General features: G+C 39.2%; 4 protein-coding genes across 6 annotated transcripts in view; 2 read left to right on the top strand and 2 right to left on the bottom strand.

Annotated features, from left to right (window-relative positions):
- Positions 1-16,589, top strand: part of LOC143859475 (polyketide cyclase/dehydrase/lipid transport superfamily protein) — a 20,072-nt gene extending 3,483 nt beyond the window's left edge. For all 3 annotated transcript variants that reach the window (XM_077370171.1, XM_077370170.1, XM_077370172.1), the window contains exons 3-11: positions 3,518-3,645; positions 5,913-6,021; positions 6,156-6,195; positions 6,916-7,005; positions 7,112-7,211; positions 7,306-7,445; positions 9,879-9,981; positions 13,947-14,797; positions 16,109-16,589. In XM_077370171.1, coding sequence (XP_077226286.1) covers positions 3,518-3,645; positions 5,913-6,021; positions 6,156-6,195; positions 6,916-7,005; positions 7,112-7,211; positions 7,306-7,445; positions 9,879-9,981; positions 13,947-14,797; positions 16,109-16,391 — 1,844 coding nt within the window. In that variant the 3' untranslated portion in view covers positions 16,392-16,589. The remainder of the gene's footprint in view (positions 1-3,517; positions 3,646-5,912; positions 6,022-6,155; positions 6,196-6,915; positions 7,006-7,111; positions 7,212-7,305; positions 7,446-9,878; positions 9,982-13,946; positions 14,798-16,108) is intronic.
- Positions 16,590-25,891: 9,302 nt separating this feature from the next.
- LOC143859084 (Pentatricopeptide repeat (PPR) superfamily protein) lies at positions 25,892-29,352 on the bottom strand. Its single transcript, XM_077369766.1, has one exon. It carries the CDS (start codon positions 29,102-29,104, stop codon positions 25,955-25,957), a length of 3,150 nt encoding a protein of 1,049 aa, XP_077225881.1. The 5' UTR covers positions 29,105-29,352; the 3' UTR covers positions 25,892-25,954.
- A 10,187-nt stretch (positions 29,353-39,539) lies between these two features.
- On the top strand, positions 39,540-59,583 carry LOC143859264 (calcium-dependent protein kinase 20-like). Its single transcript, XM_077369973.1, has 7 exons — positions 39,540-41,161; positions 54,010-54,153; positions 54,281-54,433; positions 54,757-54,872; positions 56,551-56,718; positions 58,872-59,093; positions 59,200-59,583. The coding sequence occupies exons 1-7, from the start codon at positions 40,288-40,290 to the stop codon at positions 59,326-59,328; spliced, it is 1,806 nt and encodes a 601-aa protein (XP_077226088.1). The 5' UTR covers positions 39,540-40,287; the 3' UTR covers positions 59,329-59,583.
- Positions 59,584-67,594: 8,011 nt separating this feature from the next.
- On the bottom strand, positions 67,595-68,716 carry LOC143859265 (uncharacterized). The gene is made up of 2 exons (XM_077369975.1): positions 68,274-68,716; positions 67,595-68,184 (listed from the first exon to the last, which is right to left on the bottom strand). Exons 1-2 carry the CDS (start codon positions 68,712-68,714, stop codon positions 67,720-67,722), a joined length of 906 nt encoding a protein of 301 aa, XP_077226090.1. The 5' UTR covers positions 68,715-68,716; the 3' UTR covers positions 67,595-67,719.
- Positions 68,717-72,089: the final 3,373 nt, after the last annotated feature.

Raw genomic sequence — 72,089 nt, 5'->3', positions numbered from 1 at the left:
CTATCGACTCGAGGGACTCCCTCTCCGCCTATCTAATAAGCTCAAGTCATGGTTCACTGTACAGTGGCCCAGAATAGGAAGAATACTATGGAGGGCTGCGATGCTATTGACTCTATGGGCGATATGGAAAGAAAGAAACACTCGACTTTTCAAGAGTGTTTCCAAAAACCGACTATTAGTTAGTTTTCACTAAAATTGTCTCTCTCACAGTCTCTTGGGTGAGTTGCATCCTGTGCTTCAACCAGTACTTAAGTTTGGACATGAGACAATGCTTGAAAAAAATTTGTGAAGTCGCAGAGAGGCAGGAGCAATCGGCATCTATCTGGACTCTCCCTGAACCAGATGGCTGAAAATTAACTTCGATGGCTTCAGCCTTGGTAATCCTGGACTGTCTGGGATTGGTTATTTCTTGAGATATGAGGTAGGAGAGATCCGATGCGCATTCTCAGGCCCCATCGGATCCAAAGACTTGAACGAGGCGGAAGTCATGGCAGTGTTGCAAGCCTTTAGGATGGTGGAGAGGTCGGACTTGGATCACCTCATGGTTGAAGGTGACTCTCTCAACATTATTAGATGGATGGCCGGATCTCATCTCCTCCTTGAAGGTTCGCAACGTACTTTGATGAGATCCCGGCTTGCAGGAGCTCCAATTAGGTTCCAACATGTCAAGAGGTCAGCAAACACGGAGGCAGATCGACTAGCTAGGGTTGGGGTCCATAGGGAGTTAGGGACAGATTGGAGTTATACGATTTCCTCTCTCCTTGACCCTTCCCTCACCTTGAATTTAACTTTCTTCTCATTTTTCCTTCCTCTGTAGCCCCGACCTCCCTTTTTCTTTTTCTCTTAATAAAACACCTACCTTTCAAAAGAAAAAGAGAGAGTGAGATTAGTCAACTCTCGTCTCTCTAATTGTTTTCTTTAGTCTCTTAATACACATTTATACATATAAAAAAATTACCCTTCTTACATCAAAAGACAAAAAAGAAACGAGAGTCCAAATCCAGTATAACTAAGAGAAATAAATAAAGAATTAATCCCAGTGCACAACTTGGAATGACATCCAAATAATATTCCTTTGCCAACTACCTTAGTAAGAATATCTACGAGCTGATCTTCAGTCTTGATAAAAGGAATAGTAAATCTCTTTGGGTGTCATCCCCTCTCTGATGAATGGTAATCCACCTCACTGTAGTTTTTCCTTTTGCAAAATATAGGATTTGAGGCTATGTGTATGGATTTATGATTATTGCGATATAATTTCATAGGAAGTATAATTCAAACTCCTGTCTGAGCTAAAATTTTAGCCAAATCATCTCACCTGTGCTGCGTGCCCTTCTCTTGTACTTGCTTTTGCATTTGACCTTGCCACAACATATTACTTCTTGCTTTTTCCTGTATAAGATTCCAACCACTCACAGTGCAGTAACCTGAGATTGATATTCTATCTATTTAGGAAGCCAACCAATCTGCATCACAATATGAATAATCCTCTAAAATTCTTAGCGTACATAATAACGTTTCTAGAGGGTGATTTTACGTACCTCAAGAATCCTATCAACCACTTTAAGATGAATTTTCTTGGTTCATGCATATAAATTGGCTGACTTATATCATAGGCTACATGATGATTTGATATATTAGTTTTGCTATAATTGGTTCTTGTGCACCCTACATCACCATTCTTCTCATAAAGATGGTGAGTTTGCTCCATTGGGAGCAGGATTAACTATGCATCCTACTTCCTTGTTCCCTTCAAGAGATGCAATAAATTCTTGTGTTGATTGATAAATATTCATCTTTTGAATTAGCCACTTCAATTCCTATGAAATATTTTCAAGGTCCCTACTTTTTTATATAGAAACTTTCTTTAGATAATCCTTTTGCTCTTAAACTTGGTCTTTAATACTGCTTCAGTAAACTTGTCGATCACTCGCAAAGTGATCGCTTGGGACCCTAAATAGCCTTGTTGACCTCTTCAATCATGGTTTCCTTCTAGGTTAGATATTCGAGAGCTTCTGTCACACTTGAAGGAATTCACTTAAAAGGATATCAACAAACGATGTAGTAGAATGCAAAACACGATAACAAGGGCATGCAGATTGATATGAAACAAAATTACTTATAGGATGATTAGTGCATGTACATTTACCATTCCATAACGAAATTAGAAGTGGAAGGAAAGGAAAGGTGTACCATTCCATAACGAAATTAGGAGCAGAAGGAAAGGACACCTGGATCCAGTTGAAGGTCGTGAGGCTTTAGAGAGGAGTCTAAACTCATGTAATTCCCTCAAAATCTATTTCCATCACACTTTTCTAAGATCACTAATGCTCAAAAGTGGTATTTTCATCCCAAATAAGAAACTTGAAAACTCAAACCCATCCTAATAAGCTTAGAAAATTCCGGGAAAATGCAGAATACGATTCTTCATGAAAAAGGTACGGGTATGGGGGGTTCCACTCATATGTGACCATACGTGGGCTCTTCATTGATGTCAGCAATGGTTTGTGCTAATGTCAACATGACATCACCCGTTCAGCCGATTCGGGCTCTCTTTTCTTTGGCTTTTCGGTCGTAATAGGACGTCAATGACTCCATGATGTATTTGTGTATCAATAAATCTCATCAACATAGCTCCTTTGAACCTCAACCAAATGAGCTTAACCTAATCCAATAGATTCCTAATATGAAAATGACTAATTCTCTATAAAAACATCCCCAAAAAATTTCCCCATTTTGATATATTCTAACCTTTACCCTTTGAGTTCTTAGAGAAAATAACTATAATTTCACCTCAAATGAAGTCTCAAATCCACACAAAATACCATTAATCTTGAGAGATCGAGATCTTTTAGGGTGTGTCTTCTCAACATTTAGAGGATGTACAACTGCTGATGTTTAATATATTGTCATTTATCAACACTTAGCCTCTTTGGCCAATCAAAGCTCAAAATGTAGCTCTGAAGGTTGTCGTTAAGTATCTGATGTTTGGTTCTAGAGAAAGAGGAAAAATCCTTAGATCTAGCTTGTTATGCAGTCAAAATGAAAAAAGGAGAGAAAAATAGGGACTGTATAGTCCGATTTCACCTTTTTAATCACTTTATTGATCTCATTAATCTATATTTTCATTAATTACAAAATTCTCCCCACTTGCATCAAAAGACAAGAAACCCAAAAGTAAATAATGACTACTGATAAATAAAGAAATTATCTCTCTAAAAAAATGCGCATATTTTAATTATAAAATTACCCCTACTTCCATCAATATGATAAAAAGCTCTCTTTCTAACACCAATAAACAAAGAAGTGATTTCTCAAGAGGAAATACATGCATGCTTTCTAGTGAGCTGTTTTACAATGATTGGAGTAGCTTATTATCGTTTAAGGGTTGCTTTTCTGTTGAAGTATGTTGATGGTGCTTTGGAACGGTATTTCTGGCTATTTGTTGATATAATTTGGATGTTGTAAGTATATGGTAATTGTCTATGACATTAAGTGTTTGTGATATGTTGCACAGGAGATATTGAAGATCTTGTACAAAGGCGCACTATGGAAATGTCAAATCTTCTCAAGATGTTAAGGTGTACTTCAGGAAATGATAACGAAGAGTTGAAGACTCATGGGACATTGCATAATGATTGGAAGGTGTGCTCTGAAGTTTGAACTCTCTTCTTTCTTAAAAAATATAGTACTTGTTTATACTTTTATGCTTAGGATATAATTCAGTACTGAATTTCTTGATCTTGACCTATATAATAAATGTATGACTTGAATATTATGTAAGTTTATTCATTGCATTTTATTCAGACTTTTTCTTTCTGTATTCGTAATCTCTAGCCACAAAAGGATCTACATAGACTGATACAGGTTTAGTGGTGCTCGCCTTTTAAAGGGTTCAGGAGTTGGGATCAACCGACTCCCTCTTTGAAGGGTCGCCACCTAGGGGAGGGCCTAGGACTAAGATATGACTAGTCACAACGGATGGATCTTCAATACTTGAGGGAGTTCAAAATCAGATAATTGGGTTCAAAGGTGTAAGGCGCCAACCCTGCCCGACAAATGTCGGTCTGTAATAAAATCCACAAGATTCTTAATGTGGTTTTAAACAGGTTTGATTAATTAAGTGATGATGCTATCTTACTTATCATATAACGAATGAAGATTGAATCATGCGTTGGTACCTAGAATAGATTGTGCCACGTAAGTATAACTAAACATATTCGTAACTCATAGAAAGAAGACTAAAAATATAAATGGAAACTATGATGAACCAATGATCAATGTACTAAATTGACATGAATAAGGGAAAGGAATTAACATTATGATTAACATGTATAGTAACGCCAGAAAGAACTATTATATAAAATTTCTAAAAGCATTAAAATACTAAAAAGAAAACAAAATGTACAAAACTGTAAGGCTCAGAGTTAATTGATAATATATTTTTTATCAATAGGTTGTCCATTCGATCGACCCTGGAACACAGCCTGTTCATTGGTTCTAATCTAGATTTGGAAATAGAGAGGCCTTTAAAGATGAAACATATGCAAATGATTGAATTTAAAGATGAAACTTCAGGAAATGCTTGAATAAGTACAAATATACTCTTAGAAACCCTCACGTAACCAAGACAACCATCCGTGATAATTTAAAACCATCCTTGGCTGATGATTTGCATCTTTAACTTGATGACCGCCTTGGACGAGGACTTTGAAGGTGGCCAAGTATCGAGCATAGAGGTACTGAGAGTACTGATTTGTGCTTCTTCATCGAGCCGGTTATGCAGTTGAGATGCTTTGGTCCTCTACCTAGTGATGAATGCAGCAAAGTTCTCCTTTGGCTCCTGGCAGTTAATTCCAAGTCACGACAAGTTAATTTCAATTTGCTTATTATATTGATATTGAGAAATTAATTCTTCCTTGATTTTGGCCAGGTATGAGTCTTGGTCCAATTTTAAGTCTCCCATCAACTTGAGACTTGAGAGCAACGCCTTCGAGGGTGAACTGGAACCATGATTTTAAATTTCGACCGAAATCCGAAATTTCGGACCGTTATTCCAGTAGTTGAGCCAAAAAAATTGCAAACAAGAAATAAGTTTAGAGAACAATGTGTTTGTATCATATGTAAATATCATCATCTATTTAAGTATCAAATTAGAAATTTCAAGTACGTATTAAATAGCAATTAATGATGTCATGCCCCCCTAGTTGCCATTTTCATTTCCTAGAGCTATTTTTTGTTTGAAGAAACTAGAAAGAATGCAAGGGATGTAAGAAATACTTGATAAGAAAGGATACTAGATAAGTGGATTCGTCAAATTATCTCTAAATCATCAAATGACCAGCTATCTTCGCTTAAATACAATTCACATTGTGCATAGAACCCCCCTTGAAGTTGTGGGTTCAAATTCCACTGAGATTCCCATGAAATTGCAAAAAAAAAAACAAAGAAAAAAGAATATGCCCTTGTCACCATTATGGTTCACGGGAATGTTGATAAAGAGAAGTTAAATGAATTCCAATCACACACACACACACACACAGTTAACTAAATAACGGCTCATTAGAGCAAATTAAATAGAAGATTTTACTTTGCTACTTGCTTTTAACTAAATAACAGCTCATTAGAGCAAATTAAATAGAAGATTTTACTTTGCTACTTGCTTTTAACTAAATAACGGCTCATTAGAGCAAATTAAATAGAAGATTTTACTTTGCTAGTTGCTTTTTTATGTTGATCGTAGGTAGTGTGCCGCTTTTTCATATTTTTTGACTTGTTTGAGATGAAAGGATTCATGCTTAAAATGCATTCAACATTCTGTTTTGGATTATGCTTTGCAAAATTTGGATCTTCATTTTTCCACATGAGACCGTAGATAAGATTATCAAATCCATCATTTGTTTTTTTTCCAGTTAAAACAGGATAGTGGTCAGGTTCGTGTTATGTATCGGGAAGGCTCTCAAGGCACTCCATTTCATACTCTACTGGCTGAAGGCTACATAGATGGACCAATTGATGTCTGTAAGTTAAAATCTAGCAGATTTAAGATTTACGTCTTACAGTGCCAAACATGGGACTGACTTAAGGTAGCTAGGCATCTTTTAGATTTTGACACTGGCACAAGATTTTAAAGGTTTGCTCAATTTGTGCTGCAGGTCTGTGTGTCTCCTGGGAGTCGACCCTCTATAAAAAATGGTGAGGGTTTTTTTTGCCACTTTTCCTGCTTCATGCTTTTTTTAATGTAGGGAAATGATATCAGCACAACCGTATTTTTAATATTTTCACAAACCATCTTGTCTTTTTACTATTTAAAGAGCTGTCAAAAGGTTATTACATTTCCCCAAAAGCTCTCACAAGCCTATTAAAGAAGAAAAGACAGCTGGGTTTGTGCAAATATCAAAATATAGTTGTGCTGAAAACATTTCCCATAATATATTACATATGGAATCAAATATGACATGCTATAGTGCATGCGCTTTGTCAATCTTTTATCTTTTGCTTATATTTACTACCATTTTCTTGCTTGAGTGTGCATCATACTTCTGGTCTTATTCATCCGCCCAAAGCAATTTGAGTGTTATGTATTCCTTGTCATCTAATTTGTATGTTCCCCAAGCATTCAACAAGAGAAAATTATCAAATTGGTGATCACTTCCATTATCAGTGAAAGCATACTCCCTGGCAAAGTCAAGATTGTAATGTCAGAAAAACTGGATGGATAGGGTGAAAATATTTTCTTTATGCACATTATGTGTTTTTGGGTGCATGTAGTGCTTGGAGAGACTCATTAGCTCCAAATTTACTTCCCTAACGTCTTCTTTAAATGCACTATTAACATTGAAGAGTGTTCTTCTGACCACTGATATAGACATGATTTCCTTTTCTGATCCTTTCTCTGAACAATTTTTTTCTCAGGTGGCCCCAATTTAGCATTCCACCTTTCAAGATTATCACATCCACTTGTTTGAAAAAGGTCCGAATTGGCGAAGAGATCTCTATAGTGAGGTTAGTTATACTATGATTAATATCTAATTCATGGACTATTTTGTTAGTATTTGGTGTTTCTCATATTTTGAGGTGTTGATTTTTTCGTTAACTATTTGGAAGAAAGGATGAAGGTTCCATGGCCACTTGCAGCAAGAGAAGCTGTTGTGGAGTTTTTTTTATTAGAATATATTGAAGACGACCTCGTCATAGTCCTTATGAACACGGTAAATGCTTAGAATTCTAGAACCTGACTTCTAATTCATTTCTTTTTAGGTTTTGTTCTCTCTAGATCACTTTCATATCGAATTTTGCTTTCAGGTCTCTGACACAGAGCTTTGTGATATACAAACTCATGGGTTCTATGGTGATGTAATTCCTGAAGCAAAGGATATGGTACGGATAGAGTTGGTTGGAGGCTTCGCCTTACAAAAAGTGAACTCAAACAAAAGCTACTTTCGGTTAGTTCTCATTTCTCATATTTCCTTGTATAGGTCAATGGCTGATCCACTTATGAATGTTAGCCATCTTGTAAGAATCTTCTATGAAGGTGCTCTACAGCTCTAGGATATCACTCTAGAATCTTCTCCTCTACACACTACCAAGTACTATTCCCATGTCTCCATCAACGGTACATTTAACTCAGTTTTGTGGTATTTGTTGTTTTGAACATTCCCAGAATGTGCACAAAAGAAAAGAAAAGAAAATCTTGGAATCTAGAGTTTATATATATCACAACCATTGCATGAGGTAATTTTGTCATTTATTAAATGCAAATACATATGTTGAGATCCTGAGACTTTTGGATATAGATAATTCATAAGTGCACCTCTCTTTGACACTTTTGGGAGCAGCCTCCTAGATCCATAGAGTTGCAAGATTCCTTTGAGCTCACTTTGATGAGGTTTCTGAGCTTGTCTTATTTGTTAATTTTTAACAGTAAAGTTAGTTACTGCTCGGGTGTTATACTGAATGAGAAGCCATCAAATTAGATTGCAGTCAGTTCCTTTTGAAATTTCACATTTTAATTTTATTAACTATCTTTCACTGTTTTGATAACTATCATAATTGTCAAAAGCACTGGGTTTTCCAAAACAACCTCAAAAAACACTCCAACCGTACTTCCTTCAATTCCTTATTCTTTTTTTTTTCCCGTCATTCTCTTTCAACTTTTCATATCAGCGAGGTACTGAACAGCTGGGTGGAGACTACTTTGTCTCTAGTTCTAAGCTCATAGTGATTTATTGCACTTAAAAGGTCCATCCAAGCACACCAACTTTTATACCGATTTTTATACCAAATTTTACGTTAATACTGTCAACAAAGTATAAGTTGCAAATACGCCTAGTGCTTTCCTTTTTTCTTTTTCGTCTTGAGACTTACATATTGATTTTTCTTTTCAATTAAATTTTTTTCCGCGGATATATCGAATTTAAATGGTCTAACATGCCCTTCCTGTAAAAGTCCTGTAAATCTTGATAGGCATTAATTGACAACTGACACTAATGCCCTTTGTCCGTGGAGATATCAAATTAAAATGGTCAAGCGTGCCCTTCCTGTAAAAGTCCTGTAAAGCTTGATGGGTATTAATTGACAGCTGACACTAGTTCCCTTCATTTATACAATGATCGCAAATATTCAAATAGGGCTTCAAATCAGAAGGCCATTTTCTTCATAAATGATCTCTACGTTCCTTGAGGATTTACAAGGGAAACAGCTATTTGAGACTGTCCATTTCTCTCTGTCTCTTTCTTTATGAAAATCATTTTTTACTGGTATCTTTATTAAAATCATTAGAGGAATTAGGAAACTGCCACTGGAAAGGCAATGTCGTTGATACAAGGAGTAGTTTGATTAGGAAAACATGTATTTTCTTCAGGGAGGAGATAATATACAGAGTCCCTTTCTCCGTCTCTATCTTTATTAAAATCATTTTTTTAATGGTATCTTTATTAAAATCATTATAGAGGAATCAGGAAACTGCCAATGGAAAGGCAATGCCATTGATACAAGGAGTGTAGTTTGATTAGGAAAACATGTATTTTCTTCAGGGAGGAGATAATATACAGAGTAGAAACTGATGAAAGTATGTTTATGAAAGTAATAAGAAACTACTACACTAAAAAATTTAGACTGCTCTAGCTTACTAATATCATATTATCAACCTACAATTCTTTTCCTTGAGATCTCTACTAACAACCATTCAAAGGATTTTTTTTTTCTTTTTTTTTTTGAAATGCAAGATTTGAATTTTTTTTTATCTTTAAGATTTAAGATAATTTCCTCTTCAAAAGTTTCTTCTTATTTTCTTTTCTTTCCAATTTTGAATGAACAATGGATGCCTTCAAGAAGCATAATGTATGGTGAAAAGTGTGAAGGAAACCACAGAAACATGCTTTAGGAAAAAAGGATAAGAGGGCTGCTAGCAAACTGGAAATCCGTTTTGAAAAAAAAGGGGATCTTCCAACATGACACATGTGCATGAAGACAACAAAGAGAGCTCAAATCAGCCAATCAATGCCAAAAACACTGAAAAAGTGGAAATCAGCAGTGATTTTCACTTTCGTCTTTTTTTTTTCTTCAAAAGGTTCCATTTTGGAAGTGTTTTCCATAGGACAAATTGCTCACTTCATTCAACTTCTAAGGATATAAAGTCTACACAGCATGAAATTAACAGTAATTTACGAGCATCGACATAAAATACAGAATACTACTTGTCACCATTTTTAAGTGAATTGATTTTTTTCTTAAGTTGCCAACATTTGAAGACATTTCTATGTCATTCTTCACGCCTTTCATATGAATAGAACCTTTTACTGAGAATATTTCTGTTCAATTTTTTGTTTCTACTTTGTGCATGTTCTTCAGAGAAGTATCCTCTTCCGATTGTGCAGGACCATAATGAATATTGATATCAAGATTGATTTTGTCCCTCCAACACTTATTAATTTCATCTCAAGACAGCTCATAGGAAGTGGTTTTAAGCTTTATCAAAAGGTTATATTCTCATACCATAGCGCCTCTTGTTGTGATAATGTTCACTAAGGCCCTGTTTGGATTGCAAGAATTTTTGGAGAAGTTCGGAAAGAAAAAATATTCCTAAATTTTCGTTCTTTTTCTGCACACAAAAAAGGATAACTTGAACCAACTCTGTTCAATTTTTTCTTAGAGACCTTCAATTTATGATAATACCCCTCTAAACTAAGCATAATCATATCATTTCCCTCTATATTGTGGATAGGAAAAAAATTTACCAAGAAAAATTTTCTGTGAGAAATGTTTTTCGTGCAATCCAAACAGGGGCTAAATGATTGATGTCATATCTTTTCGGTTGTATTCATGGGCAGGTTTTATGAGATCGGCGTTTTGTTAATATATACCATCCTTCAAGAATTTACCCAGTAATGATACAACCTTACATGGTTTTTGAAACAACATTACATGGTTTCACCATATCATTAAAGTATGTTGTTTGATGTTTTAAATTCTATAGGGTTATTTAGTCATATGAAATCTTTAGTTTTCTTGACTTAATTAATATAGCATTTTCCTTATGCGACTTCTTAGTTGAATCAAAGTCGCCCATTCTGTGTAAATCTGGTTTCAGAATTTCGGAAGATGTCAGACCCCTAACTGTGGGCTCAACATTTGACCCTTACATAAAAAATGCGAAAAGGAAAAATATTTGCTCTGTTAATTACTGGTTCTTCCTGTTATTCAGTTAAAAAATTTCGTCTATCTCAATCATTTTTTTCTTCAAACCGTCCACCAAAAATTCCAAGATTTGGATTTCAGACCCTGAACCTACTTCCGAATTCTACAGGTAAAAGAAAATCACATGTATTTCCTATTGTGTCTGATGGAAGGTGTGAATTGACACCTGTTCCATGATTGGGGATGGGGGTTCGCTTTGCATGGATCCTACTAATTCAGGATTCTGATGGTCAAGAAGAAATTAATCTTCAATGAAATTGAGTTGCGTTAAAATAGGAAGTCTAACGAAATAGAAGCCTTTTAAAATTAAAACTTTCCAAAATATAACTCTTCTTACTTAAATCATTCGTTGATCTTTCTTCCCTTTCCTCTGACATCTTCCTTGTCCATTGACCCGTGCATTATCGCCAAGGAAGCTACCTATTCTAGAACTATAAATAGGATATCTGATTGCCTTCTTTAAGAATGATTTAAATGGAAATCGGTCACCTACAGTTGAGCTCTCGCCAACCATTAATAATCTAAGCATTTTATCCTGTCTTAGAACTGGTCTAACTACCTCCATTGACCTTGTTCTATCCATTATTTCTTATAATCTTAATGTGATTTTATAATATTTCTAGCAGCCGGTGAGCTTGTCAAGCCTGTCATATCTGCTAATCTGTCATTTCTTCTTATCTGTCATTTCTTTACCTACTACTTGAATAGAAGTGTATAAACTGATGAACTGCTACAGAAATGAACAATATCAGTATGCAACATACTAACAAAACTACAAAAGTGACACAATTAGTAGGTACACTTAAAAGTGATACAGTTACAGATGTTAGTATATGGTATATTGGTAAATATTGTAGTTTGTAGGAGTAGAGGTTTAATTTTCAAAATTTAATGTGTAATGCACTAATAATGTATTGGTCCATTATGTAATTCTTTAACTCAATACCAAAAACAGGCACAAGGGGCCTGAAAACCATTGGCATATATCGTCATCATTGTGTCCAAAGCCTTGAGTTTGAGGTTGATGAGGGAAAAATTAATAGAATTCCCCAAGACTAGGATCAGAGATTTGTGACTATTGGCTAGGGTGAGCTGTTATATTACATTGAAAGATCATAGTATGTTACCCACTTCATTGGTTTGCTTGGTTCACGTTTAGGTTTGCGGTTCATAACATTTATATGAACCTGGTTTATTATAGGTGAGGTTAAAGTTTTGAACCCGTTTCATTATAGGTGAGGTTCTTTTATTCACTTATGTTCGCTAGTTTGGTATGCTTTTGCACCATCTATGTTATATTTTGAAAAACCATTCTCAAATAACACCACATATCATTCATGTTGTTTCGCAATATGGCATGGCATCGAGCAAAGCAGTTTAACGTGGGATCATACCCATGCTTGTACCCCACCATATCCAAAATCTCCAAAGCTATAAGTTGTGTCATCAACAACATACAAAGGTGCACTTATGCTGCTACCTTCAACTCCATGGATACTCCGGTTTTGGTTATCGTCATTGTTATCATCATCATCATCGTCATTGGTATGATGAATCTCTCTCTCTCTCTCTCTCTCTCTCTCTCTCTCTCTCTCTCTCTCTCTCTCTCTCTCTCTCTCTCTCTCTCCGCACGCACGCACGCACATATTTGTGCGCATAAAGGAAAAACAAAAGAAAAGGTTCAAAGGGATGCATGGATCAGAAGGATCAATGGTCTTATACTTAGTTAAAAAAAGTGTGAAGAAGAAACGAGAAACTGAAGATACAAAGAAAGGAAGAGAAGAGAAAAACAAAGGGAGCAAGAGAAGGGGAGGAAAGTGACGAGGTTGATGAAGTGATGAAATATATCATCATGACTTTTTTGTTGTATTTTATTGAATAAAGTAGATGAAATATTACCAAAATGCTACTCATGAGTGAAAATAAATTAAAAAGACCAATCTACCTTTTTGTTTATTGGGTAGGTAAACTGGGATTGAACCACCCACCTCAAGGTTGAAGAACAAAACCTGGACAATTGAGCTAGAGGCTCAACCCCATGGAATCTACCTTTACACAAACAATAATTACAAATATAAGAAACATAAAATTCAAAAGAGATAATTAATGATTCATCTTTCATTTGAAATTTGAAGTTCTCAGTTTTTCTAAACTAGCAATTAGTACATTCAATTCCCATTTATTAAGAGAGTTACATAGCCTTACGAACCACATGAGTTTGAACCAAAATCATAAAGTCATTGATTTGTAATTATGGAATTAGTATTGGTAGCTGCTCTCATATCTTCTTTACAAGAAGGTTAAATGGGCAACTGGAATAAGACGGATTCAAAGTACAGGGAGATTTATCTCACTACCTTCTCCAGAAACCCAGAAAATGAGCAGGTAGATTTTCAGCTCAAAGTCTCCAACAGTTAATGTAGACCTGCGTGTATGAATTACAGGAACAAAACTGAAATGGGTTTAAATTGGAAGGCAAGAATGGTGGAACCATGAGAGAGTTTTTACCGGTTGTGAGCTTCGAACCGGTAAAAGGGGGCGAAAACGTGAATGAAAGTGGGCAAATTTATCATCTCCCTTATATTATTGTATAGTTTGAGTCAAATTCATAACCTCCATCCTCTCTGTCACTAAAACATTCCTCCAATAATTTTGCATCAGCCATCCTCAACTCATGTTTTTTCAGTGGAGTAATACCCGGTTTAGCTTTCTGATAGCACAATTCTTTTTTTCAATCTTCAGTATGAAATGATTCAAAGTAGACATCATTGCTTTTACTTTTTTTTAGTGCAAAATGATCTCGTAATAGCACGTGCCACCTTCTCTTGAAAATATCTCCCATTCTTTTTTGTATTGTGTTATCGTAATTGTAATCTTGAGTTGAATCACCAAAAATTGCAAATCAAAGTACTTGAAATACTTGGACCTTCCAATGTTGTTTCACGTACAAACCATCTTCATAGTCGTAGTCATAGTAGGTGGTTTGGTCCATTTCTCTCCACCGGTGTAATTGTATTGCTGTAGTTCTCTTTATATAGCATCCTTTTATTTTATTTTATTATAATTAATGTCTCCTTAGATGCGAAATTAGATTAAGTTTAAATCATCATCAGTATCATTTGCATCTACAAAAGAAACACTATTCGTGTTTTTCCACAACATTATTTGCAGTTATATCAACCTTGGAATTTGATTCAAACATGTCCCAATTTTTTTTATGGAAAAAACTTGATGGTGGGGCATTTCAGGCAGTTACTTCTGTGGCCAATGGCGATGAGGAGTTCAGCAAGGCCTTGGAGGGACCAATGTACGCTCGACTTCGAGAATCTCTGAAAGCCTCAAATAAAGACAAGGACTCAAAACTCTTTAGTAGTGAAGTATCTGTAGCCATTCTTTCTGAAGAACAAGCAGGCAAAACTTCAAATGATGATGACTTCAAGGCTGTGGAGGTGGGGCCCGCATACGTTAGTGGTCCAGAAGATCTAAAATCCTGCAATAAAGACAAGAATTCAAGAGTATTTGATAATGGAAACTCTATACACATCCTTGCTGAGGAAAATACAGCTAAAATTGCTAATGAGGATTTCAGGAAGTCTGCGGAGGAGGGAGAAATTCAAAATGGAGAGTGTATTGAATCCTGCAATAAATGCAAAGACCCTAAAACCTTTGATAATGAACATAATGTTGAAACTCTAATGGGGCATACACAGGTTATAGATCGGAGATTGGTCAGCAAGATAGAGGAGGAAGAGATTGAATCATCCACCTTCTTGGAGGAAAATCAGCAAATAAATCACTCTTCAATCCATCCAACTGACAAACAGTGCCATGCAAGCAAAGGGGGAGCTTTTATTAGTCCTGAGGTGCAATGGGCTCTTGGTGTATTAGACAAGGCCATTTCTCTTATAAACAGACAGGGATACACTGAAAAGAGAACTGACTCCTTGTCTACCAATCAGGAACTTCAAAATTTGGAAAAGGTTGCACGAACCAGCTCGACATTTTCTCTGGATAGCAATGGAAGGGACGCATTAAAAATGCAGAACATGGATAAGTCTTCTGATGAAGCTGGCAGCGGTTTCGTCTTTAACGATTTCAGGTAATTCTAGTACTAAACATTCCCATATGTATTTGTGTTTTAGGATGACCGAAATATCTTCCTTTAAAACTGACTAACACTAGCAAGATGGGTTGGAAAACTTGAGAACCTTTTGATGACTTCTCTAAATTGAATGCTTATTTGATAGACTACAGTTTAAACAGTTGAATAACAAAAGAAACACTAGCAATTTGGATTAGAAAACTTGGGAACCTTTTGATAACTTATCTAAATTGAATGCTTATTTGACAGAATGCAGTTTACATCTTTGAATAACAATGATCTTACTAAATTTTTCCTCATTCTACTTTGTACTTGAATAATTCAGAAGAGTATATTGCCATAGTCAGCATAAATTTCAAGTAATTAGCTGAACTCTAGGTTTACGTGACAAGGATACTTGAATTTTTTTTGCAAGTTATCATGCACAATACAAGTCAACATGTGTAATTGGGAAAAAGGAAAAAAAACACTCAGTTTATCTTTCTTCTCTTTTGTTATGCATGCTATTTATATAGTTCCAATGAATAATTACATTTTATCTGTATGGGAATAGAATCCGATTTTTCACTAATTTGAAAACACATTCAGGCAAAACATGAGAAAGAACCTAATTAAGTTATGAAATGTCTAGACACAAACATGAAGAACTAAGAAATTGTATGGGAATGATGTCATATAATGCTCCCCACCATCCTCACCGTTCATGCAGCATAAAATTGAAGGGTCCCATGATTGCTCAAAAATTGTACAAACTGGATGATCTAACTGTTTGATTGGCAGCTTGCAAATGGACAGTTGACAAAAAAAAAACTGACCATGGTACATATTTAACGGGTAATCTATTGATTAAATGGTTAGGATTGTTGAATTGGTGCAATTTTTTAAACGTGGCTAACCCACAGTATGGCCCACATTTTGGATAGTACAGGTCATCCTCCACACGTGCCACATGTAGTTGTTATGGCCAAGAGACCACCAAATCAAAGCTCACACATATATTTCTTCTTTCATGAACCAATCCTTATATAGTAACATGCCTCTCAACATTATTATGGCTCTGTGGACGTGTGTGGACGTGTGTGTGCCGATGTATTGAGGTTTACAAAGTCACCATGCTTGATACCTTGTGTCCTTGTCTGACACCGACACACGCTCATGTCTTTGTCTGTGTCTAAGTTACATAGTATGAGGGCATTACTTCTGGAAAGATTTTCTATGATATCTAATTACAGACTATATTTTATTAGTGATGGAAGGTTTAGATAAGCTTGGATATTGACAGTTCAGTGTCTATTTCTCTTCTTACAGACTTGCAAGCGTGGATCCTCCTTCAACGAAAGCTGATGATAACCAAAAATCAGCAGCAGATCTGAGGCAAAATTCTCCAATATCAGGAGAAATTCAAGATGGTAGTTCCCTTGGTGGGATGATCAATTCTACTGTTATTATAGAAACAGGATCAAATTCAAATATGTTGAATGGCGGTTATAAAGAAGCTGATGTCAAGGTCAATGGCACTCATGAAAGTAGTGTTAGTGGTGGGGAGAAATTCAGGCAAAAGAAAAAGAAGCAAAGAGTCTGTTGCTTGTAAATTTCATTTCAGGTTGCCACTGATAGCTTCTGACAGAAGTAATAAGTTTTTTTTTTTTTGAATGGTTACAGAAGTAATAAGTTACAAATTTACGATATATGTTCTCCCCAAAGGTATGTAGTTGCCAAATAATAATAGGAAAAATACAGTTTATTTAAATTCAGAATATTATTCAAAAATTAAAGAGAAATTTACAAATTTGGTGTCGATTGTGGCCTGTTATTCGGTGATCTGGATCTTTCATCTGGATGAATGATTTTACGTTGTTTTAACTTGGACAAATCAATGTTTTTGCCTGTAGATATTCAGCTCTTCGTCAAAGCCAATTGATGTTTTGCAGAAGATGAAGACGAGATTTGTGAACAGCAATGGACATTAAGGCCCTGTTGGATTGCATTTCCAAAATTTACAGGGAAATAATATGATTATAGTTTATTTGTTGTGATATCATCATAAGTTCCAGGTTAAGATTTGTTCTTTCTTTTTTGAGCTTAAAAGTAGGAAATTTTATAAATATTTTTCCTTTCCAAACTTTTACAGAAAATTCCTGCCATGAAAATAAATTAAAGGTGGAGATTAAGCTTCTTTAGGAACCATGTATCCTGATATATAGAAATCAAGTCAGTATATTCATGATGAGATATCTAGAGATCCTGACACAGTTTGCATTTGAAATTTGATATGGAAATTAATCATCAAATGCTACATTAACCCACAAAAATTGAGATAGATCCAGTGGTTCGATCTTCCATGCCTAATTCCAAGTTGCACCCTTAATTTTTAGTAAGCCTTGAATAAAAATCAAAGACGACAAAATTTTTGAGAGCTATTAAAGGGTGTGGGAGTGGTAATTTGAGGGTTGGGTATATAAGAACCTAAAGGAGTCTGAATTTAATAGCTTCAGAAAATTAATTTGTATCATTTAAAGATGTAATGTTTCATAGCTTTGCTAGAACAAAAGAGTTTTGAGCACCAGATCCCAGAGGAGAGTTCGAGGTGACATCCTTTGAAGCTCTTGTGCCCCGACAAAAGAGTCCCTATAACTTGAAGGAAGAAATAACATGGTCCTATTCCTACAAAGGTGTGCAAGCATTCACATGGACTGCTGTGTTAAAAAATACGTTGGAGGTATGTATAAGCATGTCTAGAATCGCAAATGAGCTGACCGATAAGCTAACAAAATCGCAGGTATCTTGTGAGGCTTTGTATTATGGGCAGCAGCTGGAGGTAGTTTTTGCTCTCTTCGGTAGTTTTTTTGCTAGGAGTGCAATCGTTGGGTCGATTTTTGGGAATTTGGGTTGAGCTTTTACCTTAAAATCAGGGCAGGTTCGGGTTCAGTCCAGTTCACTTTTTACCAAAAGCTCAACCCGACCCGACCCAAGTTGCACCCCTATTTTTTATTCTCTTCAATAAAGTCACCACTTCCCAAAAGAAAGAAAGAAGAGAAGCAGCACTTCAGATTGAGGGGAGTCTTAAAGTGGTCAAAATCTATACTAGGGGTATTTTGGTCATTTGAACTTCACTTGTATATTATTTATTATTCCACACAAAAGCCGGGATGGCTTAGGGGGCTTGCTTGGCATTTGGGTGCCACGTTAGTAAAACTCCTTGTTTGGTTGCCGATATGGCATTGAAGTCCCAAGAGACTAGGGATATCTCCTGGTTAATTGTTGCATATCTGTTGATGTGTCACTCTCGTCTCCTCCCAAAGAAATCCAAGCCAAAAACCACAAAAGATGGTTTTTTGCTTGAATTTCTTGGGAATGATGCTCTCTCACTATCTTCCCTCTCTTTCTCTCCTCTTTATGTTGGTGATGACACTCCCTACCACTACGAGGTTGACATCCAAACACTACTTATCACTATTCTACGAGGCAAGTTCCAAGTAAATCCAATGCTTGTCTCCTCCTTGTTAACTGCTTACGCCACTACTCTGAAATTAATGAAGCTAGAAATGAACTTTGACTCCTTGGAAATTATTGACTCTTTATGTGAAAAGAAGTCTTTTTGTAATTCAAACTTACAATGGGGTGTTTTTAGTAATTTTATGTATGCTTTTGGGCTTCCCTCCAAAAAGACTAAAGTCATGAGAAAACTTTAGTCCTAGATGGGAAGTGTGAGAGGATGAGAGTGGCCATATATATACTTTCACTCTCTTAACCTTGTAAATGAGCAAGAGGTTATGGGGATCCTACGCGCACGGATCGCCCACTTGGGTCCGGTGGGCTTTTGATCTTACCACACACGCGCGCCGCCCGGCTCAGCCGGCCGCGCGCGTGGACCTAAGGCTTTTCTTTTTCTATTATTTATTTTTCCTTTTAACGGTCAAGAATTTATTTATTTTGTTTTAATTTTTTTTTTACCGTTTGAGATTCCTTAATCGTGGTTTAGTGACCGTTTGGAAAACGTCTCTCACGCACTAAAAGAGAGACGTTTCATCATAACGGATCGATTACCTTTCTATATAAATCGGTTTTAGAGAAAACAGAAGATCATCCTTGACGGATTCTTCTTCTGTTCTTTCTCTTCTCTGGCTTTCTCTCTGGTTTTCTGCTCAAGGCTTTTGGCAAATATAAGCGAGTTCTTAGGCATCCGGGCTGCGTGAGTGCACACCCCTAGAGCGAGAGTTGTTGTATCCTGGAGGCATACGCCGAGACGCCCATCTGCACCGTTGATTCGTCATAGTGGGGGCGAGATTTGCCTTAAGGACAGCGAAGATTCTTCGTGCCTCAACTCTATAAGTGATCTAACGATTTCTTTTTCCTTCACAGATTATTATTGCAGAAAATAGTATTAGTAATCTCTGTCTTCAAGTTGTGAGATTAATTTCTTATAAGGTATTTTTTGAATCCTAAATTACAGATTTGCACATCAATTTTTTCTAACAATCTTAAGGCAAATCTTTCTTGATCAGAAGTGACCCAGACACCAGATTCTTTCTTATATCTGGTACATGAAGGACATCACAGAGCTTCAGAACTTTTCCAGATGTAAGCTTCAACAACATTGTTCCTTTACCCGTCACAATAGATGAGGACGAGTTTCCCATGAAAAGCTGCTCTCCATCACTTACAAGCTCGTAGGAAGAAAATACACTTCTGTCACTATAGATGTGTCTGGTGGCACCAGTGTCCACCCACCAGTCCTTCACGTTACTAACCAGGTTCACTTCAGATACTACGGCCGACAGATATTGATCTTCAGCCACATTAGCCTGAGGCGCAATGTTTCCTTGAGGGTTTTTCTTCTTATCATTTTTCCGACAGTTTTTAGCATAGTGACCTGCTTTCCCACACACAAAGCAGTTACCCTTCTTTTTCTTGAAATCCTTATTATTTTTCTTGAAATGACCTTTTCCTGATCCAGATGCAGGTTTAGAAAAAGTTTTCTTTCCAGATGAAGATTCAGTGAGATTTGCCTTAGAGTTAAACTCATAGGCCTTAGATTTCAGTTTTCTGAAACGATTTTCATCTTCAGTTCTAAGATAAACAAACAAGTCTTGAAGAGAAAAATCATTTCTGTCATGCAATAATGTGTCTTGAAATTTCTCCCATGAAGGTGGTAGTTTTTCAATAATTGCACCAATTTGGATCTGTTCTTCTATTTTGATCCATCTAGCAAGAATGTCAGAAACAATCAATTGGATCTCATTCACTTGATCCATAATGGATTTTCCATCTATCATCTGATATCGAAAATATTTTCCAATTAGATGTTTCTTAGAACCCGCTGCTTCGACTAGGTATTTCTTCTCTAGAGTTTCCCACAACACTTTTGCAGACTCAATTCTAAAAAATACATCAAATAATTGATTACTGAGACAACTCAGTATATGACCTTTACAGAGATAGTTATCTCTTTTTCTTTTCTCAGTGAGATGAGTTCTTGCAGGTTCTTCCTCATCAGGTAATGAGTCAGGATCCTTCAAGATATAGTCTAGGTTTAGAAAAGTCAGAAAGAATCGCATTTTTTCCTGCCATCTACCGAAATCCGATCCGTCAAATTTCTCCGGTCTTTCGATTTGGGAAGCCATGATGAGTAATTTCCCCCACTAATTCAAAATTACAAGAAATAAATAAATCATAAATGTAAATAGATTTGATCAAGGCAAGATGTGTTATGCGTCAGTAGAGGTGTCTTTTGGACTTGAACATTTACTTAGTGTAGGTATATCGAGTTTATCAAGTACTCGGTGAACATACGTCTTGAACCAAGCACTTTTAGTAATAAACTGAGACAACATACCACACACACAACACAGAAGGCATAAGCAAGTTCATACGGTGTCGCACTTTTCGGCCATGTGCTATGTCCTGTTTTCATGAGCGCTCTAGAGAAATTAGCCCATTCTCATAGGAAGCGGCCACACTTCCACACTCATATAGGTGTATCTATCAGGAGTGCCCTGTAACTATGCACCCCACTGACAATCAGCTAGTCAGCTATAGATAACATTAAGAGTCCTACAACTCATCCTCTTTTTGTTACAGGTTGCACCCACATCATAGGGATAGGCTTAGTGAACTTAATTCACATACAACTTGGTGCAAAACAGATCACTCAAATAACTTGTTTTTCCCATTGAACCTACTTCTTGGGATCTCCAGTCAGATATGTTGGGTTCCTGTTATAGGTGATCTAAACAGTGGGCTTCAGCCCCATCCCCCTCGATGTGCTCATGACTAAATTTTTATTTAGTCATTTTGTAAGACAATCTGATATATTATCACTTGATCTTACATAATCAATGGTTATCACTCCATTCTTCAACAACTGTCTTATGGAGTTATGTCTCCGACGAATGTGTCGGGATTTACCATTATATACATTATTACCTGCTCTCCCAATAGCAGCTTGACAATCACAGTGGATTGTAATACCCGGTACTGGCTTATTCCAAAATGGAATATCAGTTAGAAGGTTTCTAAGCCATTCAGCTTCCTCACTTGCTTTTTCTAAAGCAATAAACTCAGACTCCATAGTTGATCTGGCTATACACGTTTGCTTGGTTGATTTCCAAGAAACTGCTGCACTTCCTAGAGTGAAAACATATCCACTCCTTGATTTGGTCTCAAATCCAGATACCCAATTTGCATCGCTATACCCTTCTAGTACAACAGGATATTTAGTGAAATGCAAACTATAGTCTATGGTTCCTTTAAGATATTTCAATACTCTAATTAGAGCTTCCCAATGATCACTACCAGGATTACTGGTATAGCTGCTGAGTCTACCTACTGCATAGGCTATGTCTGGCCTAGTACAGTTCATTAAATACATTAGACTCCCTATAACTCTAGAGTATTCAAGTGGATTTACTCCACTTCCTTTATTCTTACATAATCTTATACTAGAATCATATGGGGTAGCCACAGGTTTACAATCAAATTGATTAAACCTTCTAAGAATTTTTTCTACATAATGAGACTGAGTTAGAATTATTTCTTCTGGGTTTCTTTTAATTTTGATACCCAAGATTACATCTGCCTTTCCCAGATCTTTCATATCAAAATTATTCGATAAAAAATTTTTAGTGCCTTTAATTACACTAATGTCTGTTCCGATGATTAACATATCATCTACATACAGACAAACAATAACACCACTATCCCCACTAAATTTGCTGTATACACATTTATCTGATTCATTTATTATGAATCTATTTGATAGCATCACACTATCAAACTTCTCATGCCATTGTTTTGGGGCTTGTTTCAAACCATATAGAGATTTTATAAGTTTACACACATTTTGCTCTTGGCCTTGGATTACAAAGCCTTCAGGTTGATCCATATAGATCTCCTCATCTAATTCACCATTCAAAAATGCAGTTTTGACATCCATTTGATGGATTTCCAGGTTATAGATTGCAGCTATGGCAATTAAAATTCTTATTGTAGTTATTCTGGTTACAGGTGAATAGGTGTCAAAGAAGTCCATTCCTTCTTTTTGCTTGAACCCTTTACCTACTAATCTAGCTTTATATTTATCTATAGTTCCATCAGTTTTTAATTTCTTCCTAAAGATCCACTTGCAACCGATAGGTTTGCAACCAGGAGGCAGATCTGTCAAGATCCATGTCCCATTACTCAAAATGGAGTCTATTTCACTTTTGACAGCTTCTTTCCAGAATGAAGAATCTGGAAGGGACATTGCCTCTTTATATGTCTTTGGATCTCCTTCTAGAAGATAGGCAATGAACTCTGGACCAAAGTTTTCTCTACTCTTGCCCTTTTACTTCTTCTAGGCTCTATTGATTCTTCAGACACTAGATGGTCTTTATTTATAGATTCAATGGGTTTTTTAAGTGTGTTCTCATTTAGACTAGTCTTATAAGGGAATAAGGTTTCAAAGAATTCAGCATCTCTGGATTCTATTATAGTGTTAGGTTGCATATTAACATGATCTGACCTATAAATCAAGAACCTATATGCACTACTGTTTTGTGCATATCCAATGAATGCACAATCAACAGTCTTAGGACCTAACTTAGTACTTTTAGGATATGGAATCCTAGCTTTAGCTAAGCACCCCCACACTTTAAGGTATTTATAATGTGGTTTTCCATTCTTCCATAACTCGTAAGGAGTTTTGTCAGAATCTTTAAAAGTTATCTTGTTCAGAATATAACAAGCAGAGAGAAGAGCCTCTCCCCATAAATTTTGAGGTAATCCTGAACTTCCTAACATAGAATTTACCATGTTCATTAGAGTTCTGTTTTTACGTTCAGCAACTCCATTTTGCTGTGGAGAGTATGGTGCAGTAACTTGATGTATTATGCCTTGTTTTTCACAAAATTCACTTAAAGCATTAGAAGTGTATTCACCACCTCTATCAGATCTTAAAATTTTGATCTTCTTTTCTAACTGATTTTCTACTTCAGTTTTATATGTAATGAATTTATCAAAAGATTCATCTTTATTTCTAATAAGATAAACAGTACAATATCTAGAGAAATCATCTATAAATGTAATAAAATACCTTTTACCTCCTCTAGTTAAAACATTGTTTAAGTCACATACATCACTGTGAATTAAATTTAATAGTTCTGTTTTTCTTTCTTCTACTTTGTGAAAAGGCTTCTTAGAGTACTTTGATTGCACACATACTTCACATTTCTCTACTACTTGATCACTTTTAGGAATTAAACCTATTGTCATCATTTTCTTTAAAGATGCATAGTTAACATGACCTAGTCTACCATGCCATAAACAAGAAGAATCAGTAATATAAGCAGAAGAAGATGAAGCTTTATTCATAATGTTCTCAGTTACATTCAGTTTGAATAAGCCCTCACTAGAGTAACCCTTTCCTACAAATTCACCACTTTTAGTGATTACAAATTTATCAGCCTAAAAAACCAGTTTAAAACCTTTCTTGATCATTGTTGACTCTTTATGTGAAAAGAAGTCTTTTTGTAATTCAAACTTACAATGGGGTGTTTTTAGTAATTTTATGTATGCTTTTGGGCTTCCCTCCAAAAAGACTAAAGTCATGAGAAAACTTTAGTCCTAGATGGGAAGTGTGAGAGGATGAGAGTGGCCATATATATACTTTCACTCTCTTAACCTTGTAAATGAGCAAGAGGTTATGGGGATCCTACGCGCACGGATCGCCCACTTGGGTCCGGTGGGCTTTTGAGCTTACCACACACGCGCGCCGCCCGGCTCGGCCGGCCGCGCGCGTGGACCTAAGGCTTTTCTTTTTCTATTATTTATTTTTCCTTTTAACGGTCAAGAATTTATTTATTTTGAGATTCCTTAATCGTGGTTTAGTGACCGTTTGGAAAACGTCTCTCACGCACTAAAAGAGTGAGACGTTTCATCATAACGGATCGATTACCTTTCTATATAAATCGGTTTTAGAGAAAACAGAAAATCATCCTTGACGGATTCTTCTTCTGCTCTTTCTCTTCTCTGGCTTTCTCTCTGGTTTTCTGCTCAAGGCTTTTGGCAAATATAAGCGAGTTCTTAGGCATCCGGGCTGCGTGAGTGCACACTTCTGGAGCGAGAGTTGTTGTATCCTGGAGGCATACGCCGAGACGCCCATCTGCACCGTTGATTCGTCATAGTGGGGGCGAGATTTGCCTTAAGGACATCGAAGATTCTTCGTGCCTCAACTCGATAAGTGATCTAACGATTTCTTTTTCCTTCACAGATTATTATTGCAGAAAATAGTATTAGTAATCTCTGTCTTCAAGTTGTGAGATTAATTTCTTATAAGGTATTTTTTGAATCCTAAATTACAGATTTGCACATCAATTTTTTCTAACAGAAATGTCTTCCTATCTTCTCTATCTACATTTTTCATACCAAATCATAATTTACAAACCCATCACTAGAAGGAACCCTAACAAAAAAGCCAGGAAGGATAAGAATAAGAAGAATTATTATAGCAATTTGTACTTTTTTAGCATAGTTGTTTTATTTATTTATTATTATTATTATTATTATTATTTTAAAATGGAGTTGTTTTATTTGTTATAAGAAAAGTGAAGAATGATAGAATTGTTACGAGACTATTGATCTCACCTTGAATCAAGGTGCAACTTTAGCTGTTTTACGCTTCTAACTACAAGCCCACAATTGTAAAAGTAAAGGAGCTGGAATTAACTAGACAATGAAAATTACATTTCTTCAAGAAATTATAAAGCTTGTCTAAATGCAGAACAAAGATCCAGTTCATAACCTCAAAAGCAAGCTCCGAGTGTGGTTCAACTGATTTCGTAGATTCTATAGGAATAGGGCTTAAGAAAATCTACAAATTACTAATTCTTTTGTCCCATCACTGCAAAACTCTAAACCGTAGTTAAAAATTTCTCATGACCTTCCTACATTAAGCTCCTTAATTCTCATCTCCAGCAATTATTTCATGCGATACTATTGTAAAGAATTATACCATCTATAGTGAAATATCTTGTTGGATGGGTGCAAGTATGAGTGGCAGATTCGGCTAACCTCGGAAAAAAGGATTCGTGGATTCTCGAATAAATTTTAATCAATTCTAATTTTAATTCTTTAACATAATAATATGGTTATACCAACTAATATATTAGGAATTTTGGTCGGTTAAGTAAATATAAAGTTTTATTTTTGTATAAAAAAACTTACTATTACAATAGATAAAACTCAAAACATGTGATAATTGTAAATTTTTGTAGCACTATATAGAAAAAAATAAATAGTTAAAAGAGATCTAGAAGTGTCGCATTGAATCCTAAAGTACTGGAATCCGACACGTATCTGACAGGTATGTTGCACATTCAGAAGAATCCACGTAACATTGGTGAAATGCCAGTGCCATCTTGGGACCACTTGATGAAACAACTATTTTATGATTCGATTTACTGTGATTGTTCAATGCAAAGATTTGACACAAGTAACCCATCTCTAATAATACTAAACGTAAAGAAAAAGGTACCTTATGGATGACAGTGAGAGTGAGAACATGAAGGCAAGAAGAAACCTCAAACCATTTTACAGAGCTATTAAGAACTAACAGGCAATCAAAGTAAGCGAAGCCTCAATAGAACTGAATATATATACATGAATGGATGTAATAAGTTATACCGAAAATTTTCTTTTTCTTGCGAGAGCCCACTTTGTTTGTAATACAGTGCGGGCTAACTCTTTCTTACCTTCTCTATTTAGGCCATAGAAAACAGTCTGAAAGTTAATAGTACTAGGGAGAATTCCACTTCCCATCATTTCATGGATGAGCCGCAGAGCTTCTTCTGATCTACCTGATTTACAAAGGCATGTTACGAACATTGAGTAAGTTCTAAAATCAGGAAATGGGCCTTTAAGTTTCATACGACGAAAGACATTCCGAGCATCGAAAAACATCCCCACATTCATAAACCCATGAATCAACGCAGAGTAAGTGACAACCGTTGGTTCGCAACCATCCTCTCTCATTTTCTTTAAAATTTCCAAAACTTTTCCAATCTGTTTCTCTTTAGAAAAATGGACTATTAATGATGTATATACATGGACCGTTAGCGAAGTATCCCCTTGTTTCATTGCGTCCACCTTACGCAAGGCCTCATTAAATCGTCCTCCTCTCAGTAATCCATGAATAAGGCTTCCATAAATATATTGATCCACTGAACAACCTAGTGCCCCCATCTCATCTTCTAATGCTAGAGCCTCATCCAATTTCCCTGCTCTGCAAAGAGCTTTAACAAGCAAGGAATAACTGCTTTGAATTGTGAAGCAGCTCTTGGATAAATATTTAACACAATTTCTAGCATCTGATAACTTCCCTGATTCACATAAGCAAGCAAGATAAATCTCAACCAATTCTCTATCTGGCGTGTATCCTGCATGGATCATCTCCTCAAAGATTTTGATAGCTTCACCTACCTTTCGGCCTTTCCTCTCGCAAAGGAATATGATCAAGTACTTATAAGTACTTTGATTTGGCTTACACTCATCAATCTTCATTTCTTCGAATTTCTTCGAAGCAATCTCTGTCAACCCGGCTCGACCATATTGTGTGATCATGATGGTCCATGTATTTGCTGTTAACGGGCATTGCTTTCTTCTCATTTCTTGATAAAGGTTTCTCATATGCTTAAAATCTTTTGCGCTGCCTGAGATTTTGATGGCCATGTTGTAGGTTTCTGTAGTGTGGCTATAACCAGGTTGCTGCCCTACCCACGAGAAAAATCGTAAAGCTGTGTTACCATCTCTCTGACAATTATGTAGAATCTCCACCACAAGTTCTGGCTTGAGCTGAACAGTGATCTTTTCTAGACGTTTTTGTATTAAGCACCAATCTTGCACAGAGCACAAAATTCTACATACTTCTTGAAGATCATGGTCATTATAACCCTTTGTCAGAGGCTCTACTAAATGAACGTCGGTCTTTAGCGGCTGTGTTTTGTTAGAATTTATATCCTGACTGAACAAGTAACTTGGTATTTTGTGTATATTGACAAGTGGGGAGGATCTATCAGAAAGAGACTGATGATTTTTGGGTATATCCACCAGTTTGGCTTCTTGATCATAAAGTTTACAGGCCCTGTATAGATTCGTGATCTCTACTACTTTCTCCAATTCTCCTTTCTTTTCCAAAGAAGATATAATCAAGCGAAATATCTCATCACCAACATTTATCTTGGAATCCAACATTTCTTTCAAAAGCTTTAAAGCCTCGTGTGGTTTGGAAACTTTGCAAAGCTCCTTAATAAACACCATATAAGCTTTCCTCGTCGGCACAATGCCCATCTTCTTCATACTTTCGAAAGCTCTCCATGCTTCAGGAATATAGTTTTGGCGGACGTGCCCTGCAACCATAGCCATGATCGCCAAAGTATCCGGTTGAATACCACTTTTCAGCATCTCCTCATAAAGCTTGCAAGCTTTTTCATACTCATTTGACTTAAAGAAATGTTGAATCATCTCAGTATAACTGCGAGCCGTAGGTAAGTACCCGGATTCTTTCATACTACTAAACAATTCAAAGGCCTTCGAACTGTTCTCAATTCGCAAATACCCATTGATGATAATCTCATAAACCTTCCCATCAACAGCATGATTTTGCTTCATAATATCAACAATTTCAACCGCGTCCATAACTCTACCAGCTCTACACAACCCTTTGACAAAAATTTCAAAATTTTTCGGATCAGATGTTATGTTTTTCTTTCTAATTTCATGAACCAATCCTAGAGCCTCCTCTATTTTCCCTGACACACAAAAACTCTCTAACATAAAAGAGTAGACCTCATGTTCTGGTATCCCCACAATCCTCATCATGTCATCGCCAACCATTCGAACACTCTCGACATCTCCCGATCGTAATAAACAACTCATAAGCATTTTATACAACTTCATATCTATTCCAAAATTCTTAGAAACCATCTCCTTGTAAAATTCCATTGCAAGTTCAGATTTTCCCACATTACAAAGTGCGTGGACCATCGATTTGTAAGCTGCCTCATCTGGTTCAAATCCAGATTGCCTCATTTTATCAAACACAACCAATGCCTCTCCAATCAATTTCGATTTTCCATAATGTGAGATGAGAATAGTCCAAGTCTTTATATCCTTGGGACATGATTCCACATCCATTTCCTCAACCAATTTCTTCACAAGATCGAATTCCTTCGCCTCTCCAGCTATATATATCATGGTATTATAAGTCTCCGTCGTGTGGCGAAACCCCGGTCTGAGCTTGACCCAATTGAAGAACCTAAGAGCTAAGTGCCTTACTTTAAAACAGCGTTTTAGTACTTTCTCTACAATCAATGGATCAAACACAAAACCCTCACTTTCTGGGTATTCCTCCATGGGAATTTCTGGGTTTTCAGCTCTTATAATTTCAGTAATCTTATGAACAACAAGACTTACATTCTCATCGGCATTTTCACAAACAGGTGGTGTGCTTTCGTGTTGTTGTTTTATGGAGGGATTTTTAAAATCGATTTCTTCAGAAATGGGGATTTTAAGTTGATTTTTCTCGATTGAAATGTTGTGGGTTCCTACTATCTCTGTAATCTGATGAAAAAGGGAGCCAATGTCTTTGGCTTTTGTATGTGGGTTTTTCAATTGGGTTTCTTCACACAGAGGAGCTTTTTTGGATGGTTTAGTGTGTGAGGATTTGTAGTGGATAGAATGACTAAGAAGTTGGAATTTAAATGCTTGAAAAGATAGATAATTTTTGCATGGGATGGAATCTAAGAATCTGAATTTGGATAAATACCTCATTGTTTTTGACGTTGGAGAATTCTCAATACACCAACAAAGTTCATGCGAGAAGCCAGACTCAAATGTTCAGAGTATCGGTGTGGGGAATCAGGGCCGTCGGTTTGGTGGGCCACCACATCACAACTTGATACAGATCTGGAGCATAAATAAAGGGAAATGATATCAGCACAGCTATGTTTTAATAATTGCACAAACCTACCTTGTTTTGGGTAGCTCTTTAACAAGGGTCTTTAGGGCACTTGTTAAGGTGCATTGGAAATGATATTTTACACATCTTTTGATAATGAATTCACAAAATATGAGTATTTTTATCAAGGGCCAATTACCAATGGGGGACAAACATTAGGCAAAATTATCAACAGGACCTATGCTTTTCAAAAATTATCAATGGGGACAAAAGAGGTCTTGTCAATAAAAGCTGGACGAAAATGCCCTTTGGCATTTACAACACGTTTTGACCTTGGTGTTTCCTTCTTCCCTCTTCTTTTACTTTTCCATTATCACCTTTTTTATTTTTTACCCTACCAGTCATCTTCCTCCTTGTTCAGCCACCATTGTTGGTGGCAAATCTTTAAAATTTCCACTATTTTTCATTCATCTGTTTCTGATTTATCTTGTTTAGGGTTTAAGTTATTTTTTTAGGGTGAGTTCTGGAGATAATGCATGGATGGCTTCATTCACTTTTTTGGAAGACAAGGTGGTTGTATAAGAAAAAGTAGATGTAATACATGAATGGATGGCTACACATTTTTTGATTTACTTTTTTTTTTATGTAATACACAAATTGGGATGTAATCCATGAAGCACATTTAATGAAAACAACATCCATTTCTTTTGTTATTTCTATCATGAGTAAAATTGTAATGTCATTAGAAGAGTTGCTATAGGTAGGGGGTTTTGTAACAGAAGGGGTTTATCAACTCTTTGGAAGGGGGTTAGTAACTCTTAAAAGTAGGGTTACCAATTTCCGAATGGGCTTATCAAGTGCTTGAAAATTGGCCGAGAGTTCTGGTGTTTTGGAAGAGGGTTTTCAAGTCTCTAGGAATGGGGTTATCTAGTATAAAAAATGGGGTTACTAATTTCCGAATGTGGTGATCAAGTCCCTGAAAATTGGCCAAGGATACTAGAGTTTTGGAAGGGGGTTTTCAAGTCTCTAGGATTGGGGTTATCTAGTATAAAAAATGGGGTTACCAATTTCTGAATGGGCTTATCAAGTCCTTGAAAATTGGCCTAGCATACTGGAGTTTTGGAAGGGGGTTTTCAAGTCTCTAGGATTGGGGTTATCAAGTATCAAAATGGGGTTACCAATTTCCGAATGGGCATATCAAGTCCCTAAAAATTGGCCGAGGCCACTAGAGTTTTGGAAAGGGGTTTTCAAGTATTTGGGATTGGGGTTATCTAGTATCAAAATGGGGTTACCAATTTACGAATGGGCTTATCAAGTCCCTTAAAATTGCCCAGGGGTACTGGAGTTAGACCTGGCAAACGGGTGGGTCGGGCCGGGTCAACCCGCGGGTGGTGCGGGTGCGGGTCACACGGGTCAGAATTTTGGTGACCCGCATTTTTGCGGGTCAGAAATTTGGTGACCCGCGCGGCCCGCGGGTCACCCGCAAATATAATATGGGATTGTAACTCTCTTGATTTGACGTGATTTGACCGCAGAACAGAAGTTTTTCCCGTAATTGTAATAACTCTATACATGCTGTTGGTAATTTTCTCGTAATTTTATAATTTCATAACCATTTATCCGTAATTTTTCATTTAAAACTTTATAACTCAATTATTTTACTTTTTTTTTTTTACGTTTTGCTTTTGCTAGAAACCTTCGCCATATGCGCATCTTTGCACAGAGTATTACCACCTATTAAAAAAAACGAAATGTTATCAACACTACCGAGGGCGATCTCACTTTATTAAAAGTATGGTATGGCCCACACCATCGGATGATCCAAACCGTCCATTAGATGGGCCATAGCCAAAATAGGTTATACTCCAAAAATCATTTCCATAGGATGATTTCCCAAGTGCTGATAACATTCTCCAAGAAATTCTTAAAAATTACTGTAAAAATGCGGGTGCCCGCGGGTGCCGTGGGTTGACCCGGCTCGGCCCGTGTTTTTGCGTGTTGGGTCAACCCGCGGGTTAAATTTGACGGGTTACTAAAAGTCAGACCCGTGCCCGCAAATTTGCGGGTGGGTCGGGTCGACCCGCGGGCACGGGTTGCTTTTGCCAGGTCTAACTGGAGTCTTGGAAGGGGGTTTTCAAGTCTCTGGAGTTGGGGTTATCCAGTATCAAAATGGGGTTATCAAATTCCGAATGGGCTTATCAAGTCCCTTATGAACACGTTTTTACTTCCTGTTTTTTTTCACTCGTTTATTTTCACGTTTTTTTCTTTCTACCGTATGATTCATCTTCCTCATCCTCCATTGAAAGGGAGAAGGAGAAATACAAAACCCTAAAACAAATGAAAAACAAAACCTATATATAGAGAGAGATGGGAATGAACTCACGTTTTAAATTTTCGAGCTTTCCCTCCTCCAATGGTGGCTAAAATGATGAAGAAGATGACTGGTAAGGCAAAAAAAAAACAAGTTGAAAATGGAAAAGTAAAAAAAAAAAAGAGGGAAAGAAGAGAGAAGAGGGAAAATTGGAAAAGCAAAATGTGTTGCTTAAGAAAATGGCATTTTCGTCCAGCTTTTAATGACAAGACCTCTTTTGTCCCTCATTGATAATTTCTGAAAAGCATGGGTCCTGTTGATAATTCCACCTAATTTTTGTCCCCCATTGGTAATTGATCCTTTTATCAAACAATTTGTAAAATGATTGTAAAATATCATCTCCAATGCACCTTACAAAACCCCTTAAAAACAAAAGACAAGATGGGTTGGTGCAAATATCAAAACATGGTTGCGCTGATATCACATCTCTAAATAAATCATAAATTTTTTTTTTTAATAATCAGCTGGCAAAACAACCTGATCCTATTTTGTAAGATCGGATGATCCAGTCCGTCCATGTCATCCTGTCGTAGAAAAATCAGGAGAAATAAAAATAAGTAGACATGGATCAAATGGCCTGCCAATTAGGCCATGTTTGGATACCTCGTGTTTTTGTATTTGGATTTAGGTTTGAGTTTTGAATACAAAATAAATCAATCATCCTCATGCTCATGCTGTACGAAGGAGGGAGGGATGTCTAGCTGCTGCAGCAGCAGCAAGGTTGAGGAGCAGTGAAGCTGAAAGTAATTGCCACAAATATTGATTTCCAAATAGTGTCTCGCAGTTGATTTGGAAATCTAAGGATCTTATCAAGTTCCAAATCTCAACTTCAAATGTGATAAATCCAAATCTAAATCTTGTGGGTATCCAAACATGGATAGATTATTTCTCTTTTCAGTAATTTATTGAAAATCTCACCTTTGAAATATGGTTTGGATTGTTCATTAGAAGCAATTTTGTAACATGGCCTGTTGTAAGATAGTGTGCCTACCCCAGAAAACAGCAGTTTTCTAACATGGCCTGTCTAGTGGACGTCCTTGGCCATTTAATTTTATTAGGAAGGGTGGTAATATCAATTTCGGTATTGTCATTTTGGTATGTCCATAAGAGGATCAAAGGCCAGTAATCATCCAATCAAGTGGATTTGTATAATGGTTGGCCCACAAGATGAACGGTCCCAATTAGTCAATTAACATGACTATGATGTGAAAGATCGTGAGACCCACTAACCGTGCATTTATTTTCCTTGTAATAGTTTGTCGGGAATCATTTTCCCTTTGATTAGTTTGTTTATTGGGGCGGGGATCCTCCATCACGATGACACCTGGACAAACAAACAAAAGAGAGAGTGTGTATCCCCATGAATTCTAAAAACACGTGAAAAGGGACGAATCGTTCTATCATTTTCACCCCATATGGACTCCCCTTCTAGAAGTGTTTTTTTTTCCTTGATGTAAACTCATTGCGACAAAATGGGTGAAAGGGCACGTCCCCATTGGCTGAGCTGCCTGAGCATGGTGCATTTAATATATAAGATATGTTTAACTGTGCCCTTGCAAAGAAGGGTCCTCCCATTGGCTGAATGTGGCCAAAGTGCTTTTATATTGGAAAGAGTCAAAGAGTGTTAAATGCACTTTGGCCACCTTCAACCCATGCGCGTGCCCTTTCAACCCTTTTTTTTCCAAGGGCACCCCAAAGTTCAGCATTCCTTGTGATTGTATTAACACTGAAAAATAAAGTCAAAAGTGTGGTTGGATAATAAAGTTATAGATTATACACCAAGAATTGCCATATGGCAGCCTTTGGACGAAAAATAAAGTCGGAATTCCGATAATGCACTTGTTGGAAAAAATTGGAAACATTTGCAAGTAATTTAAAAACAAATATCGATTGTGCCTGGAATATTTATCCAGGAACCCGCGCAGCACCTTAAAATTTTGTTAATATAAAAAATTATTAGAGGATGACATAGAACCTTGCCTCTAACCCACCAACATACAAGAAAAAAAGAAAAAAAAAGAAATACAAATACATTGTGAAGTACAAGTAGAAATTAACGACTTAAAATTTTGAATCTTCATATCTCTTCAGGTGAGTCGGTTGAGTCATCTTCTCTTCCATCTTGTGCTCTATCATCTGCATCCAACCAGTCCCTGAGGCACTCGCATACCTCTACTGTTTTTGGTGACATTCTGCTCCGTGTGTCATCTAAGACCCTGTTACCTGCACTAAAAGCAGACTCCAATGCTGCTGTGAACAACGGGGGGTTAATAGATCACGTGCCATGACGGATAGTATTGGATAACTTTTTTTATATTATTTCCACCATGTCAAAACATCAAAACTCTCGCATTCATCAGGATTAAGGTAGCTTGAATAATCATTTTCCAGATATAATGATAGCTCATCAGAAGATGTACTAGCACTATTTCTATGTCTTTTTTGATTTATTAGTGACCAAAGTGGGTTATTTCTAAGTTGGTAGTTTTGTGAAGAACTCGCTCTTCTATGTCAATGTTCTGTCTCATACAATGCATACATAGAATGTAATAAATTTGTAATATCATCTATACTATGCCCATATCCAATACCTGCGTTTTCATTGCATGCATCTAAAATGACTTCTAAACCTTGTAACTTGATCATTGGTCTATTATTGTACTTAAAAAATATAGAGGAGGAATTTCTTGAAAATATTTTTTAAATTTATCCTCTATTCTATGAAATAGACTTCCATTTTCCAATCTCGATTTATTGTTTTTAAAACAAATAGTAATTTTATATATTTGACCCAAAATTAATTGTGAAGTTGGATAGTAAACATTGGAAAGAAGATTAGTTGCATTTAAAAATACTTCTAATAAATCTGCAATAATTTCACAACTGTTCCAATATTCTAGAGATATAGTATGATTATAAGATTGAGGCATATATTCTTAGCAAAATGTTGTAATTATGGTTTTAAACTCAAACGATGCTTTTAACATTTTATAAGTTGAATTCCATATAGTTTTAATATCTAAGGGGATTTTTTTGTAGTTTTTCCAAAAAAATTACATAAAGCTTTAAATTCTTATCTTCTATGCCCCGAAGACTGAATAAATTGAAGACAATTCTTAATAATCTCTATCTATGGTGCAATTTTTGATAAACCATCTTATACAGTCAAATTTAAAACATGGCATGCACATCTAATATGAAATAGTTGTCCATCAAAAATAGGTTTCAATTGAGATTTTAATAACCCTATTGATGCAGTATTATTACTAGCATTATCGAAGCTAATAATAAAAATTTATTTTGAATTTTAAAATCGTGAACAGTAAATAATATAGATTTTGATATAAAATGGCCATTATGTGGGAATTCTAATTGAGTAAAACTAAGTATTCTTTTTTCTAACATCCACTTCGAATTAATATAATGTTTTGTTACACAAATATAGCCTTTATTTTGTTTACTAGTCCAAATATCAGAAGTAAGTGCAATTTTTCTATTAAAATTTTCAAAACGTGAAAGCAATTGTTCTTTGCTTTCAATAAATAATTTAAAGGAATCTGATTTTATAGTATTTATAATCACTTTTTTAAAAGCAGGATTTAGAGCTTTTTGAATATATTTTTCAAATCTTTTACTTTCGGCCATAATAAATGGTTGCTCATTTTGTATGATGTATAATGCTAGTTCTCTCCTATTCCTATCTTGAGAATAAGAAAAAGTTCATAATGAACTAGAAGTGAGGCTTAATTGGGTTTGTTTAGGGTCTAATGACCCATGCTTTGCACTATAAACAGTGGAATGCCTTGCCAAGTGCCCTATTCCACCTTTACTCTTACAACTAAAGTTTCTTTTACATAATTTACAAATAGCCATTTCTTCTAAAATTCACTTAGAATCATTCTTTCTTCAATGGTAAAGAACTTCCATACTTGTGAAATCCTACCTCTAGACGTTTTAGTACTAGGAGCTTGACTCCCACTAGTACTACAAGGTCCTTCTGTAGGTTCAGGAGCAATTGGATATTCGGATTCTGGAGTATATGTATCATGTAAAGACTACCCTCGTTAAATCTATAAAATTAGAATTTAATTCAATAAATACATGAAATGACTGCTAATTATAGGATTTTTCCTTGGAAATTCTTGTACATAGAAAATCAAGTTAAAAAGTGAAGAATAAATGACAAGTAAGAGAGTTCCACGTTTTCCCTCTTGTGGGAAAAACGTGTGAACTTTCCTTTTTTTTTTAAATCCATTTTTATAGAAGGTCTGCTATTAAATTTGATCTAACGTTCATAAAGCCACTCAATATTCATAATTTAGGGAAGTAATTAGGGTCATTTGATAACTAAATTAAGAAGGCTAGTAACGTTAAAAAGGAAAAAACCGTTGGAAATTATGAAGAAGGAAATCACGATCTCAAAATTTCAGAGAAGAATGGGCAAAAATGAAGATTTATTTATGGATCGTATTTATTTTGTGGTAACACCCATCCTTGCTTAGAAAAAAATTAAAAATCCCACCCAAATCAGTTACATACCTCATTGTTAAGATCAAAAATCAAGAGAAGAAGAGGGGAAAGAATACAGTGAGAGAGAGAGAGGAAGAAAAGAGAAGCTCGGACGGTTCTTGGCCGGGAAACCCATCTTGATTCTTCGTCTTCCCCATTCACCACAGCCGAGAGGTATGCTTCTTTTGAGTTTTACTTGAAACCCTTGATCAATATCTACTTGAAATCCCATGGCAACTTCTTCTTCTATTTTTTTTGGAAGCCATGGAACGGCATCCCCAAACCGTGTATGCGTTGAAACACTCTCTGTTTATTCTTCAAAACCCATTTCACTTCCACGATTTTGCCATGCCCAAATCTCAAGCTCCAAAAACCTGCAGAAAACCGACATCTACGTTAAAACGAATTTAGGGTTTCTGCAACTAAGAAAGCAAGATGCAAAAAGGGGAAATAAATAAATAAATACAATAATCTATACATTACCCATCTCATTTACACGAAATTTTCCATGCTCAATCTCACGTTTCAAAACCTGCAAAAACCCACAACTATGTTAAAAGAGAAGAAGGTTGTAAAGAAATGAAGCAAGACACAGAAAAGGGGAAAATAATAACGAAATTTTCATGCTTATGCCCTTGTTTTACCTTGGGACACCCTTTTTGTTTATTCGTTTTGTTTTTTAAAAAAAAGACATGCGTCTGTTCCAGCATTTTTATATTTTTTTTTGGTCACAAATGAAAACTATATAAGGGACTCTTAATTTCCCAAAAAGTGGTAATACACGGTTTTATCAGTTCCTAATAAATCTTACAAAATGATTTTCTTTTAAAATTTTAAATAAATCAGTTCTACACTAGTAGCCCTCTTAGTACAAATTTTGTGTAGGGTTAATATCTCATCAGTGATGCATATAATATTTTTAAATAATTGATCTACAGGCCTACTACTTCCTTCTCCCACATAAAAGGGCCATCTTAATCTCACACATCTCCAGGTTTAAAAAGGCAGGTGACAGCTAGACCTTGCCTTGTAATAGTTTTCAATATAATTTGTCTATGCAATGTAGCTCTACTTATAAAATTTTGCCTTATTGATACCTGCTTAGTTAATTTATACTTGCTTGCCTGGAATAAAATGAATTGAAATGAAAAATAAATTGTTCCAAAATCTTATGCGAAGTAATGCAGGAAGGGAGACAAATGTAATGTACTTTAATTTCCTAATTGCATATCATACATGGGGGAGAGTGAAGGGGAACTTAAGGGTGTGGTGGTATCATCTTGGGACCTAAGGTCTAAAGGCCAACGCGAGAAGCGTGTACAGCCTTTCGTTGGCAAACCATCCAAAAGGGATAGTATCCCCGAAACGGCTCGGCATTAAATGCGAGACCGAAATCCGAATCCATAACGTCACTACCTTTAGACAGGGGTAGTGAGTAGTCGTGCGGCAAGGACACCGGCAAAAAAAGAAAAAAATCAGAAAAGAACTGACAGAAAAATAAACTGGGGAAAAGCCGGATGTACCTGGGGAATGTGTTGTCTCAATTTAAATAATCGTTGCATACATAGTATAAATTTGAATAATTGTCACTTTTTTTATTTATATTGCCATGAATAGTGTAATTCCTTTCCAGTCTTTATTATTGTTGCTATATATTGCTAAGGATCTGGATTATATTGCCTGCACTTTTTATATTGTCTCTCTTACTCTGCTCGGTCTCTGGAGGACCCTGCTCTAACGTTGTTTCCTCCACCACAGGGGTTGAGGCGTTAGATGGTGGAGCGTTTGCAAATGAGGGTGAGAAATGAAGGGAGGGGAACAGATATTTATAAGACTTGTAATATAATGAGTTACCAAAATACCCCCAAAATATAGTTGTTGGGGGGTTATTTTGGTAAAAATATGTGTAATCCCTAAAGTACCTCCAAATATAGTTGTTGGGAGGTTATTTGGGTAAAAACAAGTAAAATCACTAATGTACCCCCTCAATATAGTTATTGGGGGGTTATTTTGATAAAAACATTGGTAATCCCTAAAGTACCCCCAAACATAGTTGTTGGAGGGTTATTTTAGTAAAAACAAGTGTAATCCCTAAAGTACCTCCCAATTATAGATGTTGGGAAGGGTATTTTTGGAACACAAGAAATTACACAATGTAATTTCTGGAATTACCCCCTTCAGTAGCCGTTTTTTCTAACTTTAAGGGGTATTTTTGAGAAAACACAAAAATTTTCAAAAAAACACAAAAAAACAAAGGCAAAATTGCCAGTGGGCCGTGCCGTGCCATGCTGGTTCGTGCCGGCGGGCCGGCAAGCCTAGCCTGACACGGTCCACTCCTTCGTGCCGTGCCGGCAAGGCCCACGTCACTGTAGCAATCGTGCCGTGCCGGCAGGGCCCACGACATGACGTGCCGTGCCGGCGGCACGGGCCGGCACGACCCAATTGCCACCTCGAGGTTGAGCCTCCGAACCCGACCCTGAGTTCCAACCTGTTGAGGCGCAAGCCGAACCCAATCCGAGGAACCCTTTTTTCCAACCTGAATCCAACCCGACCCGACCCGACCCGAGTTCCAACCCCGCCCAATCCGACTTTTAAAGTTTTAATTGTACAAACGAAAAAAAAAAATTTGATAAAAAATGTTGGATCTCACTCAGGTCGGGTTGCCTAGCCTGACCCGAACTCTACCCGGGTTAGGAAAACCCAACCCAATCCCGACCCCGACCTGAAAGAAACCCAACCCGACTCGACTCTTTCGCAATATTTTATCCAAGATTGTGAATAGATCTACCCCTTGCTCGAGAAGGAATCCTTGCTTTAGATTGCAACCTTATTCGAGTAACCTGCTTAACATAATGGGCTCACTATGAGGTCACATCCGATTGAAGAAGCATTCCTCAATACCATGTATGGTGATGATAAATGGGGCCCACAACCTCTCAGCCGTATTCACCATTCACCCACCCCCAAATACTTCCCAAACTCATCACTACCGTTGGATCATATTCTTCCATGATTGAAAATAGCATATACAGGGACTGATTCGTGTATCCTCTTTCCATCCAATCAGGAATAATTATTAGACTATAGATATTAGCTTATTTTTTCGCCCCACCTTAGTATTATGCGCCCCACTCTTACGAATCGTGGGACACACTTTAACGCTTTTAGACGTCAAATCACGTTAAAAGGATGGCGCATAATCCTACAGGGGGGGTGAAACAAATCATCCCCCTAATGAAACGTGTTTGGAAGTGGATTTTGGAATGTCCGCACAAACGCGTTTGTAGAGCTCGAACAGAAAACGCCTGTTTTCATCTCTCCCTTCTCTCTCTCTCTCTCTCTCTCTCTCTGAAATGAAAATGGCTTCCGCCCCTTTTTGAATAAATATAAAAATCAGAGGAAAGGAACCTCTCTCTCTCTCTCTCTCTCTCTCTCTCTCTCTCTCTACTAGAATCTCTCTCTCTCTCTCTCTACTAGGATCTCTCTTTCGTCTCTTCTTCCTTTGTTTTTCTTATTCTGTTTTTTATTTTTAGGGTTTTGGATCCAATCCATAAACAGATATTCTGAGAGGTATGTTTTACTCGTTAGAATCGTTGAATTCGACATAGGAATCGTTCAATATCGATCGGTTAGGGCATTTCTAGGGTTTTTTTAGCGCTTGGTATTTGATTATTTTGGGAAGGGTGAGTTTGGATCGGTTCGTTTCCCGATTTGATATTTTTTGTGTTGATGATTTAGGTCGCAGATTTGATTGCTCTGCGACAGTTGTGTTTAATTGTATTGATATATTTATTTTTGTTCTTTTTAATTTTTTTTTTTTTGACGGATTTCCTGTCATAATTCGTATGTCTGTAGAATTAGGGCTACAGATAAAAAAAAGGGGGGATTTTTTTGCTTAATTTATCGATTTTGGCATTGATTGCAGTTTAATCGTTGAGTTACGCTTTGTTTTTGCTCTAAGAGCTTCAATTTTTCAGCAAAATTAGTTATGGGATTGTCTTAATGTTTGTCACTGCCTTGTAATTTGGGGGAGTAAGGTTTTAATTGGTAGATTGTATTCTATTTATGCGGATTGAGAGAGAATTTGGATTTTTTATCTGTTAATGCGATCGATAAGACTAGATTTCAATGTCAAAAACCGAGAGAAAGTTTGGAAGGATTTGAGAGTGATTTCAGATGGGGAATACATGTGTAGGACCTAGTCTTTCGAAGAATGGGTTCTTGCAGTCGGTTTCGGCTGCGGTGTGGCGGGCTCGATCGCCTGATGAGATGCTCCCTCCTCCTAATGGAGAAGCATCAGTTGATGAATCTGTTACCCCCAAACCCAAACCGCCAGAAGAACCACTTCCCGTCCAAAACAAGCCTCCAGAGCCAGTTATGATGGTTGAAAATGAAGCTAAACCTGCCGAGCCAAAGGTGCCAGAGGAGCCAAAGGAGCCAAAGGAGTCAAAGGAGTCAAAGGAGTCAAAGGATCCAAAGGAGCCAAAGAAACCAAAGAAGCCTCATCATGTCAAGAGAGTTTCGAGCGCAGGGCTTCAGACAGATTCTGTATTGCAAAGGAAAACTGAAAATTTGAAGGAAATTTATAGTTTGGGTAGAAAACTTGGACAAGGGCAATTTGGTACAACTTATCTCTGTGTGGAAAAATCGACGGGGAAAGAGTATGCTTGCAAATCAATTGCAAAGAGGAAATTGACGACAGAAGAGGATGTTGAGGATGTGAGGAGGGAAATTCAGATAATGCATCATTTAACTGGTCACCCAAATGTTATTTCAATTACGGGTGCTTATGAGGATGCTGTGGCTGTTCATGTTGTTATGGAGTTGTGCGCTGGAGGTGAGCTCTTTGACAGAATTATTCAGAGAGGGCATTATACAGAAAGGAAGGCGGCTGAGCTAGCTCGAGTTATTGTTGGTGTTGTGGAAGTCTGCCATTCTTTAGGGGTTATGCATCGTGATCTTAAGCCAGAGAATTTTCTCTTTAGCAACCAAACGGAGGAGTCACCTCTCAAAACAATTGATTTTGGATTATCGATATTCTTTAGGCCAGGTATATGCTCAAAGCTTTCGTTATTGTTCATCTCAATAATCCTTATTATCCATTCTTTTACTTATCCTTTAGGATGGAAAGAAAATCATGCACCAAATGTTCTTATGATCTTTTTAGTTGTTAAACCTCCTGACCCAAGATGCTATCAGAAACTTTTTTCATAAACTAAGGTTAAGCATTCTTTTTATATTGGATACACACACAAGGACATAAATAACCTGAATTATTCAGACGTAATATACAATTTTACAAAGAGAGCCTTATCTGTTGCGAGTACTGTTATAAATTTTTTTGACTGTTTGATGATTTGATATTATTGCTCTTAACGTTTAGTATTTGTCTCATCACTTCAAATTGATACATAATAGCCACTTTATTAGAGATTTTTGTGCCCAGCTTAGGTTTCCTAGGCCGTGAGCTTTGTTTTCCAATAGAAAAAGGGCCAAAATCTGCTTATCATGGGTAGAAAGCGAAATTGGGAAAATGCTCTCAACAAAGAAAACATGTCCGCCGACAAGGATACGCCATTTTCTCTCTTCTGATTTTCACCCCAACATAATGCGCAATCAACGTGTGTTGACGGAAAGAGGCATTTTCCGCTTGGCATCCACAAGAAGTGGTTTGACTGAGTAGAGCCTAAAGGAAGAGAAGCAAAACCCAAAGACAGGGACGCTCTAAGGGTACATTACAATGACATTGAGAAAAAAGGAAGAAGAAAAGAAAAGAGAAAATAAAAATAAAAGAAAGCATAGATATACAACAAAAGAGAATCTACCACCAAACTATACACTTAATGTGGTAGGTGACATAATAACAAAATCTTCTCTCAACCAAGTCCCGTTTATCCTAAAGAGTCTTTCTTTAATGTGGTAGTTGACATAATAATAAAATCTTCTCTCAACCAAGTCCTGTTTGTCCTAAAGAGTCTTTCTCCATGTTAGCCAATCGCCAAACATGTTACATCTCAGTATCAAGTCCGCAAAACGCCATGGGAAGCAAATACTGTCTCACACTCATCTCATCTCAGTGAGGGACTGCTGAGACATGCAGATAGAGAGGTTTCCCATGCACCATTACATTGTAAACTTAGGTTTTGGACAAAGCTTTCATGTTCTCTTTGATGTGGTAGAAAGTTCTGTATGGACATGGCACACAGGTTTTGCCATGTGATGACAACAATTTATGGTCTTCCCAACTAGTGTTAGGATTAGACTTAGTCAATTTGAGCCTGATAGATTCTTTCGCCTTCTTCATGAAATTTTCTAAAGGATTCATTAGCTGACCCCAACTAGTTTGGGACAAAGGCTTAGTTGAGTTGAGTTGAGTAGAATGAGTTGGAACTTAGGGATCAGTTGTTGGATGAGCTTGATCCAGTTTTTATTACATGGGATGATCCTAGCCTCCTAGGGGTATGTGAGTATACTTGATCCTAGGGGTATGTGATTATACCTCATCGTAATTGAGTATAATTTGGTTCTTAAATGAGAGAAGGGGGACTCGGCATTCTTTTTGGGGTTTGTGGATATTTAGAGAAGTAAATTCCAATTTGAAAGTTACGTGCAAGATCAAGATTTTGATCATCCATTAGGTTGTAGTTAGGAAGGAGTTTTGAGATGTTATGGTACAAGAGCTACGATAGGGTTGGACGGAGATAATCAAAGTCTGAGGGAAGAGAGCATAAATGCTAGATGGATGGCGCATTTGTAGACATACACAAGCTTAATGTCGGCTGCAACACTTGTGATAATTTAGGTAGGGGTGCAACCCAGGTTGGGTTCAACCAGAAAAAAGGTCGGGTCGAGTTGGGTTGAGTTCGGGTGGGGTTCAAGTCGGGTTTTCCCAACTTGGGTTGAGTTCGGGTTGAGGGTTTGGGCTACCCGACCCGAGTGAAACCCGACATTTTTATCAAAATTTTGTTTTTGTAAGCTAAAAAACTCGGGTTGGGTCGGGTTGAACTCAGGTCGGGTCGATTTTGGGTTGAAAAAAGGGTTCCTCGGGTAGGGTTTGGGTTGGCCTCAACCTGACGCAACCCGACCCGAGTTGCACCCCTAAATTTAGGCCTCATAGGCTTAGGGTGTTTTTTGAAATGATAGGGGACAAGTTGTAAGAGGTTAACTTGGTCCATTAGGAATCGAATACTCAAATGAAGCTAAGGTCTATGCTCTTTTTACTGGCCTAGAATTTTTTGTGGTGACTTTTTGTGTAAGCTTTTAGTAGTGGAGAACATTGTTGTAAATTCGTTTCGTTTCGCCTAAAATGGGTGAAACTTTTCGGTTCCGTCCGAAAACCGGAACAAAATGGTTATAAATACCGCTTTGTTACAGATTTCCGTGGATTTCAAAAATTTCTGAAATCCAAAATTTTGTCCGAAACCGGATTTCGTCCGAAATTTGGAAATTTAGTTGTTTTTTCTTCTACTCTTCTTGTTTCTTGGTTCTTTTATCTTATTCTCTCATCTTCTTATGATTTACATGAAAATAAGGGAAAAAATAGTTTCAAGACCCAATTCTAAAAGGAAAAAAGTCAACTTATTAGTTCTAGTACAAAATTGTTCTAGTACAAAATTTGAAAAAATTGGACCGGGTCAAAATCCTAACTTCCAAACGATGGGGTATTTTTCCAATTTTAAAAATTCATAAATTCCTATGAAGCACGGGTACGGGGTGCGGGTACGACACGACATGTGTACGCGGGTACGTGATTTTCCAAAAAACCTGGGTGCGGGTACGCTAAATATAATAATATTTTTATTATTTTATTATATATTTATAAAGATTAAAAAAAATTAAAGAACAATCAAATTATAATTAACATCACCAAAATAACAAAATCTAATATTACTTCATATTGCATAAGTTTCATATTTCATAAGTTCCAACTTCAAGTACAAGATGTTACGATCACATCATTCATTAGATACAATGTCCGTCGCCTCATCTCTAATATCATCATCTACATCATCGGTAAAGACAACGGCATCCAAATCCGGCTCATTGAGTGAAAGGCTAGCAACTTCAAGCACCCCAATATCCTCAAAAGAATCCAATGAATCTCCACCTATGTCCCACATCTTCGTCTCTCCCTGTACATACTGTGGAGATCGTCTTGATAGAAGACGAAGATTACTATGAACAAAAATCAAGTCCTGAGCCCGTTGTGGAGTTATCTTGTTCCTTCTCAAAGAATGCACAAAGGAGTAAGTGTTCCAATTCCTCTCGGCACAAGATGAAGACGAAGGCTGCATAAGAAGCTTCAAAGCTAAGCTTTGAAGCATAGGAGTACATGTACCGTGGACAGCCCACCAATCATGAGGCTCTAAAGTAGCTCGGTCATTGATGGAATCAGCGTCATTGAATAATCCAGACTTCATAGAGAAGTGGGCAAACTCCACATTAGCCTTTGTGCGATCTGCTGAATTGGGAAAATACCTTTTGAGGCACTTTACCCTCTCTGCATAAATCTCTGTATCCTTATGTGGAGGAACACGATTTGAACCGGCACTAAGCCATTCTTCGCTGTAATACCTTCAAGAATAGAAAAAATAATTAGTTTCATGTTAAAAGTAGGAAAGGAAGTTCACAATGAAAATAACTATTGATCTAAATAAAACTTGAAGTCACCTAACCTTGGATTCAATGAATGAGCCAAGCAATGAAGCGAAGTGTTGCTCTTGTTCCAACGATAAAAAAGAATTTCTTGCACCACTTCATAAAGCTAGACTTCTTTCCTCTTTCCTTCCTTCTTATAGATTGCCGTCTTCACTTTCTCAATCATCGTGTCCCACATATCATAAACCAAATGAAGACAAGGCTTATCTGTGTCACACTCTCTAAGCATTTCATACATAGGAGATGTAAAAGAGAGTATGTAATCGATAGAATCCCACCAAATGTCATCCAACACCTTCTCTTTCCCAAACTTTGCTTTTCCTACATCATCCTCTCGATAGCAATTCCATTTGTCACTAATCACCATCGATTGTAGACCTTGCTTTAAGAGTTTAAATCTCTTAAGCATCACAATAACACTCACAAAGTGAGTCTCGGCAACGGAAAGCAACTTCAAACTATTGAAGTCGTTGAATATGGCTAATCTCATCGAATGATTCCTGATGAAATTCTTCACTAGCATGACATTTCCCTCAATATCCGAGATCCAACTACATTCTCCATAGGCAATTTGATTTACTTCTACATTCTTTGCCGCACAAATGTTCTTCAAAGCAAGATTGAGTGTGTGCACCACACACGGGGTCCAAAATATGGAAGGAAATTGAGCTTCAACAAGTTGTCCGGCCGCCTTGCAATTTGGAGCATTATCGGTAACTACCTGGACAACCTTATCATGTCCAACCTTGTTAATGACTTCCTTCAATAAGTTAGCAATGAAGTGCTTGTCCTTTATCTCCCTGAACAATCTATCCCCTTAAGAAACATAGGTCTACCTTTCGATACCGCCATGAAGTTAATGAGAGGCCTCTTCTGTGAGTCGCTCCATCCATTACTAACAATGCTCACGCCTTTCTCCCTCCACGTGTCTCTAATAGGTTGCAACAACCTATCAATATTATCCCTCTCTCTTTGAAGTAGAGTTGTCATAAGCAAGTTGTACCCCAGAGGCAAATAACCCGAAAGTGCATTGTTGGCGGCAAAAGTGTAGGAACTAGCATAGTATGGGTTCCTTGCTAAGTGAAAGGGCAAGCCATCGGAGTAAAACATCCGAACAATCTCGGCATGTAGTTGATCGCAAGCCGCCATATTGAATGCCTTTTCAATAGCTCTCCCACTCCCACTTGGACCACTTGTCTTCCTCCTCTTTAGATCAAAACTTGGAGAGACAAACATACTAGTGTAACCCAATGATCCACTACTCGATGATGGCGGCAATGACACTCTCTTGGGAGCATTTTGCTTCATATGCTCTTTGCATTCTTCCTCAAACCTTTGCATTAGAAGTAGATCACTTGCTTTCACTTTAGGACATGGTCCGATTCCTTGTCCCGCTATCTTCAATAAGTGCGCCCTAACCCTTGTGTAGGAGCTATTGAAACTCTTACTACAAAAATTGCATTGCCACCTCACATTCCCTCCACCCTTATAATCTTTATCAAATCTAGAGACATGCTTCCATAAAGGCTTCGACAAATCTTCTTCAGTAGAACTAGAAGACATAGGTGCGGCTTGGGCGGCATTACTATCACCGGATGAAGACATTCTAAAATCTATTAAACAACAAAAACAATTTTAGCACGCAACGTTGCAACCCAACAAACAAGGTTACAAGGCAACAACAATTTGTAATGCAATGCAATTGAGGAGTCTCAACACTCAACAAGTGAATTGTACATTTGTACCCAAAAAACAGAACAAGGCCTAAATGTAATGAGCCCCAAACAGATTTTTGGACTCAAAATTAAACAGAACAGGGCCTAACTGAACAAGTGAACATGGCCTAAAATGAACAGGGCATAAATCACTAAATGCAATGAGCCCCAAACAAATTTTTGGACTCAAAATTAAACAGAACAGGGCCTAACTGAGCAAGTGAGCAGGGCCTAAAATGAACTGGGCATATAATCAATAAATGTAATGAGCCCCAAACAGATTATTGGACTTAAAATTAAACAAAATTTTGAATCTAATAATCAGTTTTGAACTCTCAACACTTAAAAGTTATTGCATTTAAACAGATTATTGCACTCAAAAAAATTATTTCAGAATTATTGCAGAATTCCAACAAATTATTGCACAAACAATTGCATTTAAGCCCTCTTTGTTTTGGATTTTGAGAACAGATTGTGAGTCCGAAGCTGATTCTTGGACTCAAAATTCATCTCAACAGATTGTGAGTCCAATAATCAGCTTTTGAGTCACAATCTGTTCTCAAAATAAAAAACAAACAGGGCCCAATGTCATTTTCAGTCCAATAATTAGTTGTGGACTGAAAAAAAAAATAGGGAGAGAGAGAGTCAGAGAGGGAGAGAGTCAAAGAGAGAGAGAGAGAGAGAGACAGAGAGAGGTTAGAGAGAGAGAGGTCAGAGAGAGAGAGAGAGAGAGAGAGAGAGAGAGAGAGAGAGAGAGAGAGAGAGAGAGAGAAATACCTTTGAGAGAGGGGCGGAGGGGCGGAGAGCCGGAGAGAGAGCCGCGACCGGAGAGAGAGAGCCGGAGAGGGAGTTGAGTAGAGAGAGAGAGAGAGAGAGCAGCGTTAGGGACTTAGGGTTTGTTTAAGAAAACCCTTCGTTTTCTTTTTAAGTCTTTTAAAACCCCCCCTCCTTTTATTCCACACAACCCTATTAAATTAGTAAGAGTAACATACCCCCCCTCTTTTTACCTGAACACCCCCCAACTTTTTTTTAAAAATAAAACATCTGGTGTGTGTCGGGTTCGCACCCCAAACGTACCCGACACCCACCCAAAACCCAAAAACCGTATTTTTTTAAAACCCATCTTCGGGTGCGTACCCGGGACGTACCCGAGCGTACCCGTACCAGATATGCACCTGACACGGGTACGGGGAGCTTTTAGGGGTACCTGTGCTTCCTAGATAAATTCTATCATGTCCAAACATTATTAAATTTTAAAAGTGCAGTAAAAAAATCTCATAATATGGTCTCTAAATTTTTTTAATCTTGTCAAGCACTGGTCAACACATAGGTCAACATAGGCATTTCAGCTTATAGTGATTTTCCTTCAAGTAAATGTTGAATCTTTTACATATTTGGTTCATTTAATTGGTTCTTATATTTTTCTCACAATTTCTGTTTTTTTTTTCTTCATATTTTTAAGTATTAAAAAAAGGGAAAAATACACTTTAGACCCCCTGTGGTTTCTGACACATTCAACTTAGCCCCACAAGTTTAAAAAGTTACAAGTAGACCCCCTGTGGTTTCAAAACGTGACAAGTACACGCCCTTCGTCAACTGTCTGTCAGTTTAACCTGACGGAAAGACTAAAACTAACCATGGTTAATATTTTGAGGACATAAATACCCTCATTTGCAGAGGGATTAGGGTTACGCCATTTCCCACCGCCGCCGTCGCCCCTCCGGCCACCGCCTTCGTCGCCACCTTCGGCCACCGCTGCCGTCGCCATCTCCGGCAACCGCCGTCACCTCCACTACAGACAATCGAACCCCACCCGGTGGCTACATCAAACCCACATTTCAAGGAAAAAAGCTTCGATATAAACAAAAAAATAAAGCCCTAAAACATTAGGGTTTTTGTGCAAATCATTATAATGATGTGAATGAAGACAAATAAAACTCCTAAATGGAGGGTTTATGTTGATAAATCAACAAGGGTTTTATCAAACCCCAATATTTAGTTTTCAAGTATGAAAACCCTAATTTTCAGTTGGGGAAGACGAGGGCATTTTGGTATTTTCCCCCACGCCGCCAGCTCCATCCAGTTAAAAAAACCCAATGAAACCACAGGGGGTCTACCTGTAACTTTTTAAACTTTTGGGGTTAAGTTGAATGTGTTAGAAACCTTTTAAACTTTTGGGGTTAAGTTGAATGTGTCAGAAACCACAAGGGGTCTAAGTGTATTTTTCCCTTAAAAAAAATTTCCGTTGTCGTAGCAGAACAAAAAGTTTCGACCGAAATCGGAATAAAATGACCAAAACGTTCTATTCCGATCGCCAAAACGAAATGGTGACTGAAACAAAATTTACAACTAGGGTGGAAAATGTTTTATATTATGTAAAAGGTTGCTAGAGCGGGAAGCGGGGAGCGAAGGCTCTCAGGAAGGTGGGAAGCGTGAAGGGTCAGAGAATTTTTTTAATAATTGAATATTTAAAAAAATTAAAAAGATAAAAAATTACTAAAAAAATTATATGAAGTAATTATATGAACCAAATATTAAAAAAAAATACATTTTATTAAAAGATCCAACATTTACTTAAAGGAAATCACTATCAGCTGAAATGCAGCTGTGCTGACCAGTCTGTTGACTAGTGCATTGGCCAGTGCGTGACACGGTGACAAATTTTTAGAAACCAAATTACGAGATTTTTTATGACCTTTGAGATTTAATTATGTTTATGCATGATAGAATTTATGAATTTTTAAAATTGGAAAAATACGCTATCATTTGGAAGTTAAGATTTTGACCCGACCCGTTTTTTTCGAATTTTGTATTAGAATTGGAATGTTGCTTTTTATCCTTTTAGATTTGAGTCTTGAAACTATTTTTAATAGATTCAAATGGAGGGCATTCCCTAATTTACATGTAAATCTTAAGTAAATGGGCAATAAAAATAGTAAAGACATTTACTTGAAGAGGAAGAGAAGAGGGCCACCAAGAAGAGAAGAAGACCAGGAAGAGACAAAGGAGGGTAGATAGGAAACACGCTTCCCATACAGTGGGATATGCATTTCCCATAGAGTGGGAATCACGTTTCCCTAGAGTGGGAATTGCGTTTCTCACGTTTCCGAAATGGGATTCCCAAAAAATTGGGGAATTGAGAAGGTTCCCTTTTCCGAACTGAGTTTCGAGGAATCACGATTCCCTATTATGAGTAGAGATTCCTCCTCCTTTGGTTTTCACGCTGCCTATGAAGATAGGCCTGATCTCAAGGAGTCTAGCCCATGTAATTGATCATATTTTTAGACTTGATTAGAGGTATTCATGTCTCCTTTTGCATGTTTTGAGGGAAGCCAATGGGATAGCACATGCATTAGCAAAAGAGAATATGTCTATTAGAAAGGAGAAGAGAGAAGAGAAGCAAGGGAGGGATGAAGTTCCACTTCTATTTCATTCTAACATCAATCGGTTGAATGACCTATTTAAAAATTGTTACAAGCTATATATAATGAAAGGATTTAAGTACCCTCTGGCTCACAATTTAGAAAATTTCTAACAAAAGTTTGAACAATCACCTCAGGAAATATGTTTCCTTTAATCAATGTCTGTCTCTATTGCAACTTGATCTTGAGTCGGAATGCATTTGAGAGTCAAACTTTTATCTTCAATATTTTCATAGACCAAATGATGATAAATCCCAATATGATTTTGTGGGCATAAAAAATTGGATTTTTGAATCTTTTTTAAATTCTCTTTGAATGTCACAATGAAGACCTAAAACTAATGCATTAAATCTTCTCATGGACTCTCAAAAACACTGTGAATTGGAGGTCTCATAAAAGTAGGGGACCTTGAAGATTGAGTCATATCATTAACAAGTTTTACAACCTAACTAGAGAGAAGTAACCTTTAGTCATGTTTTAAGAGAGGTCAACGATACTGCTGATTCGTTGGACTACATGTCCTTGGGGAGCTCTTCATGAAGAAGAATCTCAGCCTGATCTGAAATCTGTGAGGACTGTTTTGAGGGAGATCTTGGAAAGGACAGTTTCATGTTGAAGTTGGTAGTTTTATATCTCATAGAAACTGGAAAATTGTGTTCATGTCATTATTGATGTGACTGACATGTTATGTTCCTTAACACGTATCGAATCTTATCCTTTTTAAGTGCACATTTGAATTGTAGTTTTGGGTTGAGCATGAAGATGCACAATCCAAGCCTCTGACTATTTGTCACAAGACTTTCATAATGCACATGCAGTTGACATATCGTGAACTTGAATGAGTATCCCTGTAGAAACTGTCAAGTTTGTCCATGTTATAATAAGTTGAACCCTTGCAATCTAAGCTTCAAAATTAGGAATTTTCTCCCAAGATGTTCTCTACTTCCCTGCAATATTTTGTGCATATTTAGATGTTGTAATTGAGTAGATGTTTAGATGGTTAAAGATTCCTTATCCACAATCAATGGGTTAAGTCTAACCTTTTGAGTCGAGGAAATTTTCATGTGGAAGTTTACTATGAACAACTTGGGAAGAAGGAAAAAGAGAGTTAGAGACATCCATGAGGATCAAAAGTCAAAACAGATAGAGTAAACAAAAGGGGCATAGAAAAGTAGATTGTCCGTGACTCGAAGGATTGGAGGAGGATGAAGAAATAGGTGGTGAGAGCTTGTATGCCAAAAGGGTTTATGGTTTTATGAATAAAAAGGGGGAAAGCGTCGTGAGTGGAGAGAGATTTAAGTCACGCTGAGAAATTGATGAGCTTTTGTGAAAATAAATGAGATTGCTAAATTGATTCTATTTAAGTTGTGACATATGCTAATGTGATCCTATTTATTAAGTGAAGGTTGGCCCACTTTTAAGTTGAGGCTAGCTAACATGCTGCACTTAAACATGAGTGCAAGTTGGCAAGAGGGCTAGGAAAATGTTGTTACCAAGAAGGCTATGAAATTGAGAGATTTTGAAAAATAGGTAGTTAATATAGACATTGCCTTGCTAACATGCTGCATGTAAACATGAGTGCAAGTTAGCAAGATGGCTAAGAAATTGATGTTGCCAAGAAGGCTAGGAAATTGAGAGAATTTTTGATAAAATGGGTCTTAATATAGACATTGCTATGACTAAATTTTTTAACCAAAATGTTAAGAAAATGGAAAACACAAAAAAGCATGCTACATGTGTTACCATTTGGTCCATTTCATAGTATATTTAAGCTGGGCAATCAAAGACGATTATCTAGTCCAAGTAGATCGGTTGGATTAATTATTTGGAAAACTAAAGCCATGACCGAGACAATCAAAAGGAACGGGGCTCAAGGGGGTAAAAAGTCGCAAATCTCTAATGCCGTTCCGTTCTATAAGATTGTCCAATTCACCTCCCGTCGTCGGACAATTACCTTGAAAAGTCTCTCTGATTTTTACCTCATTTGAATCTTAAATTCCTATTGGCCCAGAGAATGCCGACTTAGTGGAGCCATTTTCATCTCTAAGGATTCCCTCGATTCTTGATGGCCTAGGATTACCCAAGTTGGAGCCATCAAAATTAAACTTCATTTAACCCAGCTCAGTAATAAGACTACCAGGTGAACGAGAGAGGCAACCCTGTCCACTTCCCTATCAAAGAAATTTCGCCTAAATTCATTCTCCAAGAAATCGTATCTCCTTTCCTCTCAAAGCAGTCCTGCACAAATGCCTCGCCATTCAAGGACGCCCTAAAGAGGTTTGAGAACTGAACCATAAGAGGCTCATGCGAACACCATTTGTTGCTCCAGAATTTCACTTTGTCTCTGCTATAAACTCTATCTGCTGCTTTCTTGAAATTTGAAATTCTGCCCCAATATGTCCCTCCAAACCGTGAGTGCTTTGGGACTAAATTTGTCATCCGATATCCAATTGCCAGGTCTTGAGCCATACTTTTTGTCAATTACGTTTGTCCAGAGATGGCTTCTTTCCTCACCAAACCTCTACAACCACTTTCTAAGAAGGGCTTTATTAACTTATCGCAATCTACGTATCCCAATCCTGCCAAATTTTATAGGTTTGCAGACTTCCTTACAACTGCTCCCATAAGAAATTCATTTGGATCTGCTCAATCCTTTTTGATAACACTAATGGGGCATCTGAAGAGGGATACATGGTAAATGGAAATGTTGGTCAACACTGCTTTTATTGAAGTGATTCTTCCCCCAAGTGATATGAAGTTCTGCTTCCAGGTAGAGAGTCTTTTGTCTACCTTTTCCACTATGGGATCCCTAAACCAAGAGGAAGACCCAGATATGGTATGGAACTCTTTAATCGAGCACCCAAGGAGGTTCACCAATCTAATTTTCTCTGCTAATTCCAGATGGATACCCAACAACGTCGATTTATTAAACTTAGATCTTTGACCAGTCACCACTTTACAACACCACAAAATAGATTTGAGCTTTAGGATTTTATCATCGTCTGCCTTGCTAATGATTAAAGTGTCATCAACGAATAAGGTAGGAGATGAGGCCAATCATGGAGAATAAGAAGATGATGCTGCGAGCGACATTATACACCCCCACATTTTGGGTTAGAAACATGCATCCTGGATATACACCCCCACCCAACCAATGCTGTCAGTATGTTACTGGTTTAAAATACTATTATGAGCTTGGGATCTGTGAATTTTTACACCCATTTTCTTTTTCTCTTCTTATATGCTGTACCTACATGTAGTATTGTACAGTATGTACAGTGAACAACATTTTTGAAGAAGGTAATCTCTTACATATTATATACTAGATTTTGGTATTGAGTATTAGAAATAAGGGAGTATAAATTACCAACGTAGGAACAATGTTGGTTCTTGGTCTTAGCGATAGGATATAAGATATTATAAATTTATGGAGCATTAATTATGAGAACCCCAACTGTACTCATTACTTTTAGTCTTTGTTTTTTTTTTTTTTGAATAAAGTACTTTTAGTCTTTGTTCTTCATTTTTATTTTTATTTTTTGATCAAGCAAAACTTAAAATTGGTTTAGATCTGTTTTCTTTTTAATATATTGGTTGGTTTTGGAAAAATCGCCTCTGAGATCTACCTATATGAGAAATTATATGGTGGCCGACCGTGAAGTCCTGCCAAGGTGGTACGTCAGACGTACCGCCCTTGATATTTGATCCAACAGCAACCTCTTAAAGAGTGGGCTGCTGTTGGATCAAATATCAAGGGTGGTACCATTTTGACGGTACTTGACGATCAAGCACCATATAAAATCTCTATTTATACCTACACATATATCAAGTTCTGTGTAGCGTGTTGTTACTCAGCATATGGTACATCTTCCATGCATTTCAAGAACAAAGAGGTCATTCTTTTTGGAAACAGCATTCTTATAATTGCCATTATAATTGCCATTAAAAAAAAACAAAAAAAACAGCACTCTGATAATTGTTTTCACATCGTTAACCATTTGATTCTTAATAGTTAATACCATCATTAGAATTTTTCTTTGCTATGCCATATGTTTGTGTCCTCTTCTATTGCTGATTAGGAATTGACAGTTCTTTCCTTTCAGGGGATACATTCACTGATGTGGTTGGGAGCCCTTACTATGTTGCACCGGAAGTACTTCGAAAGCGCTATGGTCCAGAAGCTGATGTTTGGAGTGCTGGAGTAATCATTTACATTCTATTAAGTGGGGTCCCCCCATTTTGGGCCGGTGAGAATATCATTGCACATTCATTGCTCCCATGCCTTTATATCTATTCTCTTTGCATGTTCCTCCAGGTGATGTGATTCTAGTAATAGCAACTAACTGTTAGCTTTTGATATGTATGATGACCCAGAAACCGAGCAAGGAATATTTGAACAGGTTTTAAATGGGGACCTTGACTTCTCATCAGATCCATGGCCTAGTATCTCTGAAAGTGCAAAAGATTTAGTGAGGAGAATGCTTGTTAGAGATCCCAAAAGCCGTCTAAGGGCCCATGAAGTTCTGTGTGAGTTTCTCTTTTACTATATTTCTGTCTTTTTTTTAGTGATTACTATATTTCTATGTCAATTGCCCAAAAGCTACATATTAGATAAGTTTCAAACATTTCGGATGCTTTATTTAGTAGGTTGAGAGAATATAACTGCCAAATGGATAGACCATTTGACCATCTAGGAGTTCTTTTTCTTTTCTTCTTTCGAGCACATAACATGTATTCAAAACATTTGGATATTTTCAAATTTGCTATTTTTCTAGAGAACCATATGCATCATATTTTCTTTTAGAAAATCTAACCCCACTGTATTAACACGTCATTGTGTCTTCATGCAGGCCACCCTTGGGTTCAAGTTGACGGTGTGGCTCCAGATAAGCCTCTCGATTCTGCAGTTCTTACTCGCATGAAACAATTTTCTGCTATGAACAAATTTAAGAAAATGGCACTCAGAGTAAGTTTTGTGATTCCTCAAAGTGTACGTAACGTTTTTTTGTTAGGTAAGCAGGGATTGAACTGCGACCTCAAGGTCGAGATACAGAGCCTCAATCAATTGATCTGCAGGCCCAACTCCAAGTTTATGTAACTTGAACGAAGGGTATCAAACATTGTCAATCCATTTTAATACTAAATATATTTAATGCAAATTAAGTGCATATAATATTTTGTGTATCTAAGATGAGTAAAGAATGTAGCTAAGTGTACAATGATATGGGAAAAGTGTTTGTGAGCTAGAGCTCATATAAGCTTTATATGAGCTAGAGCTCACAAACATAGGGGGGCGACATTGTTTGGATGATCCAAAGCATTCATTGATAGGCCCTCATATGGATGGGGTGTGCCCAAAAAATCAGCTTCATAGGATCATCCTAACCCTTCCATTTGTGGAGGTTAAAATGGGCAAATTTATGGAGATTTATACCTGTCCATTTTAACCTCCACAAATGGAAGGGTTAGGATGATCCTATGAAGTTGATTTTTTTGGGCACATCCTATCTATATGAGGGCCTATCAAATGAATACTTTGGATCATCCAAACAATGTGGCCCCCCCTATATTTGTGAGCTCCAGCTCATATAAGCTTATATGAGCTCTAGCTCAGAAACAAATTTAAGAAAATGGCACTCAGAGTAAGTTTTGTGATGCCTCAAAGTGTACATAACGTTTTTTTGTTAGGTAAGCAGGGATTGAACTGCGACCTCAAGGTCGTGATACAGAGCCTCTATCAATTGATCTGCAGGCCCAACTCCAAGTTTATGTAACTTGAACGAAGGGTATCAAACATTGTGAATCCATTTGAATACTAAATATATTTAATGCAAATTAAGTGCATATAATATTTTGTGTATCTAAGATAAGTAAAGAATGCAGCTAAGTGTACAATAATATAAACAAAATATATTCATGAATTTTTTAACACAGTAAATCAAGTTTCTCCTTGATCAATTAGCGGCTATATGCATGTTTGGCTCCCTCTTTTAACAGTTGTGTTGAAGGATCTAATTAGTTAATTCTAGAATAATTTGTGTCAATCATGTCGTTGCATGGAGAAAGCGTCACCATTTATTTATTTTGTACTTAACAATTAACAAGCACTCACATTTTTTATGAAAATTTTGCTAAACATAGTCATATACACTGTAAGGTACATATCAGGAAAAACTCAAGTTATTTTTTCTTACTTTGCCTATAATGATTTACCGTAATGTTTCTCTATCTTTCTAGGATTTTCTTTCTTTATGGTTTGCTATTATAGACTAGTAATACGATAAAATAAATTAATAATACATATTTCATGAGATCATATAAAATAAATTAACAGTACATCTAGCCCTATTGGGAGCCTCGTGCACTGGGCCGCCCATGAGATCATACAAATGTCCGGCCATGTCAACAAGTTGGGGTTTTCCAGGGTTTCTGTGCCGATCCCTGGTGTTTGTGTCTGCATCTAAATTATTCTACCAATACTGTGGATATCTAAGGTCATCACAGTCACTTGAATTCTTCTCCATATGCATGATTCAGGTTATCATGGTAATGGGTTGGACTTCCATTACACAGTAAAAGTTCTGAATTTTATAATCTGTTACAGATTTGCTAATTTGTAAATGAAATGTCTGTGTTCTTTATAGGTTATCGCTGAGAGCCTATCTGTAGAAGAAATTGCTGGCCTAAAGGAATTGTTCAAGATGATAGACTCGGACAATAGTGGCCAAATCACTTTTGAAGAGCTCAAGGCTGGCTTGAAAAGAGTGGGTGCTACTCTTACGGAGTCTGAAATTCATGCTCTGATGGAAGCAGTGAGTGTCGGTTCGAGTTCAGTTTTGAGTATTTTAAGTATCATTTACAAGTCAATGGTTGACATTTTTGTGATGTTAAAAGATGAAGTGTGATCTTAACCGACTAACATCATTTCATCAAGGTTTCGGTTTTCTCAGTTGGACCTACTAAACCAAACAAAAGATAAGAAAGAAATAAAATAAGGAAAGTGAATTATCTCATCTTGTAGGCAAATTATGGTTAAGGAAACTGAGACTAATGGAATAAGGAAAGTGAATTATCTCATCTTGTAGGCAAATTATGGTTAAGGAAACTGAGACTTTGATACCCATTTGGTAAGATGGACAAAGTTAAACTGACTCTCTTTGAAAAATGAGTTAAATATCCTGACTTTTCTGCATTTTTACCTATAAATCCGTAATCTGTAAAATATTTACTGATTAGTCATTGATCATGATTTAACCAGTAAGTCCCTATTTACATCAACATATATTAGAAACTAAACTCTTTTTTGACAAAAATTACCTTCGAGTAACTCTAATAGATTGACTTCTTTGCCCAAAAGTTTCTTTTTTGTATCCCTGTGAAGCTACACTTGTTTTTACGTATGAGAAATGCTAACCCTAAATTTTTTGGCAAGAAGTCATGATTTTAGAAGTGTTTGAAGGGCATTTTTGTCAAAAACAGCTTGGTATGGTATTTAGGGACTTTTTGGAAACACATTTTAAAAGGTTAAAGTTTTTTGGCCATTTCATAATTTTCAATGACCAAATGAGAAATATTTTCAGATTAGGGTTTTATAGGCAAAAACCCCTTGTGTTACGACATTGACACTTTGCACTCTGTTCTTTGTTCTCAAGATCACGGATTCCTTTATGGAGTTTGTGATTTCTTTCAAGCCATAGATACCAAACTACGGTGGATTCTCTAGGATCCTAATAATCCTAGGAGGCTAATTTTATTTTACTATTTAGATCTCTGTTTCAAGACTCCCCAAGTCAATCATAGGCTTAACTGAGTTCACTGTCTTTTACCTTGGCTGAATCCTTTGACTTGCCCGAGTGAGTTCATGAAAAGTTGATCACATCAATCATTGACTTGCCCGAGTCGACTCCCTTTTACCTTGGCCAAGTTCTCATCCGAACCTGAGTTCTGAAAAATTGGAGATATTAGAGGATATTGCTTTTTTTCCCATGAAGAAACAAATAAGGTTTTGCTTCTGTTTTGGGAGGTTTTCTATTTGTGTATCATCATCACTTTACTGCAAAAATCCTGTGGATGGTTGTTTTGTTTGTTAAGCTTTTTGGCCATTTCATAATTTGAAATGATTAATTGAGAAATATTTTGCAGGTTAGCGATTTATAGCAAAACTCCCTTTCCATAATGGCATAGTCCTTTTGTTATTGGCCTTATGGCTGTGTGGCAGATGTCACCTTTGTTCTTTATTCTCAGGATCATTTATTTCTTTTTAGAGTTTGTGATTTGTTTCAAACCATAAATATCAAACTACTCCATGGGAGTAGGAGCTTATGTTATTTGATTGCTCAGATATTAAATGATATTGCTTTTTTACCACTAACAAAGAAACAAGGTTTGAATCATTCAAAAAAGAAAAAGAAAAAAGAAACAAGGATTTACTTATGTTTTGTATTTGCATATCATCACCTTCATTGCAAAAAATCATGTGGATGTTTCTTTGTTTTGCATGTCGTCTATTTTCACTGAGCCATGGAAATGTTCATAATTTTATTTTGTAGAATGGTCTGGAAAAACCAACAGGAAAAAAAATCTGGAACGCCAACAAAAAATACTTTGCGGAGCTTGTGTAAAACTCGCTATAGGTGAACCTTATCACTTTCCAATGAATATCGGATGGTGACACATAGCTGGGCCTACTTGTGTTGCCTTTCTAGGATGTAGTAGGATCATATGGATCATTTCCAATGACCATCTGATCAAGGTATTGGCTCACCACGGCAAACTTACACTCCGCAGAATTTATAGACTGCCAAACTTTCACTGAGAATATTTTCTTTGCTGTCACGCTTCATTGAATGTCTTATGTTGCTCTTACTAGTTTCATAGTAAGAAAAACCATTATTCATACTTATAAACTACAGTTTGTCCACCTCATGTCTTGTTATTCTTATGCTTGCTGTTGAATGAACTGCAGGCAGATGTTGACAGAAGTGGAACAATAGACTACGGGGAGTTCATAGCTGCGACTTTACATCAAAATAAGATCGAACGGGACCATTTATTTGCGGCTTTCACATATTTCGACAAAGATGGAAGTGGGTACATCACACCAGATGAGCTCCAGCAGGCCTGTGAGGAGTTTGGTATAGAAGATGTCCAACTTGAAGAAATGATAAGAGAAGTGGATCAGGATAATGTAAGTAGTTTGTTTCTTTTAATTACCCTCTTTATCAAATTGGATTTTTAGGTTTTCAAATCGGAGAGGATATGGGATGGTCTTATTGCATTTCTATTGTTTCCAGGATGGACGCATAGACTACAACGAGTTTGTGGAGATGATGCAGAAAGGAAATGCCGGTTTTGGCAAGATAGGCCTACAAAATAGTTACAGCATTGGTTTGAGGGAGGCATTAAAGCTTGGTTCACACTGAAAGCGGTGAGATTTCTTTTCCTTTTTCTCATTAACTTATAGTATTGGAATTGCATACGAGTTGTAAAGATCCACTGTTGCTCATAGAAAGCAATATCTGGCCAAATTTAGTGTCCACACATTGTATTTACATAGTTTTCCTGTGGTCGATTTTGAACGAAAAAGATTATGTATTCATCTTCATTTTCTTGCATAATACTGCCCTTCTATAACTTGTTCTTTTTTCGCATTAAACAGAGATTTTATATTCTGTGCTCATGAAGTCCAGTTTTTTCAAAATGTAAAGCGGGGCCCACTTCATAGGATAATCCAAACTGTTCATTTGTTGGGTCATATCGTAAGTAGGTTGTACCCCGTAAAAATGTGTTCAAAGCAATGAGAAAAATTAAGACAGAGATGCATGCTTCCTTGATGATTCCAAGAATTTGAGCAAGAAATCAAAGTTCGGACATGGTGACAGGAGTTGAGCTGGGAAAGCAAGCTGACTTATCTTGCATACTTCCTCATTCTTTGTTCTGTGAACACTCACAAGTGCACAATTGTCTGGGTATTTATAAACACTTCCAAACAATGGTTACCTTCAGTTCTCGTCAAGTCTGGAAATTACAGAGACGGAGACACTACAAGTACACCATTGTTTAGCCCAATTGCTTGGGAATTTAGTTAGCCAAGGCCAAAGGAGTGGTAAAAAAATGCTGCCTTTGAAAGATTCGAGTATGGGATTTCCTCATAGTTTGGCTGTAAATGTACAGAAGCTGTAGCAACACAGCCACAAGATATAAAAGTTTCGTACAAAAGATTACTTGATACAAATGACGGTTATTAGGTTACAATTTCGGTCGACCGGATCTGAAAATACACTAAGTTGGGTTCAGAAGTCATGGTTCTCGGGTTGATAGGTTTTCAACTTTAAAAACTTGACCCGAGAGGTTGGGTTGGGGTTGGGTCGGTTTTCAACTTTAAAAGCCCGACCCGATATCGGGTGTTTGTCGGATTTAAAGGGGAAAAAAAAAGAAAGAAAATTCAGCCCTAGAAATTATCCTAACCCGAGATAGTATTCCCTCAACCCTAACCAGACCCAACCCGAGCCTTGGGTTGAGATGGTCAACCCTAACCCAACCCGCCTCCAAATCGGGTTGGGTTGGGTTCGACTTCATCTAAGGCCAAACAAGAAAATACAAGAAAAAAAAACATGATCCTAAGAAATTCATGATAAAATAAGAGGATGGAGGTTGGGTAGGGCTGCCAAAGCCTCAACCCTAACCCAACCCGAAATTAAATCGGATTGGCTTTTCCCAACCTTAACCTAACCCAACCCAACCCAACCAGAGAAAATGCCAACCCAACCTGAGCCAAAATCGGGTTGAACCTGATGGGGTGTGAAAACACCAGCCTTTCACAGGCTGCCACCTGTCCCAGGGTAGGTGAGACCCAGCCTCTCACAGGCTGCCACCTGTCCCAGAGTAGGTGAGACCCAGCCTCTCACAGACTGCCACCTGTCCCAGGGTAGGTGAGACCCAGCCTCTCACAGGCTGCCACCTGTCCCAGAGTAGGTGAGACCCAGCCTCTCACAGGCTGCCACCTGTCCCAGAGTAGGTGAGACTCAGCCTCTCACAGGCTGCCACCTGTTCAGAGTAGGTGAGATCCAGCCTCTCACAGGCCGCCACCTGTCCTGGACACCTGTCCAGGACACCTCAACAGATTTTCCCTATAAATAGGGGACTAAAGCTCAGACTAATGGGTAATGCTAAAAACCCTCTTCTCCCCAAAAACTCTGACATTTCCCTTCACTCTTGCTCATACTGACTTGAGTGTCGAAGGACCTGTCCGGAGTAAAATCCGGTCTGGTCTTCTGACCTCGTTTGCCTTGTGCAGGACTAAGCACTCACCACAGGACTCATACTCAACCTCCCTCGTCACTCGCTCTCAGCTCTTACGCCACTGCTGTACCTGTTACCGATTTTTGGTCTAACAGATTGGCGCCATCCGTGGGACCAAGAACTAAAAGCTGTTCTTACATCTCACTTACAAAATGGCAGGGCGCAAGAGTGCGCGGTTAGCTTCTGCGCAGAACGACCAAGCCGCGCTACCTCGCAGGACCCGGAGCGGTCGAATCGCCTCGATGGTAGTGGCAGCATCTGCCGACCAAAGCCTTTCTCGCTCGGAGCATCACAATCCCGTGCCCACCTCGGAGCAAGTCCAAGCCCTCTTCCAGCAGATGACGGCCCTTGTTGGTCAGTACCAACAACTACTTCAAGCACCCCCTCCACCTCCTCCAGAGGCCCCGCGATCTGCCCAAGGAGTCCACAGGGGAGAGTCATCACGTCATGGGGAGGGCAGAACTCATCACTCCGCTAGACAAGTTTATCGCCCCATAGTGAGGCACGCCCAGACAGAACCTCATCACCGCGAAAGATCGCGGTCTCGCTCCACGCAGAGGCGCCGGCCTCACGAAGATCGTTTGCCACCGGCAAAATCTCGGCCTCGTCGTAGGAGTCCGGAAAGTCAGTCCGGTTCTGCGGCAAGCCCATTTGTGGGAAGAATCAGGTCCCCAGACCGCAGAACGGATCCGCTGCTACAGAGAATGGAGGAGATGAACCACCGAATAGAGGAATTGGCGAAGGATCAGAGCCGGCCCGCCTCCAGAGCGTTCTCAAGCAGAACGCCGTTCACTGGTGATGTCCTGAGTGCTCCAGCACCCAGAGGATTTAAAATGCCTGCCGTCCCTCAGTACGACGGCACTACCGATCCCGTGGATCATTTAGAGACATTTAGAACAATGATGCTCCTCCACGGCGCCTCCGACGGCTTCATCTGCAGAGCCTTCCCAACGACGCTCACTGGCGCGGCAAGAGACTGGTACTCCAGGATCAAACCAAACTCCATCAACAATTTCGATGATTTTGGAGAGGATCTGGTCCGCCATTTCATGAGTAGCCGTAGGCCGAAGAAAACGACTGCATCCCTGATGGCCTTGCGACAGGATGATAATGAACCCCTGAAGGTGTTCGTCCGCCGCTTCAACAGGGAGGCACTACAGGTGCCCAATTTAGATCCCTCAGCGGCTATGAACGCACTCCTCACCGGTGCAAGATCTGATGATTTTCGTCGAGCGGTGGCTCGGCAAAATCCGCACTCACTGGCGGATCTCATGGCCGGGGCAGAAGAGTACATAACAGTGGAAGAAACACTGGCAGCTCTTAATTCAAACCGGAGGATAACCTCTGAAGAGAAGAATCTGCCTAAACAGCGTAGGGAGGATAAACCTCCCAGGAAAGAGAAGTCTCCACCCCCTCAGAGAAGAGAAGAGAACTTCACACCTCTCAATACCTCTAGAAAGCACATACTGGCGGCGATCAGTGAGGAGGAGTTTGTGAAGTGGCCGCCTAGAATGATCTCCAAGGGAAACAGAAGAGATCCTTCAAAGTGCTGTCGGTTTCACAAGGACCACGGCCATGACACAGAGGATTGCTGGCAGCTCAAGGGAGAAATTGAGCAGCTGATCAGCCGGGGTTATTTGAAAAAATACATCCAGAATGACGGCCGCACCCAAGGGCGCAAAGGAAAGAGTCCCCAGGGCCGTAGCCCTCGAAGATCACAGCAGCCCCCTCCTCAGGATAAGACTTCTCAGGTCACCGACGCGCAGCCTGAGGCACCCCGATCTCAACCAAGGGGGGTTATCAATACAATCATGGGCGGACCAGCCGCTGGGGGCACCTCCTCTGCTGCTCGAAAAGCATATGCACGGCAAGTTAACGCCGTTCACACAACCAGCAAAAAGTCAAGAACGGAGAATGAGATCTCCTTCTCGGACGCAGATCTGGACAGCCTTATTTTGCCCCACGACGATGCATTGGTGTTAACCATGCTCGTTGCTAACTGGGAGGTAAAGAAAATTCTTGTGGACAACGGGAGCTCAGCGGATATTCTATACTACCATGCCTTCGAGAAAATGATGATAGGCGACGACCGTCTAAGGCCGGCGAACTCAGATTTGTTCGGCTTCTCCGGAGAGGTCGTAAAAGTGGTAGGACAGATCGAGCTCCCTGTTCTTGTCGGAGATTCACCATGTCAAGCGTTTGCCATGGTTAACTTCCTGGTAGTGAAGGCCACCTCGGTCTATAATGCTATCTTGGGACGGCCTGGCCAGAATCTGATCCGAGCAGTCGCCTCAGCCTACCACCAAAAAATGAAATTCATAACCCCTAATGGCGTGGGGGAAGTTCGCGGAGATCAGCCTCAATCAAGGGAGTGCTATGCAATGGCACTGAAAGGAAAAAACGCAGTGGAATCACTGCCAATCGAACTGCTTGATGTAAGGGACGAACTCAGGGGTACTCAACCCGCTGAGGACCTACTCTCCATCCCACTGTGCCCGGAGAACGGTGAGAAAGTCGCTCTGATCGGTTCCTCCCTTAGTAGTAGCATTCAACATCAACTCACCGAGTTTCTCCAGGGCAATGCAGATGTCTTTGCATGGGTTCCTGCCGATATGCCCGGCATCGATCCAGAGATCAGCACTCATAGGCTTGGTGTCGATTCAACCTGCAGACCGGTGAAACAGAAAAGGAGACACTTTGCTTTTGAAAGGCGACAGGCAATAAAAGAAGAAGTGGAGAGGCTTCTGAAGGCTGACTTCATTCGCGAGATTCGATATCCGGACTGGCTAGCAAACGTAGTCCTAGTCAAGAAGACTAATGGAAAGTGGAGAACCTGCGTCGATTTTACTGATCTGAATAAGGCTTGTCCCAAGGACAGTTATCCGCTCCCGAAGATCGATCAGCTCATCGACGCCACAGCGGGTCATGAACTGTTGAGCTTCATGGACGCCTTCTCCGGATATAACCAGATCAGGATGTACGAATCGGATATACCAAAGACCTCATTCGTCACAGATCAAGGGACTTATTGCTACCGAGTCATGCCCTTCGGCCTCAAAAACGCCGGAGCTACTTACCAAAGGCTGGTGAACAGACTTTTTCAGAACCAGATCGGCCGAAATATGGAAGTGTGTGTGGATGATATGCTGGTCAAAAGTCGAAGCGCACAGGACCACGTGTCTGATCTCAGAGAAACATTTCAGGTCCTCAAGAAGCACAACATGAAACTCAACCCCACCAAGTGCACTTTTGGTGTCAGTTCGGGGAAGTTCTTGGGATTCATGGTGAGTCAGCGAGGGATAGAAGCAAATCCCGAGAAGATCAGAGCTGTGATAGAGCTTACCGCCCCAAGAACCATCAGAGAAGTTCAGCGGCTCACGGGAATGATAGCGGCGTTGGGTCGCTTCATCTCCAAATCGGCGGAGAGATGCCTGCCTTTTTTCAGTGCGGTTAAGGGCCTCAAAACTGCGCCCTAGACGGAAGAATGCCAGATTGCCTTCGACGAGCTGAAAAGGTATCTGTCCTCCCCGCCATTATTAACAAAGCCGGAGCCAGGTGAGGAGTTATTTCTATATCTCTCCGTTAGCTCCACGGCACTGGCAGCTGTCCTCGTCCGCGAAGAGCACCGCCAGCAAAAACCAATCTATTATGTCAGCAAGGTTCTTCACGACGCAGAAACAAGGTACCAGCGGGTCGAGAAATTGGCTTACGCGCTGGTAATGGCTGCAAGAAAATTAAGACCGTACTTTCAAGCTCACACTGTAAAGGTCTTGACTGACCAGCCGCTTCGGCAAGTACTCCATCGACCAGATATCTCCGGACGACTTGTGAAATGGGCCGTAGAGCTGAGCGAGTTCGACATCCAGTACGCTCCAAGGCCAGCCATCAAGGCCCAAGTACTGGCAGATTTCGTAGCAGAGTGCACCATCCCCCAGCAAGTCGCCGACCCTGAAACGGCACTACTCCCAATTGCAGAGAAAGCGGTTCCTGACGAATGCATAGCAGAAACTCAGACAGAAATCTTGCAACCGCCGGCAGAGCAGGACTCCATGACCAGCACACCAACTTGGGAAGTATATGTCGACGGTTCTTCAAATAAAAACGGCTGTGGAGCAGGCCTCATCCTCACTGGGCCTGAGGGGTTCACTGCGGATTATGCTCTGAGATTCGGATTCCGTGCGTCCAACAATGAGGCAGAATATGAAGCCCTCCTTGCCGGAATGAACCTAGCAATTCAGACCGGCGCCCGGAAATTAAAAGCATACTGCGACTCACAGCTGGTAGCAAATCAGATCCAAGGGGTCTACGAGGCACGAGATGAGCGTATGGTTAAGTATCTTGCCAAGGTTCATCAACTCTCCAGCCGGTTTGCCAGTTTCGAGGTCATCAGAGTACCACGAACAGAAAATGCCAAAGCAGATGTACTGTCGAAGCTGGCTGCTTCTGGATACACCACTCTTGGAAGGATATGTATGGAATTCCTACAAAGATCTAGCATCGAAAGAGAAGCCGCAGAAATAATGCAGGTGGAGAACGAGCCGTGCTGGATGGACGAGATCATTCACTACTTACGGGACGAAAAGCTTCCCGAAGATAAGAAGGAAGCCCGTAAGGTGATACAGAGAGCTGCCCGATTCTCCCTCAGCAGTGACATTTTGTATAAAAGGTCCTACACTCTCCCGTACCTGAAGTGTCTGGGACCAAGTAACGCCGCGTACGCATTGCAAGAGACTCATGAAGGAATCTGTGGAGAACATCTGGGGGGCAAAGCCCTGGCGATCAAGGTACTCCTCAGAGGATTGTATTGGCCCACCATACGACAAGACGCGCTGAATCTGGTTAAAAAGTGCGAGAGGTGCCAGAAATTCTCCCCCACCATCCACCAGCCTGCTGTGGCGATGGCCCCAATTATCAGTCCACTCCCTTTTGCAGTATGGGGGATGGACATTCTGGGTCCTTTTCCACCGGCTTCCGGAAAGCGCATATTCGTAGTAGTGGCAATCGACTACTTCACCAAGTGGGTGGAGGCAGAACCTCTAGCCCAGATCACTGAGCAGAATATACAGAATTTCTTCTGGAAGGCAGTGGTCTGCAGATTTGGGATTCCCCGTGCCTTAATCACAGATAACGGCAAACAGTTCGACTGCCGGAACTTTCGGAAGTTCTGCTCTGACCTAAAGATTGAACAGAGATTCACTTCGGTTGCTCACCCCCAGACCAATGGGCAAACGGAAGTAACTAATAGGATCTTGCTTCAAGGGATAAAGAAGAGGCTGGATGAAAAAGCTGGCCGATGGGCAGATGAGCTCTACCATGTTCTGTGGGCTTACCGCACCACTCCTCGCACGACGACTGGTGAATCACCATTCAACCTCTCTTTTGGAACCGAAGCCGTGATACCTGTTGATATAGGCACCCCATCTCCCAGAGTCATCAGTTTCCATGAGCAACTGAACAGCGACGGACTCCGCGCCAATCTCGACTTACTAGAAGAAATCCGGGAGGAATCTCGAATCCGGGTCGCCGCTTATAAGCAGAAGGTGTCGAATTATCACGACTCCAAAATCCGCCCCAGAGAATTCAGGACAGGGGATCTGGTCCTGAGAAAGGCAGCCGTCTCCCAGCCGACGAAAGTAGGGAAACTTTCCCCAACTTGGGAGGGACCCTATCGAGTGAAGGAAGTTATCCGGCCAGGAAGCTACAAGCTAGACACTGGAGGAGCACCTATTACCTCACGCATGGAACTCCAAAAACCTCAGGAAATATTATCAGTAGTCGAATTATCCGGCGTGAAAAGGTGATCTTGTAAATTTGTATATTTGTTGTTATGAATAAATAATCTTCTTGCAAATTCAGTGTCACTTTTATATCTGGAAACCCAGTTCACAAAACTTGGGTACTCACTGGAAACCCAGTTCTTAAACTTGGGTACGCACTGGAAACCCAGTTCTTAAACTTGGGTACTCACTGGAAACCCAGTTCTTAAACTTGGGTACTCACTGGAAACCCAGTTCACAAAACTTGGGTACTCACTGGAAACCCAGTTCTTAAACTTGGGTACGCACTGGAAACCCAGTTCTTAAACTTGGGTACTCACTGGAAACCCAGTTCTTAAACTTGGGTACTCACTGGAAACCCAGTTCTTAAACTTGGGTACTCACTGGAAACCCAGTTCACAAAACTTGGGTACTCATTGGAAACCCAATTCACAAAACTTGGGTACTCACTGGAAACCCAGTTCACAAAACTTGGGTACTTGTTAAAAGACCAGTTCGTCACAATTCGACCATCAACGGCCTCATTCACAGGTTATCAAAATTAAAAAGACAAAGTCAAGCAAATCACTCAGTTGAGAAGTATCAGAGACAGACAAATGTGATTTCATTGATCAGAATATGTGGGGCCTCGAGGGCCATTACAAAATTCACTTTAAAAATGCTGGTAAGAGCTGTAGGGTCTCAAGGACCATTACAAAAAGAGGTCAAAACAGAAACAAAAAAAAAAAAAAAAATCTAAGCATCTGGAAGAGAGGTGATGTCAGCAGGAGCATCAGCAGGAGTATCTGGCTCCTCATCAGTAATCTTCGGCCTGGCAGGGAGAGTCATGTTCTGCATCAATAGGTTTGGATTGCAGGCCTGGAGCTCCTGGAGGCAGTCGTAGTATCCAAGACTATAAGCCTCGCTCGACAGGCTGAAAAGTTCAGCCTCCTTTGCCTCTGTGGCCTCTTTCACTGCCTTCTCCTGCCTGTCAGTAGCTCTTCCTCTTTGAGCCTCCATGGCTTCAGCAGCCTTGGCCAGTTTCCTCTTCTCTGCGGCCAGATCCTCTTTTAACAACCTCCTCTCCTCCTCTATTCGCCCGATGCTCGTTTGAAGCTCCTGCACCTCAGCGGCCAACTTTCCGTTCACCTCTTCAGATGCAGTAATGGCTTGGGAGAAACTCTTACTCTTCTCCTTGAGGTCATTATAGTAGAGCAAGATCTGAAGAAAGAACAGAAAGAAACAGGCATCAGTATGGTGAAAGGAAGAAATGGGCAGAAAGTTAGCAAATCGAAGCACCACTTCCTTACCTGGTAAGCTGAGGACAACACAGCCTCCTCTCCTGTAGCTGGCGGCTCGTAAAGGACCTGTTGCTTGTCCTTCTGCAGCAAACACTTGCTCATGAGCTCTGCTGCTACCCGGCTCTCGCCTAGGGCAGTGTCATCCTTCAGAACGGCCCAATTGGGTCGAAAGACGTGCTCACTAATCCCCGTAGGAGGACGAGCCCCAGAACCGGCTCCGGTAGAAGCACCACCGGACTTAGAAGAGCCACCGCCCTGAGCAAAGGGGCCTATTAGCTTCACCTTAGTCTTGGGCCTCTGGGATGGGGGAGGAGTGCCCTGTGACGGGGCCGGACTCCCCAGCACAGTCGCCTTTCTCTTCTGGCGCTCCTGCTGCGCCTGTTGAGCACCTTCTTGTGCCCGCGGTTGAGCTCCCTGCCTGATTTTCTCGACGGTTGATTGTTTCTTCATCTCTGCAAGACAAATGGGCAGCCAACGGTCAGAAGCAAGTATATAAAAAATAAACAGATTGCATAGACAAGTCTAGCTACATACGTTCTGGAGTCGCGGCACTCACGCCCAGCCCGACGAGAATCGCCTCTTCAGAAAACTCCTTACAACGGATGAGGCCCGATTGCTCGATCTCCTTCCGCATCAAGGCGAATGTTATCCTGTCCTCACCTTCGAGGAGCGGCTTTCGACTCAGTTTTGAGGTATCTGGAGTGTCCCACACTAGAGGGACGGACCAGGGCTCACTGGCCTCCTGATCCACAACATAGAAGAATCTATTCTTCCACGAGTGAATCGACGAAGGAATGCCAGTGATTATCTTCCGTTCAGGGCGCTGGCTAATGTAGATCCAGCCCCCTTCTTTATGCTTCTTCAGGTGTGCACAAGCACGGAACAGTGACAAAGTCACACTCCTCTCTAACCGACCGTGGACGAGGTATAAAAACCCAACTAATAATCTCCATGAGTTCGGAGCTACCTGGGCCGGGGCTAGTCCGTAGTAACGTAGCACCGCTGAGAAAAAGGGGTGCAACGGAAATCGGAGTCCTGCCCTCAGTGACTCCTCATAAATACAGAGATCCTGGCTCTCGTTGCAGGCTCTGTCTCCCTCTATAGCTGCCCTCAGTTCAAATCTCGGGGGCACACAGTATTTATCCCTGATATCTCCCAGCATAGACCTGGTGAGGTAGTTCTCCTCGACTAGAGCTCGCAAGTTGTATTTTGGATCGGCATCCATCCGCGCTCTAGCGATCACCTCCACCGCCCGGCCAGGAAGGAATGTTGTGGACGCTTCATTAACGTCGCTCTCAACACTCCCTCCTGCTTGCGGGAGACTGCCAGTCAAGGGTGGAGTGGCATTCAGATCTAAGAACACTTCATCCCTATCCCCTCCGTCGTCACTATCTACAAGGTCTATCCTATCAGACGGACTAGCCACTACAGGCTCCTGAGGCATCCTAAACTCCGAAATACTGCTAGTGGAGGACCCCGTACCGGACTCGGAATTGGAAGTACTACCAGACATAGTAAAAGGAAGGGCTGAGAGGAATACCGGTGAGTGGAGCTCTTAACAGATCTTGGAACGCGACTGCGAGCTACGAGCTGCGAACTGCGATCTGCAATCTGTGGACTGCGAGCTGCGAACTGAGAAGTGGAAACTCCCAGAGCAAGAAGAGGAAAAAGATGAAAAGTAAAAAGTAAAAAGTGAAGGGGGGTAAACCTCCTTATATAGTTTTTCAGAGGCGGTGGGGCAATAAATGCGATGCACGCATCTCGAGGCCATCCGGATTGCGCCACGTGTCCCCTATTTATGACGGACACATTCTCCCACCATCAATACGATCAAGCACGCGCGTAAACATTCACGTCCCAAGGATGGATCTCCGCACTCCGCACTCCGCATTCAGTCCGGAAAAAACCGTACTGGATATAACGCGTTCTCACAAGACGACAAAAATCAGTCCGGTCCGCACCGAACTGGCCGCTAGAAGACAAAATTCAGTCCGGAAAAAACCGTACTGGATATAACGCGTTCTCACAAGACGACAAAAATCAGTCCGGTCCGCACCGAACTGGCCGCTAGAAGACAAAATTCAGTCCGGAAAAAACCGTACTGGATATAACACGTTCTCACAAGACGACAAAAATCAGTCCGGTCCGCACCGAACTGGCCGCTAGAAGACAAAATTCAGTCCGGAAAAAACCGTACTGGATATAACGCGTTCTCACAAGACGACAAAAATCAGTTCGGTCCGCACCGAACTGGCCGCTAGAAGACAAAACTCAGTCCGGAAAAAACCGTACTGGATATAACGCGTTCTATGAAGCATCAGAACCCAGTCCGGTTGAAGCCGTACTCCGGACTGCGAACTCCGGACTGGATATAATGTATTCTGTAATGCGCCAGGAGCCAGTCCGGTTGAATCCGTACTCCGGACTGCGAACTCCGGACGCCGGACTGCGAACTCCGGACTGGATATAATGTATTCTGTAATGCGCCAGGAGCCAGTCCGGTTGAAGCCGTACTCCGGACTGCGAACTCCGAACTCCGAACTCCGTACTCCGGACTGCGAACTCCGAAATCCGGACTGCGAACTCCGGACTCCGTGCTAAATTCTTCGATTCACCCCGAACAACGTCTCCCCATCCAGAAAAACGAGTGATCACACTTTCTCAAGTCCTTCAATGACTTGGAAAACTGGGGGGCAACTGATGGGGTGTGAAAACACCAGCCTTTCACAGGCTGCCACCTGTCCCAGGGTAGGTGAGACCCAGCCTCTCACAGGCTGCCACCTGTCCCAGGGTAGGTGAGACCCAGCCTCTCACAGGCTGCCACTTGTCCCAGAGTAGGTGAGACCCAGCCTCTCACAGGCTGCCACCTGTCCCAGAGTAGGTGAGACTCAGCCTCTCACAGGCTGCCACCTGTTCAGAGTAGGTGAGATCCAGCCTCTCACAGGCCGCCACCTGTCCTGGACACATGTCCAGGACACCTCAACAGATTTTCCCTATAAATAGGGGACTAAAGCTCAGACTAATGGGTAATGCTAAAAACCCTCTTCTCCCCAAAAACTCTGACATTTCCCTTCACTCTTGCTCATACTGACTTGAGTGTCGAAGGACCTGTCCGGAGTAAAATCCGGTCTGGTCTTCTGACCTCGTTTGCCTTGTGCAGGACTAAGCACTCACCACAGGACTCATACTCAACCTCCCTCGTCACTCGCTCTCAGCTCTTACGCCACTGCTGTACCTGTTACCGATTTTTGGTCTAACAGAACCCATCGGGTTTGGGTTGAGCCCGACCCAAGTTGCACCCCTATTATTTATCTTCCATTTCTTGCCAAATCAAATGAGTTTATGAATCTCGGGTTTTACCATAATAAACCCGATCCCAAAGATAGTATCTCAGATAGGGTCAGGGAAAACTAAGAAACCCTCCAGACCCAAGTTAAGACCCTCGTTGAGCAGGGCCCTTGATAACACGCGCGGGCTGTGAAAAAATAGGAAGTTTGAGAAGCATTACTAGATTTTTGAGTCGGAGATGATATATGGGAAATGATATTTCCACCCTTTTGCTTATCTTTCTTGAAAAGTACTTCCTGACTAAAAGACAAGCAAAAGGGTGTGGAAATATCATTTCCCACAGCTCGTGTTATCGAGTCATTCCTAACGACTAACTGCCGTTATTTTGTGTAGAAAACGACTTTGGAGACAGTCACTTTCTGAACGCTGATGGGCAATTTTAGGTCCCACACTGGAAATGTATGTGTAATCGTGCCCGTTGATCTTGTATAGCATTATGAGATAACGCACACGGTCCTTGACGCATGCAGAATGGAC

Source organism: Tasmannia lanceolata, unplaced genomic scaffold, assembly GCF_043159265.1.
Source record: "Tasmannia lanceolata isolate RefF3 unplaced genomic scaffold, GAP_Taslan_0.1 ptg000029l, whole genome shotgun sequence".
In the NCBI taxonomy this organism is placed as follows: Eukaryota; Viridiplantae; Streptophyta; class Magnoliopsida; order Canellales; family Winteraceae; genus Tasmannia; species Tasmannia lanceolata.
Note: the sequence above shows the minus strand (reverse complement) of the source record. Positions and strands in the feature narration are given on the sequence as shown.

What these genes read in the sequence shown, in the direction of transcription:
- LOC143859084 (XM_077369766.1), bottom strand. Translation starts at nt 29,104, where the DNA reads ATGAGGTATTTATCCAAATTCAGATTCTTAGATTCCATCCCATGCAAA.
- LOC143859264 (XM_077369973.1), top strand. Translation starts at nt 40,288, where the DNA reads ATGGGGAATACATGTGTAGGACCTAGTCTTTCGAAGAATGGGTTCTTG. An exon ending in GGTCCCCCCATTTTGGGCCG is followed by an intron (nt 54,154 to 54,280) that starts GTGAGAATATCA and finishes ATGATGACCCAG; the next exon opens with AAACCGAGCAAGGAATATTT. An exon ending in GAGAAGTGGATCAGGATAAT is followed by an intron (nt 59,094 to 59,199) that starts GTAAGTAGTTTG and finishes TATTGTTTCCAG; the next exon opens with GATGGACGCATAGACTACAA.
- LOC143859265 (XM_077369975.1), bottom strand. Translation starts at nt 68,714, where the DNA reads ATGAAGAAACAATCAACCGTCGAGAAAATCAGGCAGGGAGCTCAACCG. An exon ending in TGTTGTCCTCAGCTTACCAG is followed by an intron (nt 68,185 to 68,273) that starts GTAAGGAAGTGG and finishes TTCTTTCTTCAG; the next exon opens with ATCTTGCTCTACTATAATGA.